Raw genomic sequence first — 71,511 nt, forward strand, 5'->3', positions numbered from 1 at the left:
AAAGAGATCTTCCATTTGCTGGTTCATTCCCTAGATAGCTGCAACAGCAAGAGCTGGGCCAGGCCCAAGCCAGAAGCCAGGAGTTTCTTCTCGGTCTCCCACTTGGTATCAGGGACCCAAGCACTCGGGCCATGTTTCATTGCTTCTCTGAGGCCATTAACAGGGAGATGGATCAGAAGTGGAGCAGCTACGACTCAAACCAGTGCCAAAATGGGATTCTGGCATTGCAGGTGGTGGCTTTACCTGCTACACCACAGCACCAGTCCCCAGATAACGCATTTTTGACACATATATTTAATAGGTGGTGATAAAATGTTAGCAGGTTCATTTCTTTAAACTTTTATAGCAATTCTTGATTAACAATCCAAATTGCACATATCTGTAGAGTGTAATGTGACCTTTGAACAAATACCCACAGTGTATCTAGAGCAAATCAAAGCAGTTAGCACCACCTCTCCCTCTGTGCTTGAAGACTTTGAGTTCCTCTCTTCTGTCTAGTCATTAAACATCTAATAGGTTCTTGTGGACTGGAGTCACCTGCTGTGCTGTAGAACAAAGAGTTTATCCCTTTCCCCTAACCATATGTTTGTGCTCATTAACCCACATTTCTCTTCCACTCCTTCTGCTCTCCACCTTTCCTAACTTCTCTTTAAGTAAAAAAAAATGTTGCTAGAATAGAGCCTAACATGAAGGAACTGTGAGGTCATTTTATATTTCTGTATATGCTCACATCTGTGTACATCTTTATTATTATTATTATTATCATTATTTGAAAGGTATAGTTACTGATAGAGAGAGAAAAACAGAGTGAGAGGTCTTCCTTCCACTTCACTCCCCCAAAATGGCCGCAACAGCCAGAGCTGGGCCAATCGAAAGCCGAGACAAGAGCTTTTTCCAGGTCTCCCACATGGGTGCAGGGGCTCAAGCACTTGGGCCATCTTTCACTGCTTTCCCAGGCCATAGCAGAGAGCTTACATCAGAGGAGGAGCAGCCAGGACTTGAACCAGAGCCCATATGGGATGCTGGCGCCATACCCACTACACCACAGTGCCTGCTCCATGTGTACATCTTCTGAAACTTCCACCTCCACCTCTTCTGATCAAGCCCAATGCAATGAAATTAGAGCATAGAAAGAATGACTAAAGTCTATCAGATAATGACATTAACATACGTAAAGGCTACACTTTTGTAATTGGTATTTTATTTGGGGATATTTCAGCTTTTTTCCTGTGAAGGAAACATGGCCGTCTTCATGTGGATCTAGCATCTGATTTGAGTGCTATGAGCATTTTGAGTAGAGAAATAGGGAATTAAGTTCTGTGGACTCAGGTGGAGAGAGGACACAAGGGAAAACTTGTCAAGTCTAAAAAGGCTGTTGAACCCAGCTGCAGACTGGCAGCTAGGACCCAAGGAGGCAGAGAACCAACCAGAAACACCTCCTGATGGAGCTTGGGGAGGGAATTTCTTATCCACCTGTTTTAACACTGCTTTAGGACACAAAGGAGGGGCTTTGTCCTCATTTGGAAGTTATGAAGAAGAGGAAGGGGTATCGACATGGGGTATGGTGATCAGATGGTCAGTGAAAACCAAGAACCTAGTATAATAAAAAATGACAAATGGCACCAAAGCAGAAAAAACACCAAGATACACTCAAAAGCTCAAAAGGGAGCTGAGGTTCTTTTGGGCAAGAAACTGGAGGGTTATATAATTTCTATTGGAGTATTAATTTAAAAGATAAGGGTGACCCCAGAATACTTGAACATATGAAGCCATTCATTTACATTTGAATTACCTAAAACATTCTAATTAACATTGCAAGATTCCTTCCCAATAAGTCCATCATGACTAAGTATGTCTTTATAGAAGCCTGACACACAACTGCTTGTCAAATTCATTCCAATTTCTTTACTTAAGGAAGTACACTACTCTCTGTGTTTGTTCTTGAAGTCCTTATATCTATTTTGTGCTTCTCTACAGTCCCAGCAAATGAGGGTAAGAATCTCAGAGAATGAAGAGAATTAATATTTATTGATCACCTACTAAGTCAGAAGGCTTAATAAACATTGCCCTCAATCCATAGCAACCATCTGAGAGGGCTATTATAAATCATATTTCATGAAAGAAGAAATTAAGCCTAAGAGTTAGTTCTCTTGAACAAGGTTAAGTGTTTCTTATGCTTTGAGTAAAGACTAAGAATGATTCATTTCTGGTTTAAAACACACTGAATTTAGATATAAGTTATGAAAGAAAGCATCTTTTCATTATGATTTGCCACCATAAGAGCAATCTTTCACTTATGTAAGGGTAACCAACTTTAAATACCATCATTGCCCTGAAACACACAAACCACGAGAACTCAAACTACTGGGATCTGAGAATAATGTCTGAAGACTCTTAGGTGTCTACAGACTTCTAAGAAACTTTGCATTTAATGGGGCCAGCACCGTGGCTCACTTGGTTAATCCTCCGCCTGCAGCGCTGGATTCTAGTCCCAGTTACTCCTCTTCCACTCCAGCTCTCTGCTGTGGCCCGGGAAGGGAGCAGAGGATGGCCCAGGTGCTTGGGCTCCTGTACCCGCATGGGAGACCAGGAGGAAGCACCTGGCTCTTGGCTTTGGATCGGTGTAGCACCAGCCGTAGCAGCCATTTGGGGGGTGAACCAACGGAAGGAAGATCGTTCTCTCTGTCTCTCTCTCTCTCTCACTGTCTATAACTCTACCTGTCAAATAAAAAAGAAACTTTGCATCTTTATCCCATACTCCTAGTATGTCAGGCATCCAGAAGACTGAATTGTGCTATGTCATCATAAGTAGAATGTTGGACAATTGTAACTCATCTTTAAGCTTATAATCTGCAGCCAGGCATTAAAATCTGTATTGCTGATTTCTAACCAGCACACAATGTATAGTAGAGTTGCTGTGAAACTTTGCTAAAATGGGTCAACCTCAGAAGATCAAAGTCCACTACTTTTGGACCTAGCTTTCACCATGCTGTTTCCTGCTTCCTTGGCACAATCAGCTGGTTGGAAGAGTTTTAAGAGTCTTGCTAGCAGGTTAATTTGGCCCTTCTGCCTTTTCCTTCACAGATCTACCTTACCCTAGGTTCAATTCAAACAAACTAATTACAAGGGACTCTCTCTGTGTCTTACTCTTTAAGAGCAATTTCATGTACAAATTAATTCCAAGAACAAATTCCAAGAACAAATAGGCTCCTTTGAGCAAGAATTTTCTTTATCACCAAAACTGAGGCAACTGCTTTACCAAAGATGAGATTTTGCAGTCTTCCAGGCCTCTAGTATGTTCCCTCTTTGTCCTGCTAGAGATAGAATGAAAATGTATGATTTTGCAAAAATGCATGCAATAACTAAAAAAAAAATGGAGATAGGGGAAAGTTTAGGTTGCTCTTTCCAATAGGAGGCTTGATCATGAAACTGTAGACATGGACTTTTTGTAGCAAAATGGAAACTGTAGTTTACAACATCCCGAATGTTTTCAAAATACTTTATCTGCATTATTGAAGGACTGGTTTTCTGAACTATATGACCTTTTGCTATCTAAAATGTCTAAACATACCACTTCAAATAGATGGTGTCAGTTAGAAATGAAAATAAACTGTACATTTTCCCCTGTCACCAGCAGGAACTGAGATAGCTGTTCTCATGTGTCCACATTGGCAGGGAAGCCGGAAGCAAGGAGGTGGAGAAGTGGTATCAAGGCTCCCATAGGCCTGCAGATGCCAATAATGGCTTTTAAGTTGCAGTAATTCACGTGTTAATTGTGGAAGCCTCACTAACTGCTTTTGGTATGCAACTCGTTGACTTCTGCCTAAAAAAGAGAATGCGTACTAAATCAGGTCACACATGACATGCTGTCTCTTAGTTTCTTAGGAGACCAATTTGTCAGAAAACATACTGTTACTGGATTTCTTTCTTTTTCTTTCTTCCTTCTTTGCTTGCTTCCTACCTACCTCCTCCCTGTCACTTACTCCTCTTCTCCCTTCTTTCCCCTTCCCTTCTTCCTGCCTCCCTCCCTTCCTTCTTTCCTAACAAATACAAGGGTACTGCAAAAAGCTTGTGGGGAAAATGGAATTAAAATATAAGTTCAAGGGCAGGTGTTCAGAGTGGTAGTTAAGACACTACTTGGGATACCTACATTTCACATCAGTGTGCCTGGGTTCAATTCCAGCTCTATTTTTGATTCCAGCTTCCTGCTAATGTGCACCCTGGGAGACTGCAGGGACAGCTCAAGTACTTGGGTCCATGCCACTCACATGGGAGACCCAGATGGAGGTCCTGGCTCCTGACTTTGGCCTGACCCATCTCCAGCTGTTATGGGCATCTGGGAAGTGAGCCAGTGGATGTAAGAGCTCTCTCTGTCTCTCTTTCTTTCAAATAGTGAAAATAAATAAATTTTTTAAAAAAATACATGTTTATTTTGGTGCAAAATTTTTAAAATATACACATAGTTTTTACATAAAGCACATTTTGCATGAATTTTTAACAAGATTCTTCTTAGAGATCTGAACAATGACATTAATTTTCCAAATATTCCTGTACCATTAAGTTCGGAAAGATGAAACTGAAACTTTTTTTTCCCTTCGTACTGAGCTCCAGCCAGTGTGGTTTTTTTTTTCCTTTTAGTTTGGGGAGTGTTTGTTTTTGAGAAGTATGAGTCTGTAGCCCTTTGAGAAACTGAAGCTGTTATCTATGACACGTCACTGGACAAGCCAGATAGCAAGAGTTCCAAGCTGTGGAAGGCTGAAGCCTGCAGGGCCCTACCTTCTCTACCCAGAGCTCGACTTCCTGCCATTCTTTTCTAATAGCCTTCTTGGGTGTTTCGCAAGTGTTAACCAAAAATGTCAAGATTGTTTGCTATCTCAAATCTCAAAGTATCCATGACTTTAAACATTACATGCATGACTTCTAAAAGGGAAACAGCAGGACTGACAGTATACTTTTTTATAAAGTCTTTTCTTCCAAGGGAATAACAGATACCTCAAAAGATCAGCTCAACTAAAAAATACTATGCTTTATTGGGGAGTTGGATGATCATAATCTGAATAAGACTGAAAGCAACTAGTCTACAAATATCAAGTTCCTCACTCTAGGTTAAGTGGGAAATTGGATTACCAGTCTCCCTTCCCCTTCCCTCTTTTCCTCAAATATGAGCCAATTTTAAATAAATAAATATACAAATGCTTATGTTGTCAAGGAAAATCTTTTTTTTTTTTTTTTTTTTTTTTTTTTTTTTTTTTTTTGGTGACAGGCAGAGTGGATAGTGAGAGAGAGAGACAGAGAGAAAGGTCTTTTTTTTTTTTTTTTTTTTGACAGGCAGAGTGGACAGTGAGAGAGATACAGAGAGAAAGGTCTTCCTTTTTGCCGTTGGTTCACCCTCCAATGGCCGCTGCGGCTGGCGCACCGTGCTGATCCGAAGCCAGGAGCCAGGTGCTTCTCCTGGTCTCCCATGCGGGTGCAGGGCCCAAGGACTTGGGCCATCCTCCACTGCCTTCCCAGGCCAAAGCAGAGAGCTGGCCTGGAAGAGGGGCAACCGAGATAGAATCCGGCGCCCCGACCGGGACTAGAACCCGGTGTGCCGGCGCTGCAAGGTGGACGATTAGCCTGTTAAGCCACGGCGCCAGCCAAGGAAAATAAAAAAAAAAAATTCAACTTTCCACTCCAATGTGAGAAAGATGAGGTGGCTGCCTACATAGAAATAAAATATCAATCCAGGAGCTGGCCCAGGCACGATTTTGGAATGAGCGTATTTTATGTGCATATTGCTCCCATGTTTCTGATCTGCACTAAGCAACCACCCACCACCCACCCTCCTTCCCTGTTGCTGGGCAGTATCCATCCATTTCCTGCAAATCAGTGAATGTGACTGTTTTCAGTCTGTGTGAGCAAGCTTGTTAACCTCATGTGATGGCTTTTGGGTCTTTAGTTATGAAATAAAATACTTTTCCTTTGTGAAAGACACTTCAGACCTCATTGTACATCTTTGGAATTGTGGTGGGGATGGAAGGAGAATCCCCTGTTCTACTCTCAAGACTCATTTCTATAACTAGGTTTAGATCCAGGTCCTGCAATCGCAGTGAATCTGTGTGACCCTTTTCCATCCAATCTGCATTAAAGGGGTTTTTGTGTCTTTGGGACGCTTTTGCTTGCAAGTGCTGCTTCTCCAGTAGAATAAAGCTGCCTACTCTAAATTGCCTTTTCTTGCACATAACAATAGTAAAGCATTTTGCCAGAGTGATTTATTTGCCACAGTCTCACAACGACCTGTGAGATGGACAGAGTTGGCCTTTTATGCAATGGAAAATCAAAGCTCGGAGAAGTTGAGGATTATAGTAAGAGGTGAAGAACCCAAGTCTTCCCAGAATCATTTCCTTCGCACCAATGAGTCCTAAACATAATATCAGCCTCACCCCTCTACACTATGAAATAAGTCTGGGAATCTGTATGCAAAGATCTTCCTAGTGAGTCTGGGACTCAGAGAGATTCACCCTATTGAGGTCATAGTAACCAAATAAGTAGAAGAAACACTGACCTATAATGCTGTCTACTGTGGTCATTCTCCCAATCAGCTCTATGTTCAGCTAAACAAGTGACAACCAAACTGAGAGTCCAAGTTTCAAGGAAGAGCAGGAAACTGAAGATTCTTGGCTTGGGATCCTGTCTATGCAACACATTAATTCCAATTCCCCTAAGACACCAAAGGGAGGAGTCCAAACTTGCCACTGACCCTGTTGATCCTTCACACAGAACTGGTGTAGGAAGTCCAAGGAGGCTAGCAGTCCAGACACCCAGAGAGCCACTGTGGAACACTGAGATTCATCCTTTAGGCCACAGCAGAGCCACTTCATGTCCATAAATCATAGAACGTTCTTCTTCATGTCGATGTGTCAGCAAACACAAAACTTCAAACCACCTGCTGGATTAGAGGTGACCTGCAGCTGTTATTCCGGGAATAAAAGGCACTCAGCTGTAGAAAATCACCCGAGTGATGATTTCTCCCATCAGTGTGCTAGTGTCTTCAGTCCCGAAGAAGAATTTGATAAAAGGAAGGAATCTGGTGTCAGACTGCCTGGGTTCAAATCCTAGCACCATGACATGATAGTGTGTCAGCTAAATCAAGTTGCGCTATCTCCATGACCTTCCTGGGAGGATTACAAGGGTTAATCCAGGTAAATCACTGAGAATAGTGACAGGCTTAGCAATGTTATTTATTAGCTATTACTCTTGCTATCCTTGGTTTTAAAATCAGGAAAAAACAGTGGGTTGTCTAATGCTTCAATTTTAATGAGGCACATAAAACCATCAAATATATCTATTAGGGTTCTTAGATATGAACTTAAGTCTATTCCAGATTTTAAAAAAGCCAAAAAATGAAATTAATAAGTCATGGGATACCTCCCAGAATGGAAAGACTGAAAACTCCAGTCCCAGCCAGGACAAGATCCAGGCAGCGAGGAAGATTTAGGTGTCAAGAACACGTTGACAGGCTCTCAGGGTCCTGTCCTTGGGATAAATGAGTCACGGTGGTTGTTTCAGATGACCCGTTATTCATTTAAGACAAAAAAAAATTGCAGATTATCTATTGCCTGGTTGGAGCCATATGTCCACCCCTTGCCTAGGCGATAAAAGGACATTCGAATCAAAACGCCCACTCGGACCTCAAGGATGGGTAAATAATATCAGGGTACTGTTACCAGATGGAGCGATGCACACTGGGCCAACTAAGAGAAAAGGTGTCCACTATCTTACTAACTGTGTACATTCAAAATGACCTTTTATGTGATTGTTTGAGATTTGTTCACATTTTGCCATGAATATTAAGATATAAAGTCCTCTGGCTAGCCTGAAAAGGAAGTCAATTTAATTCATAATGCACAAAAAAAGAACCTTTTTATTTTAAAAATGTTGACACATAAAAATTGTCTGTATTTCTGGGATAGATATTTCAGTAGGTATACACATGCATAATGTTCAGTCAACATAAATATATCTCTCTGCTTGTACTTTTAGCATTCCTTTACTGTGAAAATATTCCTGTCTTCTAGGGTTTATGTAGAGAAATATACAGTACATTAACATCCTCTATAGTCGAACCCCAGAACTCCATACTCCTCCCTAGCTACAACTTAGTATCCATCAACCAACATTTCCCCATTCTCCCTTTTCCCCTCCCCTCTTAGACTTCACTAACCACTGTTACAGTTTTGACATCTACGAAACACCTTTATTTTTTTAGACTCCCCAGAGGAATGAGGCGATGTGATACTTATCTCTTTGTGCCTGAATAATTTCACTTAACATAATGACCTCCAGTTCTATCCATGTTTTCATGAATGACAAGACTTCATTCTTAGCTGAGAAGTATTCCATTGTGTGGATGTACCACAGTTTCTTTATTCCTTCGTCAGTGAATGGACACTTAGGTTATTTCCTCTTCGTGTCTGTTGTAAATACTGCTGCAATAAACATGGGAGTGCAGCTGGCTCTTCCACAGACTATTTCCCTTGAATATACAGCCAGTGATGCGATTGCTGTATCACGTGGTGGTTCCATTTTCAGTTTTTCTGAGAAAACTCCACACTGCTTTCCACCATGGCTGTGACAACAGAGGAGCAATGATTTTCTTTTCCCCACATCCTCACCCACATTTGTTATCTTTTATCTTTTTGATAATAACCAATCTGCCTGAAGTGAAGTGATATCTCATGTGTGTGTGTGCGTGTGTGTGTTTTCATTTCACAGGCAGAGTTAGACAGTGAGAGAGAGAGAGAGAAAGGTCTTCCTTCCATTGGTTCACCCCTCAAATGGTTGCCACAGCCGGCGTGCTGTGCCGATCCAAAGCCAGGAGCAGGTGCTTACTCCTGGTCTCCCATGTGGGTGTAGGGGCCCAAGGACCTGGGCCATCCTCTACTGCCCTCCCGGGCCACGGCAGAGAGTTGGACTGGAAGAGGAGCAACCGGGACCAGAACCTGGTGCCCATATGGGATGCGGGCGCCGCAGGCAGAGGATTAACCTAGTGAACCACGGCGCCGCCCCCTTGTGTGGTTTTGATTTGTATTTCCCTGATGATCAGTGATGTTGAGAATTCTATTTTCACGTATCTGTTGTCCATTTGGATGTCTTCCTTTGAGAAATGCCTCCTTAGAGATACAGCCCATTGTAAATGGGATTATTTGATTTTTGCCGTGAGTTGTTTGAATTCCTTGTATATTCCGTTTCCTAACCCCTTGTCAGATATATAACTTGCAAATATTTTCTCCCAAACTGTAGGTTTTCTCTTCACTTTGTTGATTGCTACTTTTGCTCATCAGAAGCTCTTTAGTTCCTTTAAATCCACTTAGCAACTTTTGCTTTTGTTTTCTGTGCTTTTGGGATCCAACCCAAATACTTCTCGCCCATTCCAATATCCTGAAGCATTTCCCCCAGTTTTCTTGTAGTAGTTTCAAAGTTTCAGGTCTTACTGCTAGGTCTTTAATCCATTTCTAGTTGATTTTTTTTTTTTTTATGGCTAGAAATAGGGTTCTAGTTTCTTTTCTTTTCTTTTTTTTGACAGGCAGAGTGGACAGTGAGAGAGAGAGACTGAGAGAAAGGTCTTCCTTTACCGTTGGTTCACCCTCCAATGGCCGCTGCAGGCCGGCGCGCTGTGGCCGGCGCACCGCGCTGATCTGAAGCCAGGAGCCAGGTGTTTATCCTGGTCTCCCATGGGGTGCAGGGCCCAAGCACTTGGGCCATCCTCCACTGCACTCCTGGGCCACAGCAGAGAGCTGGCCTGGAAGAGGGGCAGCCGGGACAGAATACGGCGCCCCGACCGGGACTAGAGCCTGGGGTGCCGGTGCCGCAAGGCGGAGGATTAGCCTATTTCATTCTATGATGTGGATAGCAAATTTTCTCAGCACCAGTTGTTGGAAAGACCATCTGTTTTCCAGTACATATTGTTGGCAACTTTGTCAAAGGTCTGTTGCCTCTATAGGTGTGAGTTTACTCCTAGGGCCTACATTCTGTTCCATTGGTCTATATATCTGCTTTTAATGCCAATACCATGCTGTGTTTATTATTATAGCTTTATAATATATTTTAAAATCCAATAGTGTCATACCTCTTGTTTTGTTCTTTTGGGTCTAGATTGCTTTGGCTATTTGTGGCTTTTGTTAGTTTTTCTTGTTCTGTGAAAAATGTCACTGAAATTTGTATAGAGATTGCATTGAATCTGTAAATGTTTTGGGTAGTATGGACATTTTATTCTTTCTTCCAAACTATAAACATGGAAATTTTCTCCATTTCTTTGTGAACGCTTTGATTTTTTTATCAATGATTTATTGTTTTCATTGTACAGATCTTAAACATTTTTGGTTAAATTTATTCCTAAGTAATTTTTTGTAGAGATTGGAAATGAGACTGATTTATTGATTATTTTTTTCAGCTAAATCACTATTGGCATATAACAACACTGCTGATTTTTTCATGTCAGTTGCAAACTGATAATTTGACTTCCTCTTTTTCAATTTGGATATTTCTTTCTTTTCTTGCTTAACTGTTCTGGGTAAGACTTCCAGTCACAATGGTGGTGAAAGTGGGAATCTTTGTCTTGTTCCAGATGTTAGAGAGAAAAATCTTGCTTTTCTCCATTCGTTATGATGTTAGCTGTTGGCTTCTAACATATGCCCTTTATTGTGTTGAGGAAGATTTCTTCTACCTCTAATTTGTTCAGAGCTTTTATCATAAAGTGATTATGAACTATATCCAGTGATTTTCCTTCATCTGTTGAGATGAACACAGGATTTTCATCCTTCATTGTGTTGATGCAGTATATCATGTTTGTTGATTTAAATATGTTGAACAATCCTTGCATGCCTGGGATGCATTCCAATTGTTAATTATGAATTTATTTTAGTGCACTGTTGGATTTAATGTGTCCAGGAAATTGTCCATTTCTTGTAAGCTGTCAAATTCGTTGCTGTATAGTTGTTCACAGTAACCTCTAACAACTCTTTTTATTTCTGTGGTGTCAGTCATAAGGTCTGGTTTTCATCTCTGATTTTGTATTTGCATGTATTTGAATAATACAGTCATAAGGTCTTGATTTTCATCTCTGAGTATGTATTTGCACATATTTGAATAATACATATTTGAATCTACTCTCTTTTTTCTTCACAAGTCTAGATAATTTTGTTTATCTTTTCAAAGAACCGGTTCTCTGTTTCATTGATTTTTTTTTTTAATATTTTTTGTCTCTATCTCATGTATATGTGCTCTGATTTTTTTTGTGTGTGTGTGTGTGTGCAGGCAGAGTTAGACAGTGAGAGAGAGAGAGAGACAGAGAGAAAGGTCTTCCTTTTTTCGTTGGTTCACCCCGTAGGTGGCCAATACTGCCAGCCAGCACATTGCAGCTGGCGTGCTGGCTCCAAAGCCAGGAGCCAGGTGCTTCTCCTGGTCTCCCATACTGGTGCAGGGCCCAAGCACTTGGGCCATCCTCCACCACACTCCCTGGCCACAGCAGAGAGCTGGACTGGAAGAGGAACAACCAGGAGAGAATCCGGCACCCCAACCAGGACTAGAACCCGGGGTGCCAGCGCCACAGGCAGAGGATTAGCCTAGTGAGCTGTGGCACCGGCCTGTCCTCTGATTTTTATTATCTATTTCCTTCTACTAATTTTGGGTTTGATTTGTTGTTTTTTCCTAGCTTGGTGAGGTACAGCAATAAGTTGTTTATTTGAGATCTTTCTACTTTTTTATGCTAGCATTTACTGGTATGCATTTCCCTTTTAATATTGCCCTAACTGGGCCAACACCAGGGCTCACTAGGCTAATCCTCCACCTGTGGTGCCGGCACCCCAAGTTCTAGTCCCAGCTGGGGCACCGGTTCTGTCCCAGTTGCTCCTCTTCCAGTCCAGCTCTCTGCTGTGGCCCAGGAAGGCAGTGGAGGATGGCCTAAGTGCTTAGGCCCTGCACCCGCATGGGAGACCAGGAGGAAGCACCTGGCTCCTGGCTTTGGATTGGCCATCTTGGGGGTGAACCAATGGAAGAAGACCTTTCTCTCTGTCTCTCTTTCTCACTGTCTAACTCTGCCTCTTAAAAAAAATATATTGCCCTAACTGAATTCCATAAGCCTCAATACACTATTCCCATTTTAATTCATTTTTAAAATTTTTTTAATTTCCTTCTTGATTCATCCCTTGATCCATTTGTTGTTCAGGAGTAAATTGCCTAATTTCTGTATATATATGTATTTTCTTGTTTTTTTTAAGATTTATTCATTTATTTGAAAATCAGAGTTACTCAGAGAGAGAGGTAGAGACAGAGAGAGGTCTTCCATGTGCTGGTTCACTCCCCGGTTGGCTGCAATAGCCAAAGCTGCACCTATGGAAGCCAGGAACCACGAGCTTCTTCCACGTCTCCCATGCAGGTTCAGGGACCCAAGGACTTGGGCCATCTTCTACTGGTATCCCAGGCCACAGAAGAGAGCTGGATCGGAAGTGGCACAGCCTGGTCTCGAACTGGTGCCCATATGGGATGCCAGCACTGCAGGTGGTGGCTTTATCTGCTATGCCACAGCCTGGTCCCATATATATGTATTTTCCAGTGTTTTTCTTTTTATGTTTGTGGAATTGTGGTCAGAAAAGCTACTCAATATTATTTCTACTTTTTAAAAATTGTTGAGAATTGTTTTTGCATCCTACAATACTATCTATCCTAGAGAATGTGTAATGTGCTTTTGAGAAGACAGTAATTCTGCAGCTGATGTACGGAATGTTCCATAGTTGTCTTTAAAGTCCAGTTGCTCTAGGGTTCACTTTAATTCTGTTATTTCTTCATTGATTTTCTTTCTGGACAATCTGTCCATTTCTGAAAGTGGGATGTTAAAGTCCCCTACTATTATTGTATTGAAGTATCTCTCTCTCTTTATATCTATTAATATTTGCTTTATGTATTTGGGTGCTCCAATATATGAAAACATACACAATTACAATTGTTATTTCCTATTGCTGAATTGAACCTTTTAGCAGGATATCGCGACCTTTCTTCTCCCTTTACTGCTTTAGATTTAAAATCTATTTTGTCTGATATTAGTAGTTCTACTTCTGCTTTCCCTTGGGTTCCATTTGCATGGAATTTCTTTTTCCATCCTTTTACTTCAAGTCTATGTATGTGAGCAAATTTCTTGTTAGGTGCATATAGTTAGGTTTGATATTTATCCATTCCAGCACTCTGTCTTTTAATTGGAGAATCAATCCATTTCTATTTAAGGGAGTTATTGGTAGGGAAGGCCTTACTACTGCCGTTTGGATACTTGTTTTTCAGTTTTATTGTAGCTTCTTCCTCTTTCTCCCTCTCCAGCAGTGTTCCTCTGTGTCTCAGTGCTTTTCCTTTAGCAGTGTGCTTTGATTTTTTTGCTTATTGTTTTTGGTAAATCTATTACCAACTTTTTATTTTGTGGTTAACCCTAGACTCACAAAAAACTTTTGGTTATAACAATCTATTTCAAAATGATGGAAAAATGTTGATTATAAAGATAGGGAAACAAACAAAAATGAGATAAAAAACCAATAAACAGGCCCACCATGTTATGGTCTATCTGAGGCTGACGCACTGCCCAGTCCTGCTGCTGCCAGCCACCGGTGGTGCTGGCTGAGACACAAGACTGGGGCTACAGAGCTTTACGTGGCGCAGAAGCAAGTCCAGAGGCTCCATCTCCAGGCACTGGCCTGGGAACGAAGACCACGAGGATCTGTTCAGAGTTGGGTTTTCTAAGCCTGGCATTGAGTCCCAAAATAGAAGCAACATTGATGATATCTGGAGCCCAAGATTTCCAAGAATTTTTAAACTCAACCCTAAATCCAAGCCCTTCTCTTTACAACCTGTGTAAGTTTTGCAGATAATAGCTTTAGAGAAAAAAGACCACATGAGGGCCCTAGGAATCTGGCTATGTTGACAGCATATTGGTGTAGGGAGTAAATAATATCCACAAAAAAATATGTGAGGGTGAACTGGGCCTGGACTTTGTGGCTCCATTGGAAATACCAATGTGTTGGTCTCCCAAAACTTGAAAACCACTCCATGAGAATAATGACAAAACATGCATTTAAAAATCAACTTTATCTGTTTGAGAATAGCTGATACTTTTGAATATAAAAAAGGAGAGAAAAAACAGAATCCCTTACTTTTTATTGCTATCATATACAAACCAGTGACTCAAGTGTTATTGATGGCATTATAGGCCTAAAGAGTCTTCCCCACGATATTTCTTAAGTATCTGTCAGAGCATGTGATAGATACGATATTCACATCTCAGAGGGAAACCAGCCGCTACCTACAGCTGTCACAAATGATGAAGCTTTTTGTTGCTCTGCTTAATCATTGGTATTATTGCTAAAAATACTGAAAAATGAATGTCTTAACTTTTGGGTCACATTTTTCGCAAAACATTTTATGTTTCCTCTTTTAAAACAACCTAAGTTTTGTTTAAATGTATTTCCAAATGTGTATCTTTTAGAGAAGGGCGAATCCATTCAAAATGAAAAGCAGATGGTGAAGTCCTTTGTCTGAGACCAAACTATAAAACTGCTGGAAGTCTACTGCAGTTAAATAAAATAACAAAATTTCATGTTAAAAGTGGAATTCCAGGAAAATCATTCCATTTTGCTTGGAAGAGGACTATCAAAATTCATGGTGAGGGTACAAGCTGTACCATTGTAACCTCCTTCTTTTCTCATTTTTACAAGACAGCTTAGCACAGGGAACAAGAGAAAATCCATTTCAGGATATACAAAAAAGTTATTAATCCATTTATCCAGTAAATGTAATTTCCATATTTTCACACACTGATCCAGATACCACAATGACCGATGAACTTAAAACCTAAGTTCCCAGCCCTGATGGGTTTGCAGCCCAGTAACAGAGACAGATAATAAACAAGTAAGCAAATGGAGAGATAGTTACAGATTGTGGTAAATGCCATGAAGGAAATAAATAGTAGCAGTAGCAGGAATCACTTTGATAGGGTATTTAGGAGAATCCTCTCTGAACTTCTACTGCTTAGAATTCTTTATATTATAAATAATCTATCAGTGGTCTAAACAATAAAATAACATTGATTTGTTGGGAGTAGGTCTAATTTCCAGGGAGTTTAGTCTAGTATGTCTGTCATTCTAGAAGATGGTTTTTTTTTTTTTTTTTTTTTTTTTTTAGCACTTTAAATTCCTTGCTTTTTTTTTTTAATTTGTTTACTTGAAAGTCAGAGTTACATGGAGAGAGAAGGAAAGGCAGAATGGGAGAGAGATCTTCCATCCTCAGGTTCACTCCGCAATTGGCTGCAACAGCCAGAATTGTGCCTATCTGAAGCCAGGAGCCAGGAGCTTTTTTCTGGTCTCCCACGCAGGTGCTGGAGCCCAAGGACTTGGGCCATCTTCTACTGCTTTCCCAGGCCATAGCAGAGAGCTGGATTGGAAGTGAAACAGCCGGGTCTCAAACCGGCGCCCATATGGGAAGCCAGCGCTTCAGGCCAGGGTGTTAACCCACTGTGCCACAGCACCAGCTCCTCTAGAAGATCTTTGTCTTGCCTCACTGGTGACATCATCCATAGGTTTCCCTCAGTCCATATTTCCCCTTACCCTGCTTTCCCACAAACAAACATATACCTCCCATTCAAAGACAAAGCTACTATCCAATAATCTAGAGAAAGAGTGAGGCCTCTTCCAAAAGATGTGAATAAATGAGAGGACCTGCAAATGTCTTCTAATATCTCCTTGGTTTCGATTGTGCTGAAGGTTTAGCTCTGAACTAATCACTGTAGCCATAGTAATGGACTATGCTTACTGGTTTAAGCCAACTGGAGCTGCCCTGAAGACGAACATGAGATCTATACCAACTAAACAACAAACCTAAAAATCAGGAAGGCTTAGAACTTCAGAGGAAAACTAGGGTGGATAGATGCTTAGCGCAAAACAACAGATGCCCCTGTTAGAACATGACATTTAAACTGAAACCCAAAGGAGCCAAGCTATGATTAGCTACCAAGACAGAGTTCCATGCACAGGGTAGCAAATGAAAAGACCCAAGGGAAAAAAAAGTTGATTGTTCAATGAACAAAAAAGTATAGCATTATAAAGTAAATTATTTCTTTTTCTTTTTCTTTTTTCTTTTTTTTTTTTTTTTTTTTTTTTTTTTTTTTTTGACAGGCAGAGTGGACAGTGAGAGAGAGAGACAGAGAGAAAGGTCTTCCTTTTTGCCATTGGTTCACCCTCCAATGGCCGCTGCGGCCGGTGCACCACACTGATCCGAAGGCAGGAGCCAGGTGCTTCTCCTGGTCTCCCATGCGGGTGCAGGGCCCAAGCACTTGGGCCATCCTCCACTGCACTCCCTGGTTACAGCAGAGAGCTGGCCTGGAAGAGGGGCAACCGGGACAGAATCCAGCACCCCGACCGGAACTAGAACCTGGTGTGCTGGCGCCGCAAGGCAGAGGATTAGCTTATTGAGCCACGGCGCTGGCAGTAAATTATTTCTAAACTCTAGTAATTTAACCAAGAACTCCCCTTTCTTTCCATGAAAGACAACAGAGTGGAAATATGTCAGTTCACAGTAAACTATCAACCTTCAATCAGCTTTCTTATATTCAGATATTTTTCCTGGCATAATAAATGGCCTCCCATGCACTAGTTTCAAGAATATAAGAACATAGTTTGGTATAAAAGATCATCTATGGCAAAACTAAATTCTATATAAGTTTTATATATGATAATTATTTGGCAAAATTAGGAAGTGTCTGAATGAAAAAAAATTTAACAACTCTGTAAAGATCTACTTGAATTTAGGGTTAGTAGGAGCAAGTATAATTACTTTCCCAATATGTGATAATTTACTGCATACCTTACCTTATTATGGTATCATGTGCTGTACTGAAATTGAATAGTTTGAATCATTATTTGGTTGACTTCTGAAATTGCCCTTACATGAGAATCTAGCCTAGCTCAGTGAAGAGTTGGACTAATTTCAAAGTTATTTAAGACCTCAATTTCAGCTCAGGCACTTAATAGTTTTTGAGTTTCAGCAACTGACTAAGCTGTCTAAACCTCAATTTGATAATCTCTAAAGTGGTGTACTCACCTCTCAGAAGTGTACCAAGGATTAAATGACTTAATGTACATGACAGCATGTAGCACACAGAACATGGTTAACAAATGTCATAGTTTCCTCTTCTTCCTTTCTTTGGAGTAAAGGTCATTAAGTGAAAAGAACTATTATGTAAAGTGTGTTTCTTATTGCAAAGAAGCTAGTGTTAAGCATAACCTAACTCTCAGATTTTTATGTGAGCATTTGTTTCCATTTCTCCTGGGTGAAGAGCTATGGTTAGGATTGCTAGTGCCATGGTTAGAATATATACAAATGCAGGGAGGAACAAAGGCAAACAACGCCTCTGCTTGCAAGTTGTGCAGAAATAGAAGAGAAGGGTTGAGAATAGTCTCCCATTACCTGAGAACAGTAGATGGCATATCATAAGTGTTAACTATTTCCAAGGACTAGCCCTGGACAAGCTAGTAGGGAATTTACTAATTACGGGAAAGGAACTAAGGAGGTTGAAAAAATGTGACATCCCACTTTATTTCATTCCTTTAAATTTTTCAAAATGATTTAATTATTTTTGAAAGGCAGAGTTAGAAAGGGAGAAACACACACACACACACACACAGAAAGAGAAAGAGAAAGAGAGAGATCAATCTTCCATCCACTGGTTCACTTCCCAAATGGTCACAATAGCCAAAGCTGGGCCAGGCCAAAGCCGGAAACCATGAGCTTCTTCAACATCTGCCATGCGGGTAGCAGGGGCCCAGGAACTTGGGCTGTCTTTCCATGCTTTCCCAGCCCATTAGCAGGGAGCTGGATTGGAATCAGAGTAGCCACGACATGAACCAGCACCCATATGGGATGCCGATGTCACAGCTGGAGGCTCACCCCTCCATGCCCCAATTCCAGCCCGCATTCCTTTAAATTTAAGGCTTCATTTTAGTGGGAGATACCCATTTTGGGTTGAAAATCAAACCTCCTAGGAGACGCAGATAGGGAGTCAATGCCTTTGCTTGCCATGTCCACGGTGGCTGCTTGCCTCACACGTGCTGTCTGCAACACTTCCCCATTCAGAACTATTTCATTGAGTGACAAAGTTAAGGATGTCTAAGATTAAAATGTGCTACAGCTTTGTTGCTCCCAAAATAACATATGCTATCTTTTTTTATTTTTGTAACCTTTTTAACCCTCAAAATCATATTGATTATACATCAGAAATGTCAGACAAATCTTCTCTTTACTTGCCTTTCCATTGGTATTATTATTTCTATGATTTCTGATAAACACATACAGCCATGAGACCATCGTCATAATCAAGATACAGAACAGTCCTAACCCCAAACATCCCCTCATGCACTGTTAGAGAAAGTCACTCGACTCATCACTAGCCCTGACAATCACTGCCTTGTTTACTTTTCCTATCATCTGGCTTTTACCAGAGTGCCGTATAATTAGAACTGTACCATAGCCTTTTGAGTCTGGCTTCTTTCATTTAATATAATGTACCTGGAATCCATCCATGTTGACTTGTTCTTTTCACTGCTGAGTACTATTCCATTGTATGAATGTATGAATGTATGAATGTTTGTTTATCTGGCAATCCAATCATGGGCATTTGGGTTGTGTGGTTTTTGAATATTGACTTTGCTTTGCTGAACGAGCAAAACTTTTTAATTAAAGTGGTTTTTTTTAATGTGATTAAGGTTCCAAGCCAGTCCTTTTAAATATAATCAAAGGGGATTTTTTTTTTGTCTTGGTGAGCCTGGCCTAATCAGGCAAGCCTGCTAACAGAGGGTTTAGGCCTCCTGTGATTTAGACACCTTCTGTAACTGGAGTCACTCTTATTCCTCCTTCAACTCTTCCTTCCTGATTGCTGCCTGTGAGCAAGAAGCCTGAGCTATTCCCAGCTGCCTGCAGGCAGCCTCTGCTCTTACCCATGGAACTCCTGTGCTATGGGTTGCATTATATTTGTCCCCCAAGAGTCCATGTGCTGGAAGCTTCACCCTCAGTGTGGTGGAATTAGCTGGCAGAGTACATAGGTGATGAGGCCTAATGAAAAGTTATAAAGTCATACGGGGAATGACGCAGCGGGTTAAAGCCCTGGCCTGAAGCGCCGGCACCCCATAAGGCCGCCGGTTCTAGTCCCGGCTGCTCCTCTCCCAATCCAGCTCTCTGCTGTGTCCTGGGATAGCAGTAGAGGATGGCCCAAGTTCTTGGGCCCCTGCACCCACATGGGAGACCTGGAAGAAGCTCCTGGCTCCTGGCTCCTGGCTTCGGATTGGCACAGCTCCAGCCGTTGCAGCCATCTGGGGAGTGAACCGGTAGATGGAAGACCTCTCTCTCTGTCTCTACCTCTCTCTGTAACTCTTTCAAATAAATAAAATAAATCTTTAAAAAAGAAAAAATTAAGTCATACGGGCTCCCCTCTCATGAGTATATTAGGGCTAAGGTCTTGCGGGATGGGACTCACCACAGGATGGGTTGTTATGAGTGAGTGTGGTGCCTTCCTTGAATCCCTGTTATGCACGTGCTTCTGCCATTCTGATGCCATCTTCCAGGAGGTCCAGTGGATGCTGGTGCATGCTCTTGAAACTCCAGAACCATCAGCTAAATAAACCTCTGTATGTTACCTTTATATATTACCTAGTGTCGAGTATTTTATTACAAAAAAATGCAAAATGGACTGGCCTGAGATACCATGTCTGCCCATGATCTTGCATTTCTAATCTACAGACTTTGGAAGTACTTATCAGTCCCTAGAGTTGTATAAACCAATTCTTGTAAAATTGTGCATGTTTGTGTATGTATATCCATGTAGTTACATAAATCCATACACTACTAGCTATGCCTCTCTGGCTGAATCCCAAATGTTATAAAATTTCCCACCAGAAATGGTTCCAAGAGACCTGAATGTAAGGTTGGTTTCTCTGAACTGGCCTTGGATTTTTTGGAATTGGTTTTTTAATCTGATGAGATAGACTAGAAACCATCCAAGGGTGTGGTTACATTTCTCAGTGCTGGATTCATGTCTTACCCCATGTTCATTCTTATTTGCTGCATGCAAGACCTGAGTAAATTAAAACTTGCACAGTAATTTTGTTTGCTTCTTGAATCCTTTCCTTTAGGAACCTAAGGTGGCCTGTTACCATTCTTCAATCTGATTTCCAGCTCTAAAAATTGGGGCAATCTCTTGTTGTGTCTTCTTCCACTCTTCTCAGCCTCATGCCATTCATGTACCTTCAGGGGTGCCTATAAAAATGGTAAAATGTGTGTTCCTTCAATGATGTTTAACTGAAATCCCAGATTCTCATTTTAAATATATCAGAATTTTCTCATAAGCATTAGAATGTATTCATATATAGGCATCCAAAATTTTGACCACTTCACAGTGGCTTGTTTATTTTTGCATGTTGCAAATAGTAGGTGGTTCTGGGAGTATATGAGTAAAACAAATTACCATACGCCGAAGTCCGTCTCATCAGAAGTTATGTGAAGGACATTTATTCATGTTAGACATCAGAGCTGCCTAGAGAGCCAGGCCAACCCATACCCAGTGCCTCAACACTCCCGGAGCGCCAGTCCCCAGTGCTGTAGAAATCTGCCATGGAAAGTGCGTCCCCATGACCCTCACCACTGAGGGTCACGGGACTAGGAGAGATCCAAAGGATTGCAGAGCTTGGCCCACGGGCATTTGCCACTGCCTCCTAAACACAGGACCCAGTGTTCTCCGTTTTTGTTTTAAAAAAAAAAGGTGCTGTTGCCGGCTGGCATGTGCCTCTTGATGTTTGAATCTGGAAGTTATTTTAAATCCTGAAAAAAATTGCCTCTATGTACCCTACTACACAGATTTCTCCTTTGAAGCATTTATCCCTTGGGCTGTCTCGCTCACACACAAAACCTCTTGCTTTCTCTCCAGATGAACAGAGAAATTGATATTTTTTCAAATCTTGATGCACAACTCCTAAGTACTAAAGTTTCTGTTTTATTTTTTAAAAGATATTCTCTTATAGAGTATACATAAACTACAATAAATATGGCATAGACAGAGAATTTTATCTATTGACTCTATTAAAACCTTGGCAATCTACTTTTTTGTTGTTTTTGTTTCGGTGTTTTGCTTTGGTTTTTGGGTTTTTGCCATCCAGTACATGATCCAGAGAGATGAGATCATTGTATTTGGTGCTCATGACTCTGGACAGCACCATAAAATTGTCAGACAAGAATCAGGCGCTGAGTCCAAGGCATCTCACTCCAGGAGCCCCAGGAAGTCTGTGTCTCCAATCAGGCCTTGCCAGCACGGGCAAAGGAGGCCAGGTTTCCCAGGCCACCCTCTCCGCCATCCAGGCTTTGTCAGTGGGATGGAAAGAAAGTCCTCCATTTCTCTGAGGAAGAAAACTTCTACCGAAGGAAAGGTTCTGTGCAACCAGAGAAAATGAATTAGCCACATGCTACCATAGCCTCTGAAGAAGGGGTCTCTGTCATCTGATTCCATAACCAAGATACTTACTCTTTCCAAATGTGTGTGTTTCTGGTGGCTGAGTGCTACTATCTGTCTGTGCTGTGTTTAGGATATTCTTTAGGGAAGCACAGACGTTAAAGCTTAGGGGAAAGAGGAAGTCCTCATAACTCTACTGCATGCCTCCTCTGGCTTGTCACAGGTCACTGGGAGCTGGGAGGGAAGTAGGCAGTGGCTTCACATACCCTGTGGTATGTAGATACAGGAGTAGGCAGCAGTGGGGCTGTGGGTCTTATTCACCCACCTGGGTTACATGAACAATGACTCATTCCCAGTGCCTCAGTTTGCAAGTTCCCTTCCTCTCTCACCCTGAAGAAGGTGAAAAGAGCTCTGTGTGAGAGGCACTGGCATGTGAGGATGTGCATGGGAACCTTGGCTACCTGCTCATGACTTCTGTGTCCTCAGCACGGGATGGGAACCGTGAATCAGTATCTATGGACTCCAGCTCCAGATCAGAAGGAGATCAAAGAGAGAGGAGAACAAGTCAGGAGCCAAGAGGACTTGGGCCAGCATTCGCTTATCTAGTTTCACATAGTACTCAGGTCACTTTCCATATAGAGTGTGACCTTCATTCAAAACTTGAGAGAGAAAATCAGCTCCCGACCTTGGCTTACCTCCTGTCCAACTCCTCTCCTCCTACTCCAAGAAAGCCCTGTTCTGCAGTTGGATCAGAGACAGGAATATTTCACTTTGGAACCTGGGGATTTTGCATTTTAGAGAAAGTATCCTGTATCATTGAACCCGGAGCTGTGTGCATACTTGGTCAAGGGTTTGTGAGATGGGAAATAGTGCTATGTTGGAGTAAACACGTGAGAGTAACACAGCCTAGGATCAAGGAAAGTTCACTTAAGGGTCTGTTGCATCTGGGATGGTAACCTATCAAGGAAGAAAACTTCATTATTCTTTTTTTAAGAATACAGAGTGGGGTGGAGAGACAGAGAGAGAGAGAAAGAGAGAGAGAGAGAGAGAGAGAGAGAGAGAGAGAGAGAGAGAGAACACTCTTCCATTTGCTGGTTCACTCCCCAAAAGGGTGCAAAAAACAGGGCTGGGCCAGGCTGAAGCCAGGAACTCCATCCAGGTCTCCCACATGGGTGGCATGGGTGGCAGGTGGCAGCACTTGGCCCATCTTCCATTGCTTTCCCAGGCACATTAGCAGAGAGCTGGATCAGTAGTGAAACCACCAGGACTCAAACCTACACTCCTATGGGATGCTGGCTTTGCAGTCAGCAGCTTGACCAGCTGTGCCACAACACCAGCCGCAGGAAGCAAACTTTAAACATGCTAAGTCTTTGAAGTAGGCACCCTAAGAAAATGAAAGCTCAGCTGGCGCTGTGGCTTAACAGGCTAATCCTCCGCCTTGCGGTGCTGGCACACCAGGTTCTAGTTCTGGTCGGGCGCCGGATTCTATCCCAGTTGCTCCTCTTCCAGGCCAGCTCTCTGCTATGGCCCGGGAAGGCAGTGGAGGATGGCCCAAGTCCTTGGGCCCTGCACCCGCATGGGAGACCAGGAGAAGCACCTGGCTCTTGGCTTCGGATCAGCGAGATGCGCCGGCCGCAGCGGCCATTGGAGGGTGAACCAACGGCAAAAAGGAAGACCTTTCTCTGTGTCTCTCTCTCTCACTATCCACTCTGCCTGTCAAAATAAATAAATAAATTAATTAATTAAAAAAAAAAGAAAATGAAAGCTCCTCCCCATAGTCTCTCCAGTTGCCTGACATGATGACATCATTGCTAAGCAAAGGTGTTGCCTGGGTGTAAGTGGTGGCTGTGTTCATGGTGCTGCCTCTCTGTGTCTTGGGGAAAAAAGAGACAGATAATAAGAAAATGGTTTTGGTCCCAGTAAATAATGAAGAACAAAGAATTAAATGTGTAAATGAGTTTTACGGCTGGGTAGAAAGCTTGGGAATGTTCCCAATATTCCCAGTTACATCCCCTTTACACACACAGAGCTTGATCCAGGCCCCACCTCCTTGATGCTTGTCAGACACTGTGAGAATATTGGTACCAACCTGGTGGAAATGAACAAGAATCTAGTCCTTGAAAACAAAGATTATAGGGATATCATCAGTCATGGTATGGCCCTCCTTCCTCTCTAGGGATGGTGACCGTGGTGTGGCACTTCCAGCCATGCTTGATAATAGCTTGCAGAAGCTTCTCCTCTGAGCACAAAGTTCAGCCATCAGTGTTGAGGCCTTGTGATTTTCAGGCTCTTGGTAGAGCCCTGGTAGACCTCGAGAAACGCTCGAAGTTCATTTACCACGTGTGATTCCTACACCTTGCTCCCAGGGTGCAGTTGTTTTATAGGACCCCAGTGCAATGCTTTGAGACCAAAGTTGTCAGACACCCAGTGGGTCCTCAGCTTTGCCCCTTTTTCTCTTTGTCCTCTGGACTCCCTTACACCATCCTTGTTGTCCGGATTAAAGCCACAGACCTACAAGCAGACCAACCGCTGGCAAATAAATATATATATATATATATTTATTTATATATATATATATAACTCAAAAGGTTGAGGGCACAAAGAAGGAGTTGAAAGTGATTTGTCAGGCCCAATGATGGACCTAGCTCCACTACATCGCAGGCCTGGCCTGAGAAGTTAGGGTCATGTTGTACATTCTGCCTCCACCCCAGTCCCACCACTCTACTCAAGCTCCCAACTCGGGCTTTTGAAATATTACTCAGGTAACAGAAAATTCATACTTTAAAGCATAGAGTTTAATTGCATTTACCATATTCAAAGAGGGATACAACAATCACCAAATTCAATTTTAGTACATTTTCATCATCCCAACACAAAACCCTACCCATCAGCAGTCACTTCCTGTATCCACTCATGTGCCCTGGCCTTAGGCAACCTCTAATATACTTTTTCTCTATCCACTTGCCTATTTTGGACACGTAACATAAATGGAGTCATATGCTATGTGGACTTTGTGACTGCTTTTTTTCACCTAGCACACTATTTTCAAGACATATTCATGTTATAGCTTACATCAGCACTCCATTTCTACTTATTGCCAAATAATATTCTATTGTATGGGTGTGTCATGTGTTGTCCCTTCGTAAGTGAATATATATTTGACTGTTTCCACTGCACAAGTTTTTGCGTGGAAATTTGTTAAAGGAAACTTTTCAAAGAGGATTTCTTAGAGGATTATTTCTACTATGGCAAATAAAATGTTTTAAAATATAATTGCTATGCTTGGAATTTCATCCTAATGTTTCCATTTTATTTTGTCTTAAGCAAGAGAATGTCAGAGTTCTAACATTGAAAAACCAATCAGAGCCACTCCACCCCCAAGCTGCGAGCCCATGCATTCTGGCTGGCCCTCTATTAGGGGTGGAGTTGGAGTATGGCATCCTGTAACTCCAGGGAGCCCCGTTCCTCCTGTGTTCTGTATCTGTGTCACCTATACAAGTGAATAGCAACCCTTGGAATTGAGCGACACGGTGAGCGTCAAACTTGTATATAAAAAAGACAAACAGTTCCTCACCTCTCCCATCACTGATCCGCACACGAGTTTGGCTCTCCTGCTTCCTCCTGTGGGGTGGACCCTGGGAAGGAGAAACACATTGCCAGAAGTGGAGGAGAGGAGATCCTGCCTTACGAGCCTCCTGTCTGGTGGCTTCCTCTCCTGTGACTCCCTGGACGCAAGCAAAAATGTAAGGTCAGGGGTGCCCTTGAATATATCCCTCGAGCAGCCATTCAGCCCTGAGGGAGGTATCCTTGGTCTGTGAGTTCATGGCAGAGATGGCCACACTGGCAGGCCCATCCCGAGTTCTCTAGCACTAACATCTTTCACTTGCTGAGTAATCCAGCTCCTCTAAACTTGAAGTTACGGGAATCAAATAAAATGAGGCATGCGCAGTATTATTTGATATATTAAGAGTTGGGATAGCAGATGGTGCAAGAAGAAGGTAGCTCATCAGTAAATATCCCCAGAAACTAGGAAACAGCACTGAAATCTGGTTCTGGTGGCCATGAGCAAGTACCTTTATCTCCCCTTGCTTTCATACCCACTCTTTCAGCCTTGACTTAGCTAATCTGTGTTCCTTCCAGTCCTGCGTGAAAACTCCCCAGAAGTGTTCCCCGACCTCTCAGTGCCCACCCCATCTCTCAGCTGCTCTGTTGCTCCTCCTGGGTGCTCCCAGAACTACCTCTTCCACATCATAGCTTTCATCCCTTCAGAGGGCAACGTCAGAAAGTGATTTTCCAGGCACTTGCCTGCTTTTCTAACTATATCACATGCTACTTGAGGCAAAGTCTCCCTCCTGTCTTCTTCATTATGATAGTCCCAGCACCTAACCTAACCCAAAGCAGAAGCTAACATTTACTTTTGGAATGAATGAATTGCACCCGGCTCTATAGGAAGCATCTGTCTCATATCCTGATTCTGCACAGGAACTTATAAGATTTCCTGGGTTTTTGTTTTTGTTCTGTTTTTATTTGAAAGGGAGAGATCTGTTCTCTGGCTCACTCCCCAAATACCCACAACAACCAGGGCTGGACCCAGCTGCAGCCTGGAGCCCAGAACTCCATTCAGGTCATCCATGTAGATGGCAAAGATCCAAGCATGTGGCCCGTCATCTGCTGCCTCCAAGAGGCATGCATTAGCAGGAAACTGGATTGGAAGGAGAGGAGCCAGGACTGGAAACAGGATCTCTGATTTGGGACGTAGGTGTCCCAAGCAGCAACTTAACTGCCGGGCCAAAAACACGCCCCTGCATGCTGGATTCAAGGTGGAGATCCAGACTGTGAAATCTAGAGAGCTACAGAAACAAACATGCGGTCACTCGATCCATCTCGCTGTGAGCCCAGATTCCTCAGCTTTCATTCCAGGAGATACCCGCATGGCTTCCATAGCTTGTTTGCAGTTTTGGGTGTTTTTGTTTTGTTTTGCTTCGTGCCTAGAAATGGAAGAGGAATCAAAATATGAGTAAAAACGTGGAGCCCAAGCTGCTAAACAACATCAAGGGGCAAGAGGGAAGAAAAGATGGGAAGCAGAACAAAGGAAGGGAAAATAAGCGAAGAAAGGGTGTTGCAAACACATTGCTATTCTGAGACAACAGGGAGCTCTCTGATCCTGGTCCTCCCGATGCCAAACAAGCGAGCTGGCCTTCTAGGGGGAAAAAAGCAAGTAAGCAACTTCTTGGTTTGAATCCAGATTTTTTCATAAAAATCAAGTAGATAATCGATACGGTGTTTTCCCTCAGTAGAGATATTAACCAAGAGAGAAAGGAAGGAAGGAAGGAAATTTTGAAGTGATGCATAGTAAAGTCATCCTCCTTTATAGCAAGAATAATTTTCTGCTGCATAAATTGCTAATCTAAACACTATTCATAATTAAACACTATTCCAATGTAATATTAAGGAAGGGGAGAGAGAGGGAAGAAAGGAGAGAAACATGCCAAGTATTCCCACAGAGGTGAAATAAATTCACTTTACTTGTAGTTGGTCTCCATAGTGATTCAATACATTTTGGCCTACTGAGAATATAATATTGTTATTTGGATTGAATGTTTATTGCTACTGCATATTTCAAAGTAGTTTTTGATCTTGGGATTTCTAAAATGAGTTTCTCTGCTTCAATTAAAAACATTGTGTCACACCAGTCCATCAGTCACTCATAAAATTATCTATGAAATTTGAATGTTGTGTAAATCCAAGCAGGAAAAAATAAAACAACTTACTTCCATTGGGACATATAGAATATGAAGAAAATAAACACATTTCCAAGTATATTTAGTGATTTAATTAAAAAACCCATTTATAGTCAATGATATAGTGAAATTAGTTGAATTCTAGGTAAATCCAAAGTAACTAACTATTAGGTATTTGGCACAGTGGTTAAAACATCACTTGGGACACCTATCTCCCACACCCAAAGGCCTGGTTTCATATCCTGGCTCCACTTCTGCTTCTAGTGCACACCCTGGGAGGAAGTGGTGATGTCTCAAGTAGTTAGGTCCCTGCCACCCATGTAGGAGACTTGGATTCACTTCCAAGTTTCTGGCTTCAACCTGACTCTGCCCTGGCTACTGTGGACATATGGGGAGTGAACCAGCAGATAAGAAATCTCTCCTTATTAATCTGTCTTTGTCTCTATCTTTCTGTGTCTCTCTACCTTTCAGATAAAAATATTTTTAAAGCCAAAATAAATAATTACAAAATCATATTGATTTATTCAAAAAATATTTATTGAGATGTACTGCATACCAGGGGCCAGGGCACAGCAGGTTAAGCCATGCCTTACAATGCCAGAATCCCATATCAGAGCAATAGTTTAAGTCCCAGCTGCTCCACTTCTGATCCAGATTCCTGCTAAAGAACCTGGAAAGGCAATGATGATGGGCCCCTGCCATCCATGTGGGAGACCGGGATGAAGTTCTTGGTTCCTGTCTTCTTTCTGGCCCAGACCTAGCTGCTAGCTGTAGTGACCTTTTAAGGGGTTAACCAGCAGATGGGAGAGGGGAAAGATTTCTCTCTCTCTCTCTCTCTCCCTCCCTCCCTCCCTCCCTCTCTGTCTTTCTCTATCATTCCCCCATCCTTCCCTCCACCTTTTAAACTGATAAATAAGTAAACCTTTTTTTAAAAAAAAATCTACTAAATGCCAGACCCTCTAATAGTTACCAGGGATACAACATTGTATAAAATAAACCCCTCCCACACAGAGCTTACATTGTAGAGGGGGAAGATAATACACAAAATTAATCAAGAATACAGCATAGACTGTTCAATGGTGATAACAGGTAACATGAAAAAAAAAATAGTGAAGGGAACCGCTAGGAAAAATCCTCAATAAAAAAGTTGCATTCAAGAGAAGATCTGAACGAGCCTTTGCATCTATCCGTGTAGTCCAAATGTTTAGGTTGAAGTGATACTTAGCAAAATGCAAAGGGTAACTCTTTCTGAGTCACTTTTCTGTCCCTGGGGAGAGGACAGCATCCGAGAAGCATCACTCAGCCATTGTCCAGCAGGCAAACCACGCCAGAGCTCTGTGAAGCCTTGCTGGATTCCTTGACCCTCTCAGATAGAATTCATCCTCCCCTCCTCTCAGACTTCTGTGACCTGTCAGCTTGCCTTCCCTTACAAAACTGTAGGCTCCTTGAGATTGTCTTTGACTTTGCTTCCACCTGCATGTAGCACAAAGACTTGCTCATTGTAGACACTCATTTTCTTTAAAGTGAATAGATGCCCATGACCAAACAGTTAACAGAAAACACCATGATAAAGCAAGCATCCAAGCATTCAAGGTCAGTTCCAGGAAGATATTCAGTAAAACTACAATTGGTCAGATTGTTCCTGAACCAGAGGTTCGGGTACTCCCGCCTATAAACCCTTCCCAGGCTTCTCAAGGCCAGGCCTACTGGAAAAATATTCAGAGATCTTAGCCAGGCTGCCAAGGCCTGCAGCAATGGAGCCTTGTCCACTTTCCCAGCCTCCCACACCTGCCCTATTCTTGTCATGCAGTTTGCTTGTTATGCCCTAAACGTGGGCCTCTGCAGAGGCTGGTCCCTTTGCCTGGAGCCCTTGTTCTCTTTCTGCACCTGCCAAATTCCTACTCATCCTAAGAATCTACTCTAGCTTTGCTTCCTCTGAGAAGCATCCCCTGATTTCCCAGGGCAAACTTACACTTTCTCTGAGCTCTCATATTTCTGTATCACAACTACAATGTTGATTACATCCTGGCTAACTGTTTCCTTGTTTGGCTTCTCCACAGAGTTCTTGGAGGGTAGAGACCATTGCATTCATCTTTGTGCTCTCAGTGGGTAGCAACAATGACAAGCACATAGTAGTTACTGAAGAAGTCCTGGTGGAATGAATGTTGAATAGGTTTTAACTGCTTGCTTAAGATGATTCCATGAGATACTGTCTGAGAGAAAACAAGAAAAATCTCCAGTGTACTTTTTCCTAAATGCTATTCTGAAAATTGGGTAATGTGACTCTTATTATAATAGCACACAAATCTATAGCAGTCACACTACTCATCTAAGAAACAAGAATCTATGAAATCATTAATGGTAGCCCATGAACGAAGAACGCTGTATTTCATTCGGCATTAATGATTGAGGATACATTCAAGGAGGCCCGGCATAGTGACAGAGTGGGCTAAGCAGCCAGTTGTGATGCCAGTCTCCTCTATCAGCTGGCTGTTCAAGCCTCTGCTACTCTGCTTTCGATCCTGCTTCCTGCTAACGGCCCTGGGAAGGCAGCAAAGATGTCTCAAATACTTGGGCCCCTGGCCCCAAGGTGGGAGATCTGAAAGGAGTTTGAAGCTCCTGTCTTCAACTTGACCAAGACCTAGGTGTCACAGCCATCTGGGGAATGAACCAGTAGATGGAAGATCTGTGTGTGTGTGTGTGCATGTACCTTTTGCTTTCCCTCTTTCTCCCTTGTTCTCCCTTTCAAATAAATAAATCTTTAAAAATAAATAAAATCCATTCAAGGTTAGCAATGTGAATAACTAAATGAACTTAAGCCATTGGTTTTAACTGTGGATGATTTTCGTAGCCCAGGGGACATTTGGCAACATCTGGAGAACAGGGATGTTACTGGCGTGGAGTGGGTAGGGGCCAGGAATGCTGGTAAATATCCTACAATGTTCAGAACATTCCCCCAATCAGTGAATTTTCTAGCCCTGAAGATAAACAGTGCTGAGCTCTGGCCTGACCCTCTACCTCAAGAAACTATATGTTTACCAGTCATCATAATGACATTGATGGGATCTCTCATGTAGATATGAGCGCTTCATAGTCAACTGCTAGGAAAGTACAACTTCTAAAAAGAATTGTAGAACATTGTACTCTGAACTAAAGGACGTTTCGAGGAAAGGGAAGGGCTGGGTTGTCGTATTGCACATTTAATTGGTTGCAATATGAACTCTGCTAAAACAATTAGATGGTAATAAACAGACTCAATCCCAGAAACATTTAGGTGATTCATGACATTAACTGAAGTATCATTGCTCATAAAATGACTTTGAGAAGCAAGACTTGGATACTTAGCAGCAAGATTACCAACCTTTGAAACATTTTAGCACTGCAAGCATATAGAAGACTAGAATAGCTTAGAAATCAGGAACTGTGTTGAAGCAGAATCAGAAAATGGGAAAGTACTCTAAAGAAGGACACCCAGGCTTGGCACCCAGACAAATATATATAAAGAATATGATGATAACAGCAAATGCCCCCCCCGGGGGGGGGTGGCTGGCGAGGGACGTGAACGAAAGGGGGGGGGGGGGTGGACTACAGCTGCGGGAGGCGGGGAAGACGCGGGACCGCCGGAAGGCCTGCATACGCGTACCCAGCCCTCAGGCATCCTGAGCGGACTCCTTGCCTCGCCGGCACCTCGTCCCCGGGCACCTCGTCCCGCGCGCCCCTCTCGGGTGTCAGTCCCTCGGGCGTTCTGGCTGCTCTGGTCGGGGCTGTGCGGGCGGCCACTTGGCTGCTCCTCTGCGCGGCGGCTGGGTTCGCCCGCACTGGAGCCGCTTTCGGCGCAGGTGTAGGGGACACATATCCTGAAATTATGTGGAAGCAAGGAGTTTTGAACGATGGTTTCCACGGGCAGTGATGATTTCAGAAAGTTTCCATACAGAAGCTCCTAGCTAACTGCCCAGGGAATCTGAGGTTCTCATTTATGCCAGGCAAGATTCTCAATGCAGTGACCCTTTCCAAGCCTTTTTGCCTGTGCACTACTGCTATCACCGACCACACAGTAAAGGCGGAGACACTTTTTTTTTTTTTTTTTTTTTTTGCTGGTGTATTGTGACCAAGAGTTTCCCATATTGAAATGCTGGACTCAGAAGTGGCAGCTCCTTGCACTTTGGAGAATGAGGCTATCAGCCAGTGGAACAGTATGAAACACAAGTCAGTATACAAGAATGCGACTCTGCAGGTTCCAGTGGGAGCGACCATTCACACCTCTTTAGTATGCCTGCTCATTACAGATCTGTGTTCTGTGCTGTCCTTACAGCTATTTTCAAACACGGCCATTTTTCCCTTAAGTTTTATGCAGTTAAATGCCTTCTGTAAAACTAAATAAGACCTACTCATTTGTGACTACAGGTGTTGTTCTACAGTTAACTCGTTACTGTTGCTTTTGTCTTTGTTTATATCTAAAATTATGTTTACTAACTGAAATCTTGGATCATTCTCAGTGAATTCCAAAATTTAGTGCTCTATTGTATAGAGCCTTGATAAACCTCCAACATCAAAAGCCAAAAGAGGGAACTTCATTTTGTTAGTTTTTAAAAAATATTTTGTTTTTTATTTGAGAGGTAGAATTACAGACAGCGAGAAGGAGAGACATACAGTTGGGTCTTCTATCCTCTGGTCATTGTCCAAATGGCCACAATGGCTGGAGCTGAGCCGATCCAAAGCCAAGAGCCAGGAGCTTCTTCCAGGTCTCCCATGTGGGTACATGGGCCCAGGCACTTGGGTCATCCTCTATTGCTTTCCCAGACCTTAAGCAGAGAGCTGGATCAGAAGAGGAGTAGCCAGGACAGGAACCAGTGCCCAAATGGGATGCTGGTGCCATAGGTGGAGGCTTAGCCTACTACCCTACAGGGCCAGCCCCCACTTTGTTAAATTAATATTTCCACTTTGAGTTGTGGCTTTATCTATACTGAAGATAGGAAAATGAGTTATTTATGTATTAGAGATAAGTTAATCTCATTTTGTGAGTATAAACCTTAGAATTTAACCTAAAAATTGAAAAAATCATTTTTTCAAAATAATGTGGGTAAAAGTCAAGTTTATTTAAACACTAATTTCATGAGAATATTAAACAATCTAGAGTTTTAAAAAAATCATTGAAATAATAATATCAAAATGGATTACCTGTTAAAGCATCTCCATTTTAAATTTCACATTTATTTTTAATGTGTGAATTGACAAAGGGCCTGATGAAACTGAGTACTATGATTTAGTTCTTTTTTTTTTTTTTTTTTTTTTTTTTTTTGACAGGCAGAGTGGACAGTGAGAGAGAGAGACAGAGAGAAAGGTCTTCCTTTGCCGTTGGTTCACCCTTCAATAGCCGCTGCGGCCGGCGCACCGCGCTGATCCGAAGCCAGGAGCCCGGTGCTTCTCCTGGTCTCCCATGCGGGTGCAGGGCCCAAGAACTTGGGCCATCCTCCACTGCCTTCCCGGGCCATAGCAGAGAGCTGGCCTGGAAGAGGGGCAACCGGGATAGAATCCGGTGCCCCGACCAGGACTAGAACCCGGGGTGCAGGCACCACAAGGCGGAGGATTAGCCTATTGAGCTGTGGCGCCGGCCATGATTTAGTTCTGATTTTAGTACACATACTGATTTTGTCAGGAAGAATATTAAAATTATGTTTTTAAAGAGAATACTTACATTTTCTTAAGTTTTATATTTATTTAAAAAATGGAAATGTCAGGTTATATTTTCTTTTAAATAAAGGATCTTGATTTACTGTTACATATGAGAAAAAGTTAGAAAATAAAGTAAGTGTCATAGGCTAATCAAAAAATGAAACTTCCAGGTGAGTGATTGGCATAGCAGTTAGGACTCTGCTTGGGACGACCTCATCCCATATCGGAGTGCCTGTGCTTGAGTCCTGGCTTTGCTCCCAGTTCCAGCTTCCTACTGATGTGTACCCTGGAGAGGAGGGAGTCATGACTCAAGTGGTTGGGTCCCTGCCACCCATGTGAGATGCTCAGATTGAATTCCTGGCTCCTGGCTCCTAGCTTTGGCCTGGCTCGTCCCTGGCTGTTAGGGGCATGTGGCGAATGGGGGAATCTCTGTCTTGTCTGTCTCTCTGCCTTTCAAAGAAATTTAAAAAAGCAAAACATTTTAGGGCAAGCATGTTTTAAAACAGAAGCCAGAGTGTATTGGCATTGTCTTGTGTAGAGTAATGGGATTTGATACATGGTTGTGTGGGTTATTTCTGTTTAATTTCCTAAAACATTTTGGTGTTTTTATGGGAATTAATCTTTCCTAGGAAAATTTGACTTGTATGCCTTGACTAGGCATAACAGTTCTATTCAGAATGTATTTGAGACTTAAATATTGGAAAAGGCAAGTCAATACCATGAAGCAGAAATATTATTAGAGATTTTTAAAAGCTTTGTTTTTATTTACTTGAAAGAGTGACAGAGAGACAGACAGAAGTCTTCCATCTGTTGGTTCACTCGCCAGGTGCTCATAATAGCCAGGCTGGGCAAGCCAAAACCAGCAGCTCAGAACTCCACCTTGGTCTTTCATGTGGGCAGCAGGGACTCAGGAACTTGTGTTAGCAGGAAGCTGGATTAGAAGCAGAAAGGGGGGGTGGGGGGGTGGGGAAACAGCGCCATGGCGCAGTAGGTTAATCCTCCGCCTGTGGCACCCGCATCCCATATGGTCGCCGGTTCTAGTCCCAGCTGCTCCTCTTCCAATCCAGCTCTCTGCTGTGGCCTGGGAAAGCAGAAGAAAATGGCCCAAGTGCTTGGGACCCTGCACCCACATGGGAGACCAGGAAGAAGCACCTGACTCCTGACTTTGGATCGGCACAGCTCTGTTCATTGCAGCCATTTGGGGGGTGAACCTATGGAAGGAAGACCTTTCTCTCTGTCTCTCCCTCTCACTGTCTGTAATTCTACCTCTCAAATAAATAAATCTTAAAAAAAGCAGAGTGGGGACTGAAACTCGGATACTCTGATTTGGAATGTGAGCATGTTAACCATTCCATAAAACACCTACCCCACTGGATCCCAATAATGATTAAAATTTCAACCCAGTTTAGTTTTGTATCAGTTTTGTATTTTCTTTGTAAAATAATTCTATGTTTTACAAGCATTTCTTTCACTGTGGGGTTAATAACACTAAAATGAGCTTATAAAAGTGTTAAAATTCAGTAATATTTACATAAGGTTTTGGAATATGGTTAGACAGGTGGTGGAACATAGCACTGTTAAACTTATTCAGAGTGTGTGTGGGTATGTGTATATACAGCATAATAGTGTTCCTTTTATTCATCAGAATGAATTTCATCAGAATTTAAGCAACTTTTCAAATTAATATTTAAGATTGGCTTGGAACATGGTTTAGTCATTTACTAATTTAAACAGATATTCAGAAGTATAATAAAAATGTGAATGTGAATTAAAAAACATTTATATAAAAAAGTAGCAAACGTACATACTTTATTCTAGCAACACAACTGCAATGTGGTGCAAAAGAAAGTCTCTATTTCTGACCGTGTTTTGTTGGATGACAATATGTTTTTTAAGGATTTATTTTATTTATTTGAAAGACAGAGTTGTAGAGAGAGGGAGCAACAGAGTGAGAGAGAGAGAGAGAGAGAGATCTTCCACCCACTGATTCACTTCTCAGATGGCCTTAACGACCAGTCTGAGCCAGGCTGAAGCTAGGAGCCTAGAACTCCATCAGTATCTTCCACTTGGGTGGCAGGGGCCCAGGTACTTGGGCCATCTTCCACTGATTCTCCAGGTGCACTAGCAAGGAAGTGGAGCAGCTGGGACTCAATCTGGCTCATATGAGTTGCTAGTGTCATATGAGCATCTCATATGAGATGCTAGCTGCACCATACAACCAGTGCCTATGACCATATTTGATGATAAGCTTCACTTAGAATCCCCTTTGACAAACAAATATAACATTTCAAAAGGTGAACTTGTCATTTTTCCCATAATAAAATGGGAACTCCTATATTATTTCCAATGGCATCTCTCAACTTCAGAGTACCCACGCTCATAATCCTGTTATCTTTCATTTCATGCCACACTCCAGCCTCAATACACAGCTACTGTCTGCATCTGCATCATACAATGTCTTTTGTGTTTGATCCTTTGTGTCATTGATTCCTCTTTATTCCTGCTTTTAAAGCTACTACCTTAATGAACACTGCTTTTATAACTAGATTTCTGTACCAACCTCAGAAGACCTCTTCAGAATCTCCTGGATCCACTCCTTACCTGACAATGTCATAACAACAATCCTAGAAGAATAATAGTGACAACTGTAGACTTCCATAGCTTGAAAATGTATAGTTCAAGATGTAGAGCCAAATTTGCCTAGATTTCAAGTCCATAGATATAATAACTCATTTAATCTTCATAATAATCCTATGAAGTACCCATTAGGATTATCTCCACTTTACAAATGAGGAAACCGAAGGGTCTAAAGTGCAAATCACTTGCCCCAGGAGATGCATCTAGTAAACCTGAGCCAAGATTTGATCCCAGTCCTTCTGCTACACCATCTAAACTAACCATGTACCTACTTTGTCTGCACCCCAGCTTACTATCACCTAGGACTTGCTGGATCCTATAGCCATACTACAGGGCCACTCTCCATATATCTGCACCCTATTCACCCAACTCGTGCTCTCTAGCATAGAAGAGGCCAGTTGCCTTTATTTTATTTTGCACATGGAGGTGAATTGTTCTGCAGCTGTTCTAAAGGAGCTCCTTTTGTCTTTTGTCAATTCACTGAATTTTAAGTTTTCTAAGAGTTTGGTTATTGTACATTCTCCCAATGTAGCTAGAGGAATACTAATCTTTCAATTACTTACCTGGAAACCCTTTACAAATGCAAAATATATAATAAACTTAGATGAATTCCTGATTCCAGGTATCCAACTCACAGTTCAGTTTCTCTTTCTGAAGTTTCAGTTGCCCACGGTCACCATTAGCCTGCAAATGCTAAATGGAAACTTCCAGAGATGAACAAGTCACACTTTTAAAGTAGCAGAAAGAAACTTCACACTCTCTAGCTCTGTCCTACCCAGAACATAAGTCAGCCCTTTGTCCTGAGTAGTCACACTGTACTCACATATACTATCCACCAATCTGTCACTTGGTAGCCATCTTGGTCATCAAATGAACTGCTGTGATATTATAGCACTGGTATACAGGGATTGATACTACTTGTGGTGCAGGCGTCTACTGGGGATCTTGGGATGTATCCCCCATAGATAAGGGGAATATTATTATTATCATAAAAAGTCAAGTTAGAGATTTCCTACAGACAATGAGAACAAAGTAGATTGAGAGATCCAGAAAGTAATAAAATCTGTATGTTTCACTTGTTAGTGCCAAATCCAAGGGCTGTGAAATAAAGAAATTTATTTTAACAGTCAGCACAATCAGTCATTCCAGCATCAGGGAGTAAAAACTCCCAACACTATCAACTGAAATTGCAGACTAATTTGGAAGTCAACAGTAGGAGACAGTTCTTACAGTCTGGACAGTATTTGCATTTCAACAAGAATCTCAGGGAGAATAGAAACTAACGTCTTGCTCTAATTGCTACCACTGTCATCCCCATGGTTATAATTCAAAAATCTTTCAGTGGAATGATAGCCACAATAAGTCCTCTATTTGGCTCTTCCACATTCAAAAAACAGGAAGAGACAAGAAGTTTAATTTATCAATGAATGTAAGCACAGACTTCATTACAGGTCACAATCTGTCTAATAATAACAATACCTGCCATTCATTGAACTGACAATAGAGTATCGTGATTAAAACAGATCTCTATAGAGTCTGACCTGCCTGAACACAGATTTTCACACACACACACACACACACACACACTGAGCCACTTGTGCCTGGAAGGGTGACTTAACTTTTCAGACCCCAGTTTCTTTGCCCATACAATGTATATACAAAAAAGTAACTATTTTCCCCTGGAATCCTGAAAGGCTTAAAGTAGAAAATGAGTGTGACCTACTTAGTATAGTTTTGCATACATTCGCATACATTGCATACAAATGTAGATATCACACACTTACTCTGTGTCAAGCATTATACTGGGCTTTCTCAACTTCAGCATGGTCAGCATTTGGGGCCAGATAGTTCTTTATTGGGGGAGGGGGACTGTCCTATACATTGTATGATGTTTAGATTAGCCTTGGCCTTCACATACCATATGACAGTGGCACCTTTTTAGTCATGACTGGGAAATAAAATCATTCCTGATTAAGAGTCACCACACTAAACTCTTTACAAACATTTGATTGATTCCTCAAAAACAATATGATAAATATGCCAGTGGTGGTATCTCTATTTTCCAGGTAAGGAGAAGGCAATGCAGAGATCCTACCAGGTCATCTAAGGTGACCCAACCGGCCCTAGTTCAGAGGACTCCATGTCCTGACTGTGCATTACCACCTCTCTAATGTGGGCAATTTTGTCTCATGCCCCTCCCGTAGCTTCTCACCCACAAAGGCATCAAACGGCATCACCCTAGGCCAGGGTCACAGAAGGACCTTTGTTGGAAACCACAAAAGTCACCTCCACAGAGCTGGGATATGATCTCAGAAATCCACACAGGATGCCCTGTTACCCTGAGCCACAGTGGTTCTATGCAGAGCAATAGACTTCTGGGAAATCCCACCCACAGTGTGAAAATAGCCAACATGGAGTCACTCTAAAATCACACTCTGGAACTTCAGATGTGTTCAGGTCTGTAACTCCTCCCTCTCCTGCTCTTCCACAAGGCTTCTCCTATTTCTGTGATAATCCACCTCAGCCCTAGTCCTCACAGGAGCACACGCCCTGAATGCTGCCTTGGCCCTCCTATGTGATCATCAGCACCCCACTGCCAGACCAATCCAGACCAGTGGCTGCACTCACCAACGTCCTCACTAATAGAAAACACTCAGGAGTTCCTATCTCCCAAAGCATCACATTTGTATTTCACCAACTGACCTTCAGGTCCTTTCACACTTTCTCTCGGTCTCTGCCCCTTGTCATGCCCTGTCTTCTCCCCTCACCAAACTCCTCACATCCTACAGATGTACTGAGGGGAATATGGATTCTCTGAGCCCTTCAGTCTGTGGTTCCCTTGCTTGTCAGTGCCCTCCCTTCTCTGTATCTCTCTGTCAAAGTCATGGCCATTCTTTTAGGCCCAGCTCAGTTAAAGCTGGTGCCCTCTCCCAAGCATTCTTTCACTATCATCAAGGCCTTCCTAGTTAAAGACATTCACGATCCTGACAGTCTCTAATTCTAACTTTAATTCTTTAATGAATTAATTTTAATTAATTCTAACTCTCTGGTGGCCACTGGAGTTTCATGTTTGCCCAGGTGGATCACAAATCTGTTGCCTGCTGGTACTATATCTCACCCTGGCTTACCGTGCTCAGTGAAGGTCCTTTTGAGTAGACTCCATAGAATCCTGCTGATGTAGAAATGGAATGTTTCAGGGAAATGTGAGCCCCCGGGGGTTATCTTTATTTCTGATGCCCCACCCAATCTGAGGTCATGTCCATAGAGACAACAGCATCATCACACGTGCTTTTTGCTAACTCATTTCCAACCGAGGCCCTTAGCTGGCTCTTAGCTTTCAAGACTCCTGGTCTCCTTTTCTTATCAGCACACTTTGGCTCACTTCTGCATCACGGTCTTTGACACTGATGTTCTCGCTTGGAAGTAAACACAAATCACCATGCTGAGGTTCATGCTTTATGGCCTCTTTACTGGCGTCTCTGGAAGTAGAAATTGTGACATCATCTAAGCCAATGATTCCTAAACATAGCTGAGGATAAGATCACTTGAGTGCTTATTAGACATTTCAATTCCTGGACCCTGCTCCAGGTTTATTGCATAGAAATAGCCAGGATAATGGGCTAGTTAGAATGATCAATGAACACCCCAGGTGATTTTTTTTTTTAAAGATGGCCCCAAACAAGCAGTGTCAGTGTCATCCAGGACTGGGCTTTTTTTTTTTTTCCAAAAAAAAATTTTTTTTTTTTATTTATTTGAAAGGCAGAGTTACAGAGAGATAGAGGGAAAGACAGAGAGAAACAGAGGCAGAGATCTTCCAACCACTGGTTCACTCCCCAAATGGCTGCAGTAGCCAGGGCTGGGCTAGGCCTAAGCCAGGAGCCTGGAACTCCATCTGGGTCTCCTATCTGGGCAGCAGAGGCCCAAGCACTCAGGACATCTGCTGCTGCTTTCCCAGGTGCACTAGCAGGGAGCTGGATTGGAACTGGAAAAGCTAGGACTCAAACCAGCTGCACCATGGGATGCCAGCACTGCAGGTGGTGGCTTAATCAGCTGGGCCACAATGCCACCACTCCCACCCAAGGTGATTCTTAAGATCAGATGAGTCAAGAAAAAAGTAATATGAGGTACCAGGTTATATTTTACCAGTTTTCTGATGAGATATTCAGATTCAATTGCCAATCAGAATTACATATCCTAGAGGTGGGCATTTGGCCTACCAGTTAAAGTACTCACCTTCACTGCCTGGATCTGATTCTGAGCTCCGCTCCTAACTCTAGCCTCCTGCTAATGCAAACCCTGGAGGCAGCAGTGAGGACTCGAATGATTGGGGTTCCTGCCATCCACATGGGAGACCTGGGCTGAGTTCCCAGCTCCCAGTTTCTGTACTAGTGAAAGGGGCTATGTGGACATTTGGGGAGGTAACCAGTAGATGGGTGTGCTCACCCCTCCCCAAATTAAAAATTTTAATAAGAAATTAGGAGTCCTGGAGAAAGAAAGCATAGATTTCAGGGGTTTAGCAGCCCACTTCCTTACCTATTTTCATTTTTCCTATTATTAATATAAACATATTCTACTAATGGACCACTATGTAGAAACTCACTGTGTTGAACAAGACACTTAGGAATTCTTTTTTTCCTAAAGATTTATTTTATTTATTTGAAAGGCAGAATTAGAGAAAGGGAGAGACAGAGAGAGAAAGAGAGGTCTTACATCTGCTGGTTCACTCCCCAGAGAGCCACAACAGCCAGGGCTGGGCCAGGCCAAAGCCAGGAGCCTGGAGTCTCAAGCCTTCTCTGTGTCTCCTACATGGGTGCAGGAGCCCATGCACCTCAGTCATCTTCCACCAGGTGCATCACCAAGGAGCTGGAGCAGAACTGGAGCAGACAGGATATGAACCAGCACCATATGGGATGCCAGCATTGCAAGAGGCAGCTTTACCCACTATGCCACACACCAGTCCCAACACTTAGGAATTCTGAATTTCAATTTACTCATTTATATAAAAAGGGAGGCTCCCACATGGGTGACAAGCACCCAACTACTTGAACCACCAGATGCTGCCTACCAGGGTGTGCATTAGCAGGAAGCTAGAATTAGTGGTGGACCCAGAACGTGAACCCAGGCATTCTGATATGGGATGGGATATGGGCAACCTAAAGTGCCTCAGTCTCTATGCCAAACACTCACCCCAGGGAACTTTGAAATATGAAATTTGGTTCACTTACAGTGTTCAGTGGTTCCCCAGTGCTCTGAGGGTAAGTAGGAAATTCTCCTACTTGGGACTGCCTGGCCCTTGCTTGTGTTTCCCCTTTTACTTCCTAGTTACAGCCTTTTTGGTCTTCTTTCTCTTCTGAGTGTATCCTGAGCTCTTTCAATCTCCAGACCTTAATATGCTGTTCACTCTTCCCCAGTACACACACTCAGTCCAATTGTTTATCAGATTTCACCCAACTTGTCACTGCCTCTCCCCAGGCTTTTCCAGAGTAGGTTAAGTCCTTTATGCAGCATTCTTGTTGCTCTCTGTATTCCTTTGTGGTCCTTATCATATTTGTCATATAATGTAATATTTGTATATAATGATTATCTTTCTACATGTGCTTGGACTGTGTTTCTCATATAATTGCTGTATCCCCAGTAACTAGCAAAGGTGCTGAGAGATAGCAGGCATTCAACAAAAATATTGAGTTCCCAGGTCCTGGCTTCAGCCCAGCCCAACCTAATCCTAACTTTTGCAAGTATTTGAGGGTAAACCAGTGCATGGGAGATATTTCTGTTTTCCTCTCTCTCTTTTTCTCCCTCTCTCTCAATCTCCCCCTTTCAAATATTTTTTTGTATCATATTTCCACCCTCTTTATTTATTTATTTTTTTGTTTTTTTTTTCCAAAAACCTTTTATTTAAGGTATGGAAACTTCATGCACTTCACAAACACAACTTTAAGAATATAGTGATTCTTCCCACTGTACCCAACCTCCCACCCTTCTTCTTCCTCTCTCTCTCCTATTCCCATTCTTATACTTTACTAAGATCTATTTTCAATTATATTTATACACATATGGTTAACTCTATACTAAGTAAAAAGTTCAACAAATAGTATGAAAAGGAAAAATTGTTCCTCAACAGTGGAGACAAGAGCTGTTCAAAGTCATCGCATCTCAAAGTGTCAATTTTACTTCTACAGATTACCTTTTCAGTATTCTACTAGCTACCATGGATCAGGGAGAACATATGGTATTTGTCCTTTGGAGACTGGCTTATTTCATTAAGTATGATGTCTTCCAGTTTCATCCATTTGGTTGCAAATGACAGGATTTCATTTTTTTATGGTCAAGTATGTGGACAATCCTAGAGAGTTCAATGCACTGGTGAGAAGAATGTGTATTCTGCAACTATAGGATGAAAAGTTCTATAGGTATCCATTAATTCCATTTGGTCTAGACTATCTATTAACTGTTGTTGTTTCCTTGCTGATTTTCTGCCTGGTTGATCTGTCCATTGCTGAAAGCAGGGTGTTGAAGTCCCCCATTACTATTGTATTGGAGTCTGTCTCCCTTCAGGTCCATTAACATTTCTTTTAAATAGCCAGATGCCCTGTAATTAGGTGCATATATATCTGTTATAGTCACATCTTCCTTTTGAATTGATCCCTCAACCATCATATGGTGCCCTTCTTTGTTTCTTTTAACAGTTTTTGTGTTAAAGTCTATTTTGTCTGATATTAAGATGGGTACACCACCTCTTTTTTGGTTTCTGTTACCATGGAACATCTTTTTCCATCCTTTCACTTTCAGTCTGTGTGTATCTTTGTTGGTGAGATGTATTTCTTGTAGGCAGCAAATAGATGGGTTTTGTTTTTAATCCATTCAGCCAGTCTGTGTCTTTTAACTGGAGAGTTGAGGCCATTTACATTCAAGGTGACTATTGATAAGTAATGACTCAGCCCTGCCATTTTTCCATAAATATTAGCAAGTACACTGTCCCTCACAGGGTTCCAGGCCAAATTCACACTTTATCACCAGTGGCTTGGGCTGCTGTAGTCTGGTCTCACTTTACTCTCAAAAGCTGATGCTGAGGCTCTCTGCTGGGGTCCTGAATTGTACACATCCATACCCTCCACATAGATCTATAATTTCCCTCTAATTTGTGTGGAGTTCCCTCTGCAGTTTTCTCCCTAACTTTCCCCTGAGATTGGACTTTCTTCACTATTTTTTTTACTGTTTTCCCTTAGACTAGAGCAGTAAGCTCCCTACCTATACTATCATCTTGGAATCCTCTACAGTGTCTCTCAAATAATTTTTTAAAAAATTTCCCAAGAGTTCCCACATGGCTTGGAGTCCAGAGGTGCCTGAAATTCCAACAGTAAAAACAGGCTGTTGCAATGATCAGGGGAAATGTGATGGACTCAACTAGCAATGGGAGGAGAGTAGAAAATGTTAAGCATAGGGGCCAGTGGTGTGGTATAGCAGGTTAAGCTGCCATCTGCAGTGCTATCATCCCACATGGGTGCTGGTTCAAGTCCCAGCTATTCCACTTCTGATCCAGCTCTCTGCTAATAGCCTGGGAAAGTAATGGAAGATGGCCCAAGTGCTTGGGCCCATGCACCCACATGGGAGACCTAGAAGAAGCTTCTGGCTCCTGGCTTCGGCCTGGTCCAACCCCTGGACAATGTGGCCATTTGGGAAATGAACCAGCAGGTGGAATATTCTCTCTCTCTTTTTTTTCTCTCTCTAATCTCCCCCACCTCCATAACTCTGGCTTTCAAATAAATTTTTAAAAATCCTTAAGAAAAAGAGAGGGAGAAAGTTGGGCAGAATGAACAACTTCACTGGAGGAAACTACAGAGTCTGGGCTGCAGGAGGTACAGGCATTTGATGAGTCAAGGTTTCAGACAAGTAACTGGGTGGATGGCCATTGCATTTACTGATAAGGAATCCTGGAGGAGAAGCAAGTTCCAGGGAGAGACAATCAGTCCAGTCTGGAACATACTCAGTGCGAAACACCTGTGAGTCAACCACGTAAAGGCCTTGAGTCAAACTGGTCTGAGACTTGAAACAGAAACCTGGACTCAAGTTACAAGCTGAGAATTGTCAGAGGAGAGACAATAATAGGAGCCACCAGAGCAGATGAAATCACCCACCATAAGCACGTGCTGGGGATGTACCTTCTCTTGGTCAAGTGACTCATATTCCAACAGACAACCATGTATGATCAAGGTCAGAGTCTTAGCTCCACTGACATGAAAGCTCCATGGAAAATTCTTTTTGTTCATCACAGGAGGCACATCCTTTTTCCACTTTGCCCTCTGGAGATTTATCTCCCAATTCAACCCCAAACTAGAAATTCACCCAAAAGTAGACCAACCACCACTCTGTTCTAATTAAGGGGGTTTCAACAGAGTACCTCTTAAACTACTAAGAGATTTCACTTAAATTATAAAGATAAAATTAACAAGTTGGAATATACTGACATTGACATGATCCCTTTTTATATCATCAATGAGAAAACCCAGCAAGCTAATTGCAGGTTTTGTGCTTTGTCATTCTCCCAGTGATGTGAACTTTATAGTTTAGAGGACTGTGATCATAAAACTCAAGCTCTGTTGGGTCTGTGCCACATGTAAATAAGTACACAGTCTATAGGGTTCTTGAAACATGACCTGCATTTAGAATATATTTGTGTAGCTAAAACATTACTGCAGCCAACAGCTAAGAATTCTGTTTGTAAGTTTGCTTGATACTTGAAAACATTACCAATTAATCTGATGAGACAGACATTTCCAAGACTTGACCTTTCTCCGGTTGTCTTTTACCCTTCTTCCCTTCGCTCCTCTGTCTTCCACTATTACTTTCCTCTCCGCTCTGTCCTTCTTTTCACTCCCTTTATCCTCTCACCCTTCTTCCTTCCCCCCTCCTCCATTTTTCCTTCTTTCCTCAGTTTCTACCTTAAATCTTTTAGGGACTGAGACAGGACATCCATGTAGTCAAGTGACTACATGTCACCTACCTACCAGTGTCAAGTTGCTTTCCTATGCAAAGGACTTTGACAGAACCACAGCATCAGAATCAGAAGTGGAAGACCCCTCACAGATTACCTTATCCAGCTCACACATTCTACAAATCTAGATGGGAAAAGTTCTACTGCATGGATGTTCTTGTGAATCATCTCAAGGCTTATTTGGCCATCATTCAGATTTCACACCATAATGGCAGACATTCTTTCGTATTCTTTTATTAAGTCATCAAGTCTAGAACTGTACCGCCCAACATCCTTGGCCACTGGTACATGCAGCAACTGAGTCCTTGAATAAGAATGAGTCTGAATTGAGATGTGCTGTAAGTGTAAAATACACAATGGATTTTGAAAATATATGAAAAATGTAAAATATATCATTAATAATTTTCTATTGGTTACATGGTAAATGGAAATGTTTTCGGATATATTGGGTTAAACAAAATATGCTGCTGAAAATTGTGTTAGCTGTTTTTGTTTACTTTTTTAATGTGACCATTAGAAAATTTTAAGATTTTATTTATTTATTTGAGAGGCAGAGTTACAGACAGAGAGGGAGGGACAGAAAAGTCTTCCATCTGCTGGTTCACTCCCCAAACGGCCCCACTGGCCAGAGCTGGGCCAATCTGAAGCCAGCAGCCAGGAGCCTCCTCCAGACCTCCCATGTAGACACAGGGGCCCAAGCACCCAGGCCACCCTCCATCGCCTATCCAGGCCACAAGCAGAAAGCTGGATCAGAAGAGGAGCAGCAGGGACATGAACCGGCTTTTATAAGAGATGCTGGCACTAGAGGCGGAGGCTTAGCCTGTTAAGCCACAGCGCCACCTCCAGAAAATTTTATTTTAACTACAGGGCTCACATTTTTGAGTTATGTTATCTTTTTAAGCAGATCTTTTGCAGAGTAATACTGCCTATCTCATACAAAATTTTTTTTCTGGCTAGCTAACATTTGAGGCCTTCCTAAGTTCCTAAGCTCATCCCAACATTGACAGGTAAAGAAATTCATTCAAGTGCCCAAGAAGAATATGGATCACAAGTCCTAGAGAATACTGGAATGCACTCATCATAGATCAATCATACCAAAAGTATTCATGGTCTGTTCAAGGCCACATGGCCTAATAATATAGAGGTGACATGAAGGCCAAGAATTGTTCTTGCTCATTGATCATTTATCACAGGAAATTCAGTTAACAAAATCATGAAATGGTTTTCAATGGCAGCAAAACTGATTTCAATTGAATTCAATGAACCTTTGAATGCCTGCTGAACTCCAGTCATTTTGCCAGGCAATAAAGATAGGAGTGCTTCAGTTTTATAACTTAAAGGTTGGGAAATTTTTCTTGAGTTCTAAATGAAAAACAAAACTGTTTCCATCACATTTCCCATATTCATAAGTTAAATGTGACTCAAACCACGTGGATAGAGATGCATACAATCATACTCTTTTCTTCAATGGGCTAGATTTTGACATCTATTGATATCATCATATGGTCATGTGGTTTATAATGCTCACTTGTTACTAAAGATCAAATATTAGTTTTCAATCATAAACAACTCTTACAAATACCCTGGGTGAGTATATAGTAATCACAGAATATTCTGCAACCTTTTCAGAAGCAACATAAAAAAAAACTTTGATTCCTCCTTCAAAAAGTGAACTACAGAGGAAAAAGAATAAAGAGAGGAGGCAACCAGAAATCACCTGCTGCATAGTTCCCCTAAAACCTTCTTTGTGCAGTTTTATCATTAGTTTTTAGTTGAATTCCAAAGACAGTGGGGGAAAAAACTGGATAGCTTATTAGGAGTATAGGCCCTCAAGCCAGGTTGCCTCAGTTCATGCCCTACCCATACAAATTAATGACCACACAGAGTTAGACAAGTTAGCCCTTTTCTATCCTTATCTGTGAAATGGAGATGATACTAACCACACTTACCTTTATGGTCTCATTACCAGGCACATTTGAAGCTCTTAAATCAGCACCTGGCCTATACTGGCAGGTTCCTAGTAAATTTAACTGTAGTTTAAATCAGCTTTTGTGATATAAAACATGCTGGCTCCAAAATTGGAGTTTTCCCATGATTTTTCAATTTTCTACAAACAAGACCAGTTCAAATACAAGAATAGTTCACCCTTTCATTACTCATATGCTCATGTTCAAATGCCAAGTATGAAAGCACATCCCTTCAATTGCACTTGCATTGACCATCCCTAACTGCCTTGCAATGGCTTCATCAGAATAGATAAAAGTTCCTTGTGATGGTTGCTTAAGTGTAGCTTCATGTTTTGCTTCCAAAGTAGAAAAATTAACATTAAACAACTTGACTTTTCCAATTATTTCATTTGATAACAATCCATAATAAACAATTGATCTTAAAAATAAATAAATCACTTTTTGTTCAAACAATATCATTCCCATGACCTTTTAATTTGTTATAAAACTAAATTTTATATTAGAAAAAAACAAATTCAAAATAGCAATAGAAATATCTGACAAAATTATATTATCTCACTCTGCACTAAGATCCTAAAATATTTGTTTGCATAATCCTTTTACTAGTCAATGCAGAAACTCAGAATTAAATTGCTTTCCAGTTGCACAATAATAATGATTTACAATCTCTGTGCCTTTATGGCCTATTCTCTTTTGTCTTTTTTCATCCCTTCTACATATTGTTTTATTTAACTCCACTAATTATAACAACACAAAAGCTGCAAGTAGCTTATAAAATTTGGGTTACAGGAGCCGGCATTTGGCACGCTGGTAAAGATTAGCATGTCTGGGGTCAAGTCCCAGCTCTGCTTCCAATTCCAGCTTCCTGCTAATGCACATCCTGGGAGGCAGCAGGCGCTGTTTACTGATGTGAAGAAGAATGAAAGAGATTTTTGAGATTGAACAAAGTCCAATTTGGGATATGTTAACAAGATGCTTGTAAGACCATATGTTGAAAAGCCAAGTCAGGATTTGTATACAACAGGTCTAAATCTCAGAAGAGAGGTATGAGCAGAATGACATTGGCCTATTGGAATTTAGATAGATTAGAAGCCATGAACATAGGTGAGATTATCCTAGACCAGAATGCAGGTTAAAAAAAGAGGAAAAATTGGGGCCGGCATTGTGGCACACTAGGTTAATCCTCTGCCTGCGGCGCCGATATCCCATGTGGGCACCGGTTCTAGTCCTGGTCGGGGTGCCAGATTCTGTCCCGGTTGCCCCTCTTCCAGGCCAGCTCTCTGCTGTGGCCCGGGAGGGAGTGGAGGATGGCCTAAGTTCTTGGTCCCTGCACCCGCATTGGGAGACCAGGAGGAAGTGTCTGCTCCTGGCTTCAGAATGGCATAGCTCTGGCCCTTGTGGCCATTTGGGGAGTGAACCAGTGGAGGGAAGACCTTTCTCTCTGTCTCTCTCTCTCTCTCTCATTGTCTGTGACTGTGTCAAATAAATAAATAAAATAGTTTTTAAAAAAGAGAAAGAAAAACTTATAAATAATCTTAATTCCAACATTTAGAGATTGAGTAGGAATGGCAAAAAAAAAAGTCTATTTTGACTAAGAAATAAAATAAAAGTAGGAATTATTATACCCATTTTCTGAAGGAGAAAACCAGGCATAAAATGTCTAACTAATTTGCTCTAGTTCACACAGCAAGTAAGCCAGTGAGGACATTGGAAACAAATTTCTGGATATATGCTTTCACTTAAACAAGTTCTAAAGCTTTTTTCTGAGATCTTTTCCAATTTGTATCCCTTTAAATCAATAATCTTCACATAATTATGATAGCTTTACTCGATGTTATTTTATATATCTACACTACTGCCTGTACCTAGATATCTTATGTTTATTATAATGACTGTACAGCATTTCATAGAGATAAAGCTATTAAGTTATCAACCAGTCCTGACCATGATTTAATTTTTAAAGTATTTTTGGTCTTCTGAAAATTTCAGGTGTTGCAAATTGGTTCTGATACTACGATGATGAATATTTCCCTATACATAGCTCTTTATTTCATTTTTAAATTATATTCTGAGCAGTGGTATGCTAGTAATGTTTGACAACTGCCTTCTGTGAGGTAGAGGGGAGGAGGAAGGAAAGTAGCCCTGATTCATCCCATTTGCTAACTGAAGTGGTGCATTTACTCCAACAATGGTTGACGGCAAGCTCCAATGGGCAACTGAGATTCAAATGGAAATCTAGAGTGTCCAGAAAACATTATGTTAAGGGGAATAAGCATACAGAGAAAGACAAACACTTCATGATCTGACTTCTTCATAGAATTTTAAAGAATGTTGAACTCATTTGAGGGGCCTTCAAAAAGTTCACAAAAAAGTGAAATTAAAAGATAAATTCATCTGCTGTAGAAAAATGGAAATCTATACACAGTGCATTTACAAGATGCATTTTCTTTGAACTTTTTGAAGACCCATGATGCAGGCAGAGCAGAATGATGGTTGCAGGGCAGTGGGGAGAGGTGGGATTAGAAATGTTGATAAAAGGATACAAAATTTCACTTGCATAGAAAGAATCCATTCAAAAATTTATCATACTGTGTGGTCACCATAGTTAATGATGATACACATTCATGCCCCCATAACAAAGTTTGAATCAATGACAGACCACATACACCACACTGGTCCCATAAGATTATGATGGAGTTTAAAATGTTCCTCTTGTCCATTGACCTCACAGCCAGCATAATAGTGTGGCACAATGCATTACTAATGTGTGTGCTGATCCTGGTGTGAACAAAGCTTCTGTGTTGCCAGTGGCATCAAAGCATAGCACATACAGTTATGTACAATACATAATACTTGATCATGATACTAAATGACTGAGACTGGTTTATGTATTTACTATACTCTTATATTAACATTATTTTAGAATGTGTTCCTTCTACCTATAATAAAAGTTTTCCTATAAAATAGTAACCCAGTTTATAGCAGCAGCAGCCTCATATAGCTCATGTTTACTACATTTCTTCATTGCATAATATTTTTTCATGCTTTATTTCATCTCATTTGTTTTGTTCATCATGGCCCTAGAAGCAGTAGACCATATTGTGTACAATGTATACTATACGGCCTAGGTGTGTAATAGGCTCTTCCATACTGATTTGGGTAAGTTAGACTATGTTCATATGATGGCAAAATTGCCTCTATTTTTCAGAATGTAAAATGCCTTGTTATGTGACTCATGACTCTCTTGCACACTTTGCAAGTTTTAATGGAATAGATTTTAAGAGTTTTCACCACAAAAAATGATAATTATGTGAAGGGAGGAGTCTGTTAATTAGTTTGATTTAGCCTCTCCACTATACACAAGAGATGTGTATGTATCATGTATATGCCATGCACATATATGATATGTACACATATGTCACATTGTACTTTACACACATATGAATATTCATCAAAGAAATAAATAAGAATCAAGGCAAGAGCAATATTGTTCACATAGCAAAATTTAAGCAGCATTTAAGCAGCAGCAGCACCCTGACAAGATTAACATGAGCCCCAAAATTTTTATACCCTTTGACACTTTAGCCTTAGGATAAGTGTCTTCCTAAAGAGGAAGGGGGGGTTGGTGCTGACGTAGTGGGTAGAGCCACTGCTTGCAGTGCCAGCATCCCATATGGGTGCCAATTTGATACCCTGCTGATCCGCTTCTTTCTTTCTTTCTTTCTTTTTTTTTTTTTTTTTTTGACAGGCAGAGTGGACAGTGAGAGAGAGAGACAGAGAGAAAGGTCTTCCTTTGCCATCGGTTCACCCTCCAATGGCCGCCACAGCTGGCGCGCTGCGGCCGGCGCACCTCGCTGATCCGAAGGCAGGAGCCAAGTGCTTATACTGGTCTCCCATGTGGGTGCAGCGCCCAAGCACTTGGGCCATCCTCCACTGCACTCCTGGGCCACAGCAGAAAGCTGGCCTGGAAGAGGGGCAACCAGGACAGAATCCGGCACCCCAACCAGGACTAGAACCCGGTGTGCCAGCGCCGCTAGTCGGAGGATTAGCCTATTGAGGCACGGCACCGGCCCTGATCCATTTCTGATCCAGTTCTCTGCTATGATCTGGGAAAGCAGAAGATGGCCCAAGTCCTTGAGCCCCTGCACCCACGTGGGAGACCCAGAAGAAGCTCCTGGCTCCTAGCTTCTGGTTGGCTCAGCTCCTGCCATTGTGGCCATCTGGGGAGTGAACCAGCAGATGGAGGACTTCTCTCTCCCCCTGCCTCTGCCCCTGCCTCTCTGAAACTCTGCCTTTCAAATAAATAAATAAATAATCTTAAAAAATAAAAAGAGGAAGGAGAACTTTAATTATGGAGCATCTTTTAAAATTCTTAACTCCTATAAAGTTTATTAACAAGTTATGCTTGTTTATTCTACATTCAATGGAGTTGCAATATTAGTTTATCTTTCTCCTTGTTAGCCTAGCTATGTTGACGGACTCCTTTGGAGAGCTTCATAACACTCTTATAATGCAGGTACTCATTATTACCCTTGTTTTACTAACAGGGAAACTGAGGCACAGAGCTCTTAGAACTTGCTCAATGTTTCACTGAATTGACACTATATCAAGTTTAAAAGTTTACATTCCATACTTTTAGAGTAGAATTTACTTCTTCTGGGGTTCAGAATCATGTCCTATCTACCACAAAAAGCAATCAATGGGATGCCATGGAATTTTTGTTAATATCATTGCATTTTATCAGTAGGGATATGTTTTCATCAGAAATTCTAACTTCAGAATCAAAAATAGGTAGTGTTAGGAAAAGAATTACAGATTGGTGACTCCTCACATGGGGCACCAAAAGTATTAGGAAAAGAGGCACAGAATAGAGAGGAGGCAGTGTACGAATTTACAGCCAGACCGAATTCATTCAGAGAAAATAAATTTGTAGAGATGGGTGGCCAACTGCCCTCGTGCACACTGATGGAACACGTGGCAGGAAGCCCTGACCCTAGGGGCCGGGCCTTTTTTATATTTTAGGAGGGCTGGGGATGGGGGTGGGGGAGGGGGCAGCAGGCAGAAGGGAATTCCTGGAACTGGTCTTTCAGATGTTCAGAGCAACTGGTCTTTCAGGTGGCTGTAAGGCGTGGGGTATGAAGGCGATAGGGTGTGAGACCCAGTTGAGTTTCAAGGGCAAGGAATACATTCCGGTGTTTATCTATTTTGGGCAATGAGGGAGAAGGGCTGAGGCTTACGTCATTATTCCATCAGGTAGACATAAAAAATGCAAATTTCTGAAACTTTTATCACACTGAGGGAGCTTATCAGTCTAATAAAGGCCCATAAACTGACACTGGCCAGAGAGCCGGTTTTAGTGGATTTGGTTCCCAATAAGGACACCTTTTTCCTGCTAACTCTCTACTGTTTGTCCTTTAACACGTAACCTTCCTTGTAAAGCACAAGGAACATATTGTAGTTACTATGCTTTGGAAATTCATTAAATAGTTCATGTTCTTCAAGAAAACAAAATTTATTAATAAAAGAATTCCTGAACTGAATACATGGAAAATGGAAAAATAGTTTAGGGTCTTATGAGATCGAAATTTTCAAGTCTATGGAAGAGTTTGTGTTTTACAAAGATTTATTTATTTATTTTGAAAGAGTTACACAAGCAGAGGGAGAGAAAGAGAGGGAGAAATCTTCCATCCGCTGGTTCACTCCCCAGATGACCCTAGCCAAAGCCGGGCACTTCATCCAGGTCTCCCATGTGAATGGCAGGGCCTCCAGCAGTTGATCTGTCTTCCACTGCTTTTTTCCAGGCCATTAGCAGGGAACTAGAACGGGAGTGGAACAGCTGAGACTCAATCCTGCACCCACATGGGATGCTGGTGTCCCTGGTGGCGGCTTCACTTGCTATGCCACAACACTGGCCCCAGAAGTTTCTTTAAAGGGTTGAATTAAACACTTTAAACCATGTGCCTCGGGAAAGAAGCCCCAGTTATTGATTTATATTCCCGGGGAACCCTACCTAGTTGGGTTTTGTCTTCATTAACTTGCCTCTCAGTCAGATCTTAAGCAGTTGAAATATTCATACAGGTGGTACTAATTATTATTATAACAATATGTCCTGGTTCTTCAACCAGAATAGTCTCCCAAATCTAACTGTCCAGCTTCCCTCCTCCCCTGCTCCCTGCATGCATTCTGCACAAAGCCAGCCCCGGTCCTTTCTTTCAAGGGGCCTGGGCCACAGCCACAGCCACAGAGGCAGCCACACCTGCGGGCTAACACTGAACCACAGGAGGCGTGGCTTAGGTCACCCAGAATTTCAACCCAGCCTTGTTCACCCAGCCTCACTACAAAACAGATGAGAACTAATGCACACACATACCCATGTGCTGTTTTGTTTTGTTTTACTGGGACAAACCAACGACCTCCGCACTGCAATGTTCTTATAATCAAAACCACAGACCCTCCGGGCAAATACAGGCAAACTGAGCTGACTAGCTTCTTACACTGTAATAAAACAAATAGTATTTTCCCAGCATGTTGCTTCACAAAGAAAAAAAGAAAAAGAAATTAAGACTCTTCCACCTAGGCCGGCGCCATGGCTTAACAGGCTAATCCTCCACCTTGCGGCGCTGGCACACCGGGTTCTAATCCTGGTTGGGGCGCTGGATTCTATCCCAGTTGCCCCTCTTCCAGGCCAGCTCTCTGCTATGGCCCAGGAAGGCAGTGGAGGATGGCCCAAGTGCTTGAACCCTGCACCCCATGGGAGACCAGGAGAAGCACCTGGCTCCTGGCTTCGGATCAGCACGATGCGCAGGCCGCAGCGGCCATTGGAGGGTGAACCCACCGCAAAGGAAGACCTTTGACTCTCTCTCTCTCACTATCCACTCTGCCTGTCCAAAAAAAAAAAAAAAAAAAAAAAAAAAAGACTCTTCCACCTAGCCCAAGGCAGAGTTACTTTGCGGACTTAAACAGATTTTGATGAACTAGTTTGTTAAACTTTATTAAACAACTTATTTAACAATTTGTTAAACAGCCAGAGCTGGGTAAAAACACCTCACTGTGAAGAATTCTGTATTATAATAAGACCATTCTAGATAGGAAAACATCACACAAATATATAAACAGCTATCACTAATTGTATGTCATTTATACTTTATTGATTCACTCAGGGGGGCATATCTAAATGCAAATTGGGTAACTATGAATGCGTAACCATACTTGCAGTTCCTCTGAAACCAAACATTTCCTGGCTACTTTATTTAACTGACTCAGCACGTACTGTGACCTAACTAACACAGAGAGTTATAATTCAATTGTGCTTCTTCAATATGTAAACCAAACTATTTTGAGTGTGTCCTTGGCTTTGGGAAAGTAGGTGGACAAGGATGCCCATATGGTAAGGTTCCAGAAACTCAGATAACATTGACCCACCCTTTTTCCAGATGTCAGCCATGTAAAGACACAGCAGACCTGGGCAGCATAGAAATCAACTTTCCTGGGTGCCACGCAGAGCCACACTGACCGCTACGCTGTACAACAGAACCACCAACAATGATGTCTCAAATCCAGCGGGCGGGATAGCTGAGCTAGGGTGAGGCGTGTGAGTTGCCAAGGATGGGACATGTAAAGAGGCACTCCCTGGCAGGACCCTGCTCCCCGCTGCACCCCAGGGGCCTCACTCACCTCCTCGGCAGCCTCTGTCCTGCACAAGAGCTTCAGGATCCAAAGGCGCCTGATCTCCACGCCCTGAGCAAAGGAAGAACAGCCTAGTTCATTGTATGCCAGGCTGCAGGTGAGCCTGTGCGAGCCAGGCAGGCGCACACAGGACACTAGCCAACCCTGGTGTGTGACTTCAAGCACTACAGGCTTTACAGCAGCTGACGGGTGGAATATAAGCGCATGGGAAAACCTGAACAAAAGACCAAGCTTGAAGGCACCTTGCAAAAAGCCTTCACAGCTTCCTATACTGATTACACTCACTGGGTTCAGTATTGCATCATCTCCAGCGGCCCCTGTGAGCAAACAGAAGCCTACAGAGCCAGATCCACGTTCAAATGGGGGCAACCGAGCGGGCACCCCCGTGCGGACGTGACGGTGAGTCACAGAGTCGATTCAAACATTAACCCGAGCTCCTGCTCTGCCTGCGGGATCCTGCGGTCCACGGTGGGGGTACAAGGACGACTAACGCACTGGGCACTCAGGTATGCAGGCCGCCTCACCGCTACCTCTGAACCCTGGTGTAGGATGGCATCACACTAGCCAGGGAGGTGCACCGCTAGCTAGGGTTTGAGAAGGAAGCCAGGAGGTGGGTTAAAGGAGCAAACGCCAAATCTTAGTGCTTCGTTTACAGTTGGCAGTAAAGGTCTCTTCGAAATAGATGTCTTGTGAAGCCTTCAAAGCTGAATGTGGCCAGCGCCGTGGCTTAACAGGCTAATCCTCTGCCTTGCGGCGCCGGCACACTGGGTTCTAGTCCCGGTTGGGGCGCCGGATTCTATCCCGGTTGCCCCTCTTCCAGGCCAGCTCTCTGCCGTGGCCCGGGAAGGCAGTGGAGGATGGCCCAAGTCCTTGGGCCCTGCACCCGCATGGGAGACCAGGAAAAGCACCTGGCTCCTGGCTTCGGATCAGCGAGATGCGCTGGCCGCAGCGGCCATTGGAGGGTGAACCAATGGCAAAAAGGAAGACCTTTGTCTCTGTCTCTCTCTCTCTCACTATCCACTCTGCCTGTCAAAAAAAAAAAAAAATGCTGAATGTACTTGGCCAAAATTCTAACATATTTCATAGTTTCTAGTCAGAGCTTGATATTATAAAGCAGGGCAGATAAAAGGAGCTTTATTCAAAACTTCCACTTGTTCTACTCTCTTTTTTAAATTACTACGTTTTTGTTTGGAAGTGGGTATTTGGTGTAGTGATTGGGACACCCGCATCCCACCCTGGAGTGACCGGCTGAGAGTCCTACCTCTGCTTCTGTCACCAGAGGGAAGGCCGTGGAAGCCATGGGGTTCTTGTCTTCACGTGAGAAATAATTCAGGCACGAGACAGAGAGCTGGACTGGAAGAGGAGCAACCAGAACTGGAACCCGGCGCCCGTATGGGATGCCGGTGCTGCAGGCGGAGGATTAACCAAGGGAGCCATGGCGCTGGCCCCTGGACTCCCTAGGTTGTTAAGGGAGTCTGTTTACCCACCTCCCCCCTCTCCTCCAGGACAAAGGATGGAGAGTCCAAGCTGGAAGGGTTTGTTGGGTGAAAATTAACAGATTCTTCCCCAGATTTTCTGGCACACGGCAGAGCAGAGAGGCTTCCCTTAGGGCCTCTGTGAAGGTTTGATTGCCCCTTGTTATCAGGTAACCCATTTGGTCCTGAGGAGAGAATTCTCCTGGGAGGTTGTGGGGGAGGGGAGGGCTGGGACCACCTGGGAGGTCATCAGGGTCTGAGCAGGACTCTGAAGTGCAAGATGCTGGGCTTCTGGAGCTTCCATAGTAGGTGCTGGTCTTCAGGCCCTTCTCACACACACAGAGGCTCAATTTCTGACTTCCTATCTAACACTTCCAATTCAGCTTCCTGCTCGTGCACACCCTGGGAGGGAGCAAGTGATGGCTTGAATACTTGGGGCCCTGCCAACCATGTGGGAGACCCAGATTGAGCTCCTGGATCCCTGCTTTGGCTGTTGTGGGCATTTGGGGGAGGTGTGAATCAATGTCTGGGAGATCTCTCTCCATCTCTCTCTGTTTCTCTGCCTTCCAAATAAAAAAAAAATTTTTTTTTTTTTTTGGACAGGCAGAGTGGACAGTGAGAGAGAGAGACAGAGAGAAAGGTCTTCCTTTTGCCGTTGGTTCACCCTCCAATGGCCGCCGCGGTAGTGAAATTTGTATTCACATTTTTTGTATTATTTGAAAGACAAGCAGACAGAAACAGACAAAGCTGCCACCTACTGGTTCACTTCCCAAATGGACTGGGCTGGACTGGACTGGGCTGAAGCCAGGAGCCAGGTTCTCCCTATGGGTAGCTAGAACCCGGTTACTTGAGTCATCACCATCACCACTACCCCCAAGGGTCTGCATTAACAGTAAGCTGAAACCAGGAAGAAGGAGCTAGAGCACTCGGACCAGGACTTAGCATCCAATCGCTAAGCTAACCGCCTGCGCCATGCTCTGTTTTTCATTGTGCTCTTTCATGCTCTGGAACAAACTGACACTTCACTCTGGAACCCTCTATTTCCTTGCAAACAAGGCTCATTCCGCTACCTTGCAGTGCCTGTTATTCTTGCCCCTTGCATGGTCTCAACAAACTATATAAAATATAACTTCTAACCAATTTAATAGTTTCTATTTCATAGATGAATTGGAAGTAGCCAATTGAGCATTGTCATGGGCAAGGGTTTTGTCAGAGTAATAAAGCTCATAAATATACACATTCTTTTATACCTTTTGAAAATGACAAAAATGAACACAAGACCAAAAGAATACCCAGAGGCCGGTGCTGTGGCATTGTGGGTTAAGCGGCCACCTGCAGTGCCGGCGTCCCATATGGGCACTGGTTTTTGTCCCGGCTGCTCTGAAGTAGGCAGGCATAGAGGTTAAAATTAATTAGGTTTGTGAGTTGGAAGACCACGCCTTCGTCACGCCCCTGTGTGACCTCATGCCCTACTTAGTACCTTCACCACACCCCTGTGTGACCTCATCCACCTACCTGGCCTCACCTGGGGCCCCACCAGCCAATCAGGTTAATTAACCACTCCCTTTTGGAAGTGGGTTAAAGGCCTGGGACATGGTGTGTCCGGCCCTTCTCTTCTTCCCTGGCCTCTTGCCAGGAGGGAGCTGGCTGTAGCCCTGCGCCCCCAGGGCACGTGGCCTTCGGGCCACCTGCCCTGGGCTTCCTGGCCTAGATGCTCCTCCACAGTGGCTGGTTCCTGGTGCTCAGTATGAACCCATACTTACCTCTCTCTCTTAAATAAAGCTCTCACTCTCCTATGCACCATTCACACTAAATAAAAGCTTAAAATGTACCATGCTGCCTCGTTTATCTGTGCCGGTATTTAGAATTCTCTAAATATTAGGCAAGAACCCTCTTGGGCTTATTAATATTGGGGATTTATTAATAAGCATATGGTGAAATTGTATGCACCCCAAATTCCGGTAGTACATGTGGCACCCCAGATAGCACTTCCGGGGAACTTTAAAGGGCCACATTTTTCTGTAGATTTTAGGGGGTCATCTCCGATTTCAGCTCTACTTCCAATCTAGCTCTCTGCTATGGCCTGGAAGACAGTAGAAGATGGCCCAAGTCCTTGGGCCCCTGCACCCACATGGGCGACCTAGAAGAAGCTCCTGGCTCCTGGCTTCAGATCGGCACAGCTGTGTCTGTCGCAATCATGTCATGTGAGGATTGAACCAGCGGGTGGAAGACCTCTCTCTCGCTCTCTCTCATTCTCTCCCCCTCCTGCCTCTCTGTAATTCTGCCTTTCAAATAAATAAAATCTTTATAAAAAAAATACCCATTCTATAGCAAATAAAAACAGGGACCTGCGCCATGGCTCACTTGGTTAATCCTCTGCCTCGCAGCGCCAGCATCCCATATGGGCACCGGATTCTGTCCCGGTTGCCCCTCTTCCAGGTCAGCTCTCTGCTATGGCCCGGGGAAGGCAGTGGAGGATGGCCCAAGTGCTCGGGCCCTGCACCTGCATGGGAGACTGTCTTCGGATCAGTGCAGCGCCAGCCATGGTGGCCATTTGGGGAGTGAACCAAAGGAAGAAGGACCTTTCTCTCTGTCTCTCTCTCTCTCACTGTCTATAATTCTGTCAAAAATTTTTTTAAAAAAAGAAGCCTGTTCTAAATTATAGATAGACAGATACATGGAGAAGTAATCACTTCCATTTTCATAATCTCAATCTCAGGTCGAAAGTAAACAGAGAAACATAAAAATTTACCAGTCCAGACCTCATATAACTCTTCTTACTAGAAGACCCAATGAAAGATATACCAGGGCTTAAAAAAAACCACCAAGTACATCTATTAAGTCACACAATTTGTCTACATCTCATAAGTTCACTTGAGCATCTCCTTGAACATCGTGATTCCCAACACTGGCGTATAATTTTCAAATATGTGGTCTCATATGCAAATATAAAAGAAACACATATCAAAGTTTTATTTAACTCATTACTAAATGAGGGAACCAGTCAGATATGAAAAGCGATTCAAAGAGCATTTGAAAAGCAAGGAATTTATCAGTCAAGAAATGTTAAACAGGACCTCAGGGTTACATACATAACTGATTAATGTCTTCAGGATCAATAAATCATAACCTTGGAAGTATCTTATTGACCCAATGGAAATTATTAGCATTTTTACCAGTCAAAAATCCACACGTTAGCCTCCGCTTCTGTCCCCTGCCTGCACCAGGTTGTAAAACAGTTCAGTTCATTGAAAGTCAATCCCAGAACAGCACTGAAAGAACATCAGGTAATCTCTTGCCTATTTCCAACTTTTGGTCATTTTTTTTGCAAGAATGAGATAGTACAAATATTACATAGGATGTACACTAATAAAAGTATTCATTCACCTGAAATTCGTATAAAATCGTATTCAGCTGAAAACCCTCGTTACAAATTAACAAAAACTTTTCCAATTCTGTAGGGTTCGGTTGCCAACACTGTGTCTATGAAATCTGTGCTTTAGTTCAGGATCTGACTGGTTAATAATTAATTGGTGTTTCTACTGCGCGTCTGTTCTTTATTTGCACCAATAAGGGGCGCATGTAACTTGTAGTCTAAGAGCCCACATAAGTGTTTCTACCTCCGATCCGCTGGGGGTCGTCGTATGAATTGCTTAGATTTCGCAACCGGGCTCGACACACTGGCGCTCTAGGCATCCGTGCGCATGCGCAGAACTGCTCATGGCGAGGGGGCGGGGGCGTCAGGCCCGGACTGCGCAGGCGTTCGAGTGAGCGCGCGGAGGAGGTTCGTGAGAGCGCAGTGAGGCGGCTCACGCTGCCGGCGCTGTGGCTGGGCGGGCGGTGTTGGGACTCGGGGGAGCCACAGGTGAATTCTGCGTGTCTGCAGCTGGTTGGAGATGCCCGGCCGGGGCGTGCACCCGGAGGACAGCGCTGTGCCGGTCCCCGCCGGCGGCCCGACCCCGCACAAGGAGGATCTTTGCAACAAGGTGGGCGTGGGACGCAGCGAGCAGGCCTCCGGGGCTGAGGACCCGGCGCCCTGGGCAACCCAGAGAGGGCCGGCCTCGGCTTTGCGCTGCTCTGCTGTTGGTAGCAGTTGGCGCTTCCCCTTCCCTGGAAGTAGTCGCGCTAAGCGTCTTGTGGGCTGAGTTTCCGCGGCCCTCCCAGATCTGTTGCTCACCCCTTCCGTTACCCCTGCCAGCGGCATGGGCTCATCCTTGACGTCGGTCTGCACCTGAAACCCACTTCGGGTACGAGTGTGACTTTCGTCCCGCGGACGCACGCTCTTACGTCCCCGAACGAGCCGCCCTCATCGGCTGCCCCGGGACCCCGCAAAGGGCTTCCTCGCCCACCTGCTGCCTTCTCTGTTCCCCGCTGTAGCCGCCCTAAACCTCGCACACCTGATTGTCACTCCTCTGCGGAGAAAGAGGGGGAGGGGAGCCACTGTGATACTGACCTGAACTGCCGGAAACAGGTGCAACCTTTAAACGTGTGGAGGAGGGAGTTTAGTGTCCTGCATTCTTCACTGGTTCTGCCCCAAGCTAGTGGTGGTGTCTTGGACGGGCCTCTCTGTTCTCTCTGCGTCACGGCTTCCTTCTTTGGTGGGAAGTGAAATGCAGACCTGACATCCCTAAACTGCACAAGAAAGCACTGTGGTACAAGTGTTAAGTCTCAAGGAGGGGGAGGGTATAGTTTCAACCTTGGAAGTCAGCCTTATCCAGTCCCTTCTGCAGCTGTGTCAGCCCGGGAGACAACAAGGTGCACACTCATGGGGCAGGGGGTGAATTTGCAAAATACGGCCCACTGTGACTGCTGCCGACCTATGGCAGATCCTTCAAGTGTGTGGTGTGGCATAAAGATCCTACATTTGCTTTTAGAGGCGCTGGTGATGTTAGGTAATGGATCGTGTTCATAAAATAGCCAGTTACTAGGAAGTTTGCGCTTACTTGAGTTCTCTCCTGCAATTGAAAAGTGAAGCCAGCACTGTGCAAAGAAGACTGATGCAAAGACAGGGGGATTTAGAACTACTTGATTATAAGGAATGTCTAGCCGCACCATTTAGTACATAAATCGTGTGAGACCGGCATTACTTCTGGTGCATATCGTCTGTGTAGGCCTTGTTCAGTAACCGTGGCCACAGGCATGAAGGCCAGTTACCTGCATCAAACCCACTGGCAGGGCTCCGTGGGTTGCGTGACATTTAGATGTCTAATGCCCATTTCCCCCTCCACCTGTGCACACACATAGTCTGGAAAGAATCTTCTCAGACTGCGCATTTGAACAGTCAACACATGATACCTTCTTACGCCATCTGTCTAATTTTAAAGCTGTCATCTAATTGAGCATGTTTTTAAGAGTTAAAATTCTGTTTTAAGAGTTTCTCTTTATTTCAATAGATTAAAGAACAAAAAGTTGTTGTGGATGAACTTTCTAACCTGAAGAAAAACAGGGTGAGTTATAGAAATTCTGGATAGTATGTGGGAAGCTTGGTTCTATTTATGTTATATAAAATCATAAAAGTTGTATGGAAGGTTTATATAAAAGTTGACACGTTTTCGGCATCTCTTTAAATTGCAAAAGCCCAGTGTCTACGTTTATATTAAACTGTACATACATAGATCTCATAAAACTGAAGATGTCTCTTCCTTTTCATATGCCACTTACACGACCTTTAAAGCTAATGACGCAGATTGGATTTTGGTATCTTCAAGCTGTACCACTAATGTAACTATTTTATGCTTGAATTTAGTGTTTATTTTTGAAATAAATGAACTTTAAGTTTATTGAGAAGAAACTATTCCTTAAAGTAAATGTTGAACAAAAAATTACTTCTCTCACCCCCCGGAAATCTTCTCAGTGCTTAGCATTATTTTTAAATGCAATTTCTGTCTATATATTCATAAGCAAGCCATCTTTATTGCTTCATGTGTAGTTATACATTAAACTACATTAAAATTACATAACATTAAAATTACATTTTAATGTTCAGGAATAAATGACTTTGAGCTCTTTCAAGCGCCTAAAGGTTATAACTGACAGATTAGACATTTGTGATATTGTTGTCAGCTACAAAGATGTCCGTCACAACACTGATCTATAATACTTGAGGGACAGTAATACCTTAAATGTCTAACATTTGAGGATTGAGCAAATAAACTGTAGTATGTCATACGATGATATTGTAAAGGAATACATATTGATAAGAAAGAGTGTTCTTGATATAGTCATTGCAAAACTACAGATGATAGTAGAAGCCTTTTTTATTAAAATAACAGTGGTATTATGGTTTACATAGGGAAAAAAACAAGTTTCACCTCACTGGTAATGGTAATAGTGTCTGGGTGGCAGGATGGTTGATAACTTTTATTTGTCTCTTTGTTATCTGTATTTACTAAAGTATATTCCTAAAGTTTACAAGTATGTAATAGTAAGATTCAAAGATTTGACATCTTTTTAGATCATATCTTGATTTTGGCCTAAATTATGTTTTGCAGAGAGTATATAGGCAACAGCAGAACAGCAATATATTCTTCCTGGCAGATCGCACAGAGATGCTTTCTGAAAGCAAGAGTAAGTTGGGTTCCTCTTTGTTTTCAGATTTTATATGAGGGGTGGGGAAACATCCAGCCCGTTGGCTGCATAAGGCCCACCAACTCATTTGGTCTGGTCCTGCCAAGGCAACTGTAAGTGAATTCGAAATTCGATAAATCTATAGCAGGCTGATTTTTAAGGTGATGGTTTTGTGTGGCCCACAAATGAAGTTATAAATGTTCAAATGGCCCTTGGCAGAATAAAAGTTCCCCAGCCATGTCTTACATGGGAAGACACAAACAGTCCTTTTTTGACTCATGGTTGTGCCTCAGTTGTACTGTCTATATCTGAATGTTTAAATATTTCTAAATACTAATGCAGTGATCCCATTTTCTCTTAGTTAGTCTTCCAATGATGAAGCTACAGTAAAAATAAATAAATAAATAAAAGATCTGTAGGACATGTTAGAAAGCAGTCATCACTAACGTACTTTAGATCTGAAAATCATTCTACCACTTTTTACCATTGTGACTTTGGGGGAAATACCTTGAGCCTCCAAAGTCCTTTGGGATTTAAGTAAGAGTGTGTATGAGTAGTCCTTATCTAAGTGCCTGGGCCAAAATAAACACTCAGCAAACAGAAACTAGTTTTCTAAAAGCTAAACATTCTTTGCTCATGGCCTGTTGTATGTTACTATTGGTGCTAGCACAGTGGATATACTCTTGATAGTTTTATCCTGGTAAATATCTTGTATTTACCCTATGACTTACTAGGTAAAAGTCCAAGGGTAGTTTTGTAAAAAATTCTTTTCTTAAAAAAAAAAAATTGTTTTATATATATGAAAGGGACAGAGTTACAGAGAAATCTGCCATCTGCTGGTTCATCTCCCAAATGCCTGCCACAACCAGGGATGGACTAGGTCCAAGCCAGGGCTGGGAACCCACTCCTGGTCTCCCAAGTGGGTGACAGAGACCTAGCTACTTGACCCATCATCTGCTGCATCCCACATTATTGGAGACTTGAACCCAGGGACTCCACTGTGGGCAGGCATCCCAAGTGGGTCTTTTTTTTTTTAAGATTTATTTATTTGAAAGGCAGAGTGACAAAGAGAGGGGTAGAGATAGAAAGTTATCTTTTGGGGCCAACACTGTGGCTCAGCGGGTTAATACCCTAGCCTAAGGTGCCAACATCCCATATGGGCGTTGATTCGAGTCCCAGCTGCTCTACTTCCCATCCAGCTCTCTGCTACGGCCTGGGAAAGCAGTAGAAGATGGCCAAAGTCCTTGGACCCCTGAACCTGTGTAGGGGACCTGGAAGAAGCTCCTGGCTTTGGATCGGCGCAGCTCCGGCCATTGTGTCCAATTGGGGAGTGAACCATCAGATGGAAGACCTCTCTCTCTCTCTCTCTGCCCCTGCTCTCTCTCTCTCTGACTTTAGAAAAAAGAAAGTTATCTTTCATCTACTAGTTTACTCCCCAAATGCCCACAATAGTCAGGACTAGGGCAGGCAAAGCCAGGAACCCAGAAACCAAGTCTCCTGCCTGAGTAGCAGGCACCCAGGTACTGAACCACCACCTGCTGCCTCCCAGGCACATTAACAGGAAGTTGGATTGGAAACAGGCTGGACCTGATCCCATGGCCTCCAGCACGGGATGAAGGTATCCGAAGCAGCAGTTGAACCTGTTGTATCACAGTGCGTACCCCTCAAGCATCATCTTAACAGCTACAACAAACACTTCCCCCCAAGAATTTTTATTTTACTTAGTATTTCTTTGGTCCCCCTTTCACAGATATATTGGATGAATTGAAAAAAGAATACCAAGAAATAGAAAATTCCGAGAAGACCAGTATCAAGAAATAGCCAACCTGATTTCACATCATCATGTGTGGCATTTGCTGTTCTGTAAGCTTTTCTGTCGAACACTGCAGAAAAGATTTGAAAGAAGATTTACTGTATAATCTTAAACGCCGGGGTCCTGACAGCAGTAAACAGTTGTTCAAATGTGATATGAACTACCAGTGTGTGTTTTCTGGCCATGTCCTTCACTTGAGAGGTGTTTTGACTGCCCAGCCTGTGGAAGATGAAAGAGGCAATGTGTTCCTATGGAATGGAGAAGTCTTTAGTGGAATAAAGGTTGAAGAAACAGAGAATGATACTCAAATTATGTTTAATTATCTTTCCTCTTGTAAGAGTGAATCTGATATTATGTCCCTCTTCTCAGATGTCCAAGGTCCTTGGTCTTTTATATATTATCAAGCATCTAGTCACAGTTTATGGTTTGGTAGGGATTTTTTTGGTCGCCGTAGTTTGCTTTGGCATTTTAATACTTTGGACAAGAGTTTCTGCCTCTCTTCAGTTGGCCCCCAGACATCTGGAGTGGCAAATCAGTGGCAAGAAGTTCCAGCATCTGGAATTTTCAGAATTGATCTCCAGTCTGCTGCCATGGCCAAACATGTAAGGTTGCAGTTGTATCCTTGGGAATGTATTTCTAGGGAGAATGCTACTGAAGAGTGTGATAAGAGCCTGGCTCACGCTTCAGCAGCCTTGCCAACATTTGTATCAGTGGTGGCAAATGAAGCCAAACTACATCTTGGAACGCCTATTTCTCCTTTAAATATGACGTTGCCGCAGGCTCCATTGGCGACTCATTGCAGTAGCATTTCCAGTATCCCACCCTCAAGAGAGACCCTTCAGGTCTCCCTTACTGATGGACACATGAAAGAAGTAGTTGAGAAGTTCATTGATGTCCTTAGTGTCGCAGTCAAGAGACGTGTCTTGTGTTTACAGAGGGATGAAAACCCCGTACCAAATGGAGTTTTGAAGACGGGTGATAGGAAAGCCAATGTTGCGATCCTGTTTTCTGGAGGCATCGATTCCATGGTTATTGCTACCCTTGCTGATCGTCATATTCCTTTAGGTGAACCAATTGATCTCCTGAATGTAGCTTTCATGACTAAAGAAAAGACCGTTCCAAGTAGCCGTAACAAAAGAACGAGTAAACAGAGAAGTCATGAAATGCCTTCTGAGGCGTTCTCGGAAGGTACTGCTGCCCGTGGTGCTGATGGTCCTGATGAGAAATACAGTGTGCCAGACAGAGTCACAGGAAAGGCAGGACTAAAGGAGCTGCAAGCTGTTAACCCTTCTCGAATGTGGAATTTTGTTGAAATTAATGTTTCTCTGGAAGAACTGCAACAGTTAAGAAGAACTCAAATATGTCACTTAGTTCAGCCCCTGGATACGGTTTTGGATGATAGCATTGGCTGTGCAGTCTGGTTTGCTTCCAGAGGAACTGGCAGGCTAGTGACTCAGCATGAAGTGAAGTCCTATCAGAGCAGTGCAAAGGTATGGCCCGGTAGTTGTGCTTGTAAGAATTTCTGAGACCGAATTTTGACCCTTAAAGGTTTTAGCAGTATAGCATATTTTAGCTGCATTTAAGTTATAGTACAACGTATGTGGGTACTTCAAATAAATTTGTGGAAAAGTGGAATTAAAACATAAACTTATTTTGGCACAAAGAAACTTAAATCCATGCCTAGTTATTTCATAATGTGCATGTTCCATGAACTTTTTGAATACCCTTCATCAATGACTTCTTAAAAGCTGGGCATAGTTTACTAGTCTATGACTTGTGATTTTTCTCCAAAAGTAGGGTTATAATTTTTATTCTCTTTTTCTGCAGTATAATAGATGGTATTCTTATGTGGATTTCTTTAAACTTGTGTAGGTAGTTCTCACTGGAATTGGTGCAGATGAGCAACTTGCAGGTTATTCCCGTCATCGTGTTCGCTTCCAGACACATGGGCCAGAAGGACTGAATAAGGAAATAGCGATGGAACTGGGTCGAATTTCTTCTAGAAATCTTGGTCGTGATGACAGAGTAATTGGTGATCATGGAAAAGAAGCAAGGTAATTCTAATTATGTGTTAAGTTATTTTTGTAAAAATAGTAGACTGAAAAAGGAGACTGAAGTTCCTTTTTGGAAACTGAATGAGTGGCAGAAGCAGCAATAGTATTTTGGCTTTATGTTACAAACACAGCAAAGCTAGGATGAGCCACAGGAGCCATGGTTTTCCAGAACTCATTCTCCAAAAACATTTCTCTCAATGAAGTTCAAAGGCAGTATGATGGGGTGAGCACTATGGCATAGCAGGTGAAGCCTCTGCCAGCAATGCCAGGATCCCACATGAGCACTAGTTTGTGTCTCAGCTGCTCCCTGCTAATGGCCTGGGAACAGCAGTGGAGAATGGCCCAAGTACTTGGGCTCCTGTTACCCACATTTGAGGCTTGGAAAAAGCTCCTGGCTCCTGGCTTTGGCCTGGCCCAGCCCCAGTCATTGTGGCCATCTGGGGAGTGAACCATGAAAATTGCGTAACTCTTCTTTCTCTGTAATTCTGACTTTCAAGTAAATAAAAAATCTTAAAAAAACAAAAGTATGATGACATGACTGTGTTTAAAACTATTATGAAAAAGACTAAAAGTCCAACTGAGATAAGAGAAGGTTCTTAAAGGGTTTTGTTTTGCTTTAAATGTTTGTTTTCTTTCCTATACGGATATAAGCCTCATCCCAAGTTTTCTCTTGCAGTGCTGTTGAGCCTGCTTTGTCTCTGTGTACACCACAGGGATTTATTTTTGCCTACAGCATACTTCTGATGCTAGCAGACAAGTTGAATAAAATGTTTTGAAATGTTAAGGATAAAGGAAGATAGAACATTCAGTTAAAGAGTAAGAATCTGTTCAAGCAGTTAATTTATTAAGTGGTAGTTTATCACAAGGGTACAAGAATGCACGAACAGGGAATCCAGGTAAACTTCATGGGGATTAGATTCATAATTGCTGCTCACTCACTCTCTCTCTGTCTCTCTATCTCTCTCTGACTTTTGGTCTCTTGTCTCTACTTCAGTCGTTTCCATTTCCCACTAAATCGTGATTGACACAGTTGGCAGTGTTGTCAGTCCTGACACTTGTAAAATTTTGACTGTTACATCATTATTCTCTCATAATCTGATATTTCATTATAAACAGATAACTTAATACCACAATTCAAAGTCTATAAACCCCTTTACGTTTGAAGAGTGAGAGAGAGGGGATAGAGGGAAGGAAGGAAGAAAGAGAAAGAATTAGAAAGGAATTCAGTCTGTTATTTTAGCTAGGTCTAAGAGAGAGGATCTGTTTTCTCTAGTAAAAGCAGTTAATTCCTTAATTCCAAAGGTCAAATATGAGATGTTATGTTATACTAAGATAAAAAGGCACATGAAGAATGTTTAAAACAGCTCTTATAGAGAGGGAACATTGTGGTAGAGCAGGTTAGGATGCCTACAACCCATACTAGAATTCATGGCTCATGGCTTCAGTCTGGCCCAGCCTCAGCTGTCCCAAGCAGCTCGGGAATGAACCAGCAGATGAAAGAACTCTCCGTCCACCTCTCTGTTGCTCTGCCTTTAAAATAAAAATAAACAAACTTTTTTAAAAAGAACTTAATTTTTTAAAAAGCCAGTGTAGAATTGTGGTATTAAAAACTACATTATAGTGGTTAGCTCTAAACAATTTATTATGTAGGTATATGTAGTAACAGATTTATCTATTTATTTTGCTTTTACAATGCTTTTTTTATATGTAAAATATCCCTGTAACAAATATCTTTATCCTTTCCAGTCTCTCTACTCAAGCCAGAATAAAATGTAATGAAATGGCCGGCGCCGTGGCTCAACAGGCTAATCCTAGCGGCGCCGGCGCACCGGGTTCTAGTCCCGGTCGGGGCGCCAGATTCTGTCCCGGTTGCCACTCTTCCAGGCCAGCTCTCTGCTGTGGCCAGGGAGTGCAGTGGAGGATGGCCTCAAGTGCTTGGGCCCTGCACCCCATGGGAGACCAGGAGAAGCACCTGGCTCCTGCCTTTGGATCAGCGCGGTGCACCAGCCGCGGTGCACCAGCCGCAGTGCGCCAGCTGCAGTGCGCCAGCCGCGGCGGCCGTTGGAGGGTGAACCAATGGCAAAGGAAGACCTTTCTCTCTGTCTCTCTCTCTCACTGTCCACTCTGCCTGTCAAAAAGTAAAAAAAAAAAAAAAAAGAAAAGAAAGAAAGAAATGGAAACACTAGTGTAACTATCTTGCATTTTGAGAAATTGGTAGGAAAGAGATGTTAACATATTTAAACAAAAAGGAACAGATTTTAAATCTTTGTTCAGTTATACCAATTTGTCAACATTGGAATGATTAAATGTAAACATTTTAGTGTTTTATAAATTCAGAGATATGGAGCCCTTCTGTATTGGTTTCATATCCCTAAAGTTCAGTTTCTTTAGACATGATAAAAACCAGACACAGATGAAGATTAAATGGTTAACTAATATGCTTGTTTTCAAATTTGGAATTACTGAAAACCATACACCTCATTTATTTGAGACTTAAATTTAAAATGCCATAGGTATGAAACACTTTTTTAATATAATTTTTGTCATGTTATCTTTAATAGATTGATTTTATTTTTATGTAGTGATATTGTCTGTCTCTTTTAGATTTCCCTTCCTGGATGAAAATGTTGTCTCCTTTCTAAATTCCCTACCCATCTGGGAAAAGGTAAACCTGACTCTACCCCGAGGAATTGGTGAGAAACTAATTTTACGTCTGGCAGCTGTGGAACTCGGCCTTACAGCCTCTGCTCTCCTGCCAAAGCGGGCCATGCAGTTTGGATCCAGAATTGCAAAAATGGAAAACAGTAATGAAAAGGCATCTGATAAGTGTGGAAGGCTCCAAATTATTTCCTTAGAAAACCTTTCTTTTGAAAAGGAAGTTGAATCCTAATATGATTTCAGAATGTTAACAGTATTTACTGAATGACAGTTATGTAAAAATAAAATATCTAGCTGCTTTATTGTTGTGTAAAATAGTGGTTTTTAAGTTCATTAGGTAAGTTTTTACCTTTCAGGTCACAGAGCTCCTAAATCTTAAATTTCCTGGGTAGTAGCAATGTCTTTTATTATTCCTAGGGAGCCCCCTTTGAGTCACCTTGGTTTATGCCGATCATGTGACTTACTGTGGGGTCCCTAGATAGCCTCACGATGGGTTTGGTCATCAGAAAGACCAAATGAGTAGAGGGTTTGAACTTTCCACCCCACTCACGACCTCTAGGAAGGGGGATGGGGGACTACAAATCAATCTCTGTAGAAACTCTGGAACAAGATTTGCTGAGCTTCCCATTTGCTGCACACTTGGAAGTACTGGGAGAATGACATGCCCAGAGAGGGTGTGGACACTCCCTGCACAACCCCACCCCCACTAATACCTTGCCTTGTGCATCTGTTCATCTGGCTATTCCTGAATTGTATACTTTACAGGTAAATGTAAGTGCAGTGTTTCCTTGAGTTTTGTAAGCTTTTCTAACAAATTACTGAATCTGAGGATGGAGTCACTGTAACCCTTTTTTTTTTTTTTAAGATTTATTTATTTACTTGAAAGAGTTACACAGAGAGAGAAGGAGAGGCAGAGAGAGAGAAGTCTTCCATCTGTTGGTTCACTCCCCAGATGACCGCAGTGGCTGGAGCTGTGCCGATCCGAAGCCAGGAGCTTCCTCCAGGTCTCCCACATGGGGGCAGGGGCCCAAGGACTTGGGCCATCTTCCACTGCTTTCCCCAGCCAAGATCGGAAGTGGAGCAGCCGGGAGTCGAACCGGCGCTCATTTGGGATGCTGGCGCTCATTTGGGATGCCGGCACTGCAAGCGACAGCTTTACCTGCTACGCCACAGTGCCAGCCCCCACTGTAACCCTTTTTATAGCTGGTTGATCAGAAGAACTAGAGGTAACAAACCAGCAGTTGGCATCTAAAGTGAGAGCAGCCTTGTGGGACTGAACTCTTTAACTTGTGTGATGTTAACAGTAACTCCAGGTAGATGATTAGAATTTAATTAAGTTATAGGACATTTGTTTTCCCAGGCTAACACTCTTCATGGTAGCTGCATCTAGAAATAACTCAGTTTGCTGGTGTTATCAGAGACCATGGTTTAGACAGGGCTCCCGTTTGACAGATGAGAGAACTAAGGTCTTGAGAAGCTAAACAGTTTGCCTGAAGTTCACACTCCTGAGCAGTACTTTTATTACATCTTTTTAGGCAGCTCATTTCCCACTCAGAACTTTAATGACTATTTATGTTGTCCTATCCACAAATCTCCAGCCTTTCTCTTTACCTCATAGCTCATGACCTGAGCTTTTCACAGAAAGATTAAAGTTGTCAGGCCAAGAACTGTACAACACCAGATTTTTTTTTTCTTTAAACAATAGAAATTTATTGCTCAAAGTTCTGGAAACTGGAAATCCAATATCAAGGTGTCAGGTTAGTTTCTCCTGAGATTTCTGTCTTTGGCTTGCAAGTGGGCACCTTTTCTGTGCTGTCACATGAGTTTTGTGTGTTTATGTGCAACACCCAACACCCGGTCTTCTAAGTCCCCTGTAGCTACACCAATGCTTTTCTTTCCTGCCATAAGAAAAGGAAGAGGGTCTTCACCCATTAGAAGGCTATGTCTCTGCTTGTTCTCTACCCCAACCCATCGTGCTTTTCAGGAAGCTTACACTCCTCTCTCCAGTATCTTCAGACTCTAATGAAACCTTCCCGTAGTGATTGTTGAGTTATAGTCAATGCCAAGTTCAAATGTGCTTTCCTGGTCTTTTCTTCCATCTTCTCTATACCTCTTGGCTTTCATGTACCTTTTTGTCTGTTAGTTTCACTCAGTCCTTGGGGCCGGCACCGTGGCTCACTTGGTTAATCCTCCACCTGTGGTGCTGGCATCCCATATGAGCACCGGCTCTAGTCCCAGCTGCTCCTCTTCCGTCCAGCTCTCTGCTGTGGCCCAGGAAGGCAGTGGAGGACGGCCCAAGTGTTTGGTCCCTGCACCCGCATGGGAGACCGGGAGGAAGCACCTGGCTCCTGGCTTCAGATTGGCACAGCGCTGGCCATAGCAGCCATTTGGGGAGTGAACCAGCGGAAGGAAGACACCCCTCCCCCCCCGCTGTCTAACTCTGTCAAATAAATAAAAAATCTTAAAAAAAAAAAAAAGATTTCCACTCAGTCCTGACATCCACCCACATTACTGGACCATTAATCACCATACCAATAACACTGTTTGAGATTTATCACTAATTAGGCTTATCCTTTCTGAATCTGACCACACTCTGATTTTTTAAATCATAGTAAGAGGCTGGCGCCGTGGCTCCACAGGCTAATCCTCCGCCTTGCGGCGCCAGCACACCGGGTTCTAGTCCTGGTCGGGGCGCCGCATTCTGTCCCGGTTGCCCTGTTCCAGGCCAGCTCTCTGCTATGGC

At 42.7% G+C, this 71,511-nt stretch overlaps 2 protein-coding genes and 1 long non-coding RNA gene across 6 annotated transcripts; 2 read left to right on the forward strand and 1 right to left on the reverse strand.

Annotated features, from left to right (window-relative positions):
* Positions 1–20,632: 20,632 nt before the first annotated feature.
* LOC133758024 (uncharacterized) lies at positions 20,633–55,641 on the reverse strand. 3 transcript variants are annotated; one of them, XR_009865754.1, is made up of 4 exons: positions 55,463–55,641; positions 54,190–54,252; positions 25,080–26,493; positions 20,633–21,485 (listed from the first exon to the last, which is right to left on the reverse strand). It is a non-coding gene; the product is annotated as an uncharacterized LOC133758024 (long non-coding RNA). The 3 variants fall into 3 exon arrangements; XR_009865752.1 differs by lacking the exon at positions 55,463–55,641 and having other exon boundaries at positions 54,190–54,467; XR_009865753.1 differs by lacking the exons at positions 20,633–21,485; positions 55,463–55,641 and having other exon boundaries at positions 24,283–26,493; positions 54,190–54,467.
* A 3,806-nt stretch (positions 55,642–59,447) lies between these two features.
* ASDURF (ASNSD1 upstream open reading frame) lies at positions 59,448–64,083 on the forward strand. The gene is made up of 4 exons (XM_062189076.1): positions 59,448–59,662; positions 61,070–61,123; positions 62,168–62,243; positions 63,994–64,083. Exons 1-4 carry the CDS (start codon positions 59,573–59,575, stop codon positions 64,062–64,064), a joined length of 291 nt encoding a protein of 96 aa, XP_062045060.1. The 5' UTR covers positions 59,448–59,572; the 3' UTR covers positions 64,065–64,083.
* A 2-nt stretch (positions 64,084–64,085) lies between these two features.
* ASNSD1 (asparagine synthetase domain containing 1) lies at positions 64,086–69,070 on the forward strand. 2 transcript variants are annotated; one of them, XM_062189054.1, is made up of 3 exons: positions 64,086–65,546; positions 65,929–66,110; positions 68,715–69,070. In XM_062189054.1, the coding sequence occupies exons 1-3, from the start codon at positions 64,086–64,088 to the stop codon at positions 68,998–69,000; spliced, it is 1,929 nt and encodes a 642-aa protein (XP_062045038.1). In that variant the 3' UTR covers positions 69,001–69,070. The 2 variants fall into 2 exon arrangements, with proteins under 2 accessions (XP_062045038.1, XP_062045047.1); XM_062189063.1 differs by having other exon boundaries at positions 68,693–68,770.
* The last annotated feature ends 2,441 nt before the right edge of the window (positions 69,071–71,511 follow it).

Source organism: Lepus europaeus, chromosome 1 (assembly GCF_033115175.1).
Source record: "Lepus europaeus isolate LE1 chromosome 1, mLepTim1.pri, whole genome shotgun sequence".
Lineage (NCBI taxonomy): Eukaryota > Metazoa > Chordata > Mammalia > Lagomorpha > Leporidae > Lepus > Lepus europaeus.

Bases quoted from the DNA above. Each gene is read 5' to 3' on its own strand.
- ASNSD1 (XM_062189054.1), top strand. From the start codon at position 64,086: ATGTGTGGCATTTGCTGTTCTGTAAGCTTTTCTGTCGAACACTGCAGA. The intron at 65,547-65,928 runs GTATGGCCCGGT...AAACTTGTGTAG, and splicing joins CCTATCAGAGCAGTGCAAAG to GTAGTTCTCACTGGAATTGG. The intron at 66,111-68,714 runs GTAATTCTAATT...TGTCTCTTTTAG, and splicing joins GATCATGGAAAAGAAGCAAG to ATTTCCCTTCCTGGATGAAA.
- ASDURF (XM_062189076.1), top strand. From the start codon at position 59,573: ATGCCCGGCCGGGGCGTGCACCCGGAGGACAGCGCTGTGCCGGTCCCC. The intron at 61,124-62,167 runs GTGAGTTATAGA...TATGTTTTGCAG, and splicing joins CTAACCTGAAGAAAAACAGG to AGAGTATATAGGCAACAGCA. The intron at 62,244-63,993 runs GTAAGTTGGGTT...CCCCTTTCACAG, and splicing joins GATGCTTTCTGAAAGCAAGA to ATATATTGGATGAATTGAAA.